The sequence below is a fragment of the Pseudophryne corroboree genome, chromosome 9 (genome assembly GCF_028390025.1).
Source record: "Pseudophryne corroboree isolate aPseCor3 chromosome 9, aPseCor3.hap2, whole genome shotgun sequence".
NCBI lineage: Eukaryota > Metazoa > Chordata > Amphibia > Anura > Myobatrachidae > Pseudophryne > Pseudophryne corroboree.
Window position 1 is genome coordinate 175,261,960 of NC_086452.1, and position 72,089 is coordinate 175,334,048.

General features: G+C 44.4%; 3 pseudogenes; 1 reads left to right on the plus strand and 2 right to left on the minus strand.

The window, feature by feature from the left end:
- Window positions 1-27,328: 27,328 nt before the first annotated feature.
- On the minus strand, window positions 27,329-27,447 carry LOC134964173 (5S ribosomal RNA; annotated as a pseudogene).
- Window positions 27,448-32,413: 4,966 nt separating this feature from the next.
- LOC134964174 (5S ribosomal RNA) lies at window positions 32,414-32,532 on the minus strand (annotated as a pseudogene).
- Window positions 32,533-38,338: 5,806 nt separating this feature from the next.
- Window positions 38,339-38,457, plus strand: LOC134964175 (5S ribosomal RNA; annotated as a pseudogene).
- Window positions 38,458-72,089: the final 33,632 nt, after the last annotated feature.

A 72,089-nucleotide genomic window follows, 5' to 3' on the forward strand; every position in this document is an offset into this window, starting at 1 on the left:
CCTTTGGGGAGACAGAGGGAGAGTCTGCCAGCACACACCAAAAAGCGCTATATATGACAGGGATAGCCTTATGATTAAGTGCTCCCTTATAGCTGCTTTTATATTAATATATTGCCATTTATTTTGCCCCCCCTCTCTGTTATACCCTGTTTCTGTAGTGCAGTGCAGGGGAGAGACCTGGGAGCCTTCCTGACCAGCGGAGCTGTGACAGAAAATGGCGCCGTGTGCTGAGGAGATAGGCCCCGCCCCTTTTTCGGCGGGCTCGTCTCCCGCTATTTAGTACATTTAGGCAGGGGTAAATATCTCCATATAGCCTCTGGGGCTATATGTGAGGTATTTTTAGCCTTTTTAAAGGTTTTCATTTGCCTCCCAGGGCGCCCCCCCCCAGCGCCCTGCACCCTCAGTGACTGCCGTGTGAAGTGTGCTGAGAGGAAAATGGCGCACAGCTGCAGTGCTGTGCGCTACCTTAAGAAGACTGCAGGAGTCTTCAGCCGCCGATTCTGGACCTCTTCTTGCTTCAGCATCTGTGAGGGGGCCGGCGGCGTGGCTCCGGTGACCATCCAGGCTGTACCTGTGATCGTCCCTCTGGAGCTTCATGTCCAGTAGCCAAGAAGCCAATCCATCCTGCATGCAGGTGAGTTCACTTCTTCTCCCCTCTGTCCCTCGTTGCAGTGATCCTGTTGCCAGCAGGAATCACTGTAAAATAAAAAACCTAAGCTAAACTCTCTAAGCAGCTCTTTATGAGAGCCACCTAGAATTGCACCCTTCTCGGCCGGGCACAAAAATCTAACTGGAGTCTGGAGGAGGGTCATAGGGGGAGGAGCCAGTACACACCACCTGACCTGTAAAAGCTTTACTTTTGTGCCCTGTCTCCTGCGGAGCCGCTATTCCCCATGGTCCTTTCAGGAACCCCAGCATCCACTTAGGACGATAGAGAAATATATATATATAATATCACACTAGTACTGCAGCCGGACAGGTAGATATATTTATTATGTAATGACTGATGACGGACCTGCTGGACACTGTCAGCTCAGCAGCACTGCAGACTGCTACAGTAAGCTACTATAGTAATATGTATAAAGAAGAAAGAAAAAAAAAAACCACGGGTAGGTGGTATACAATTATGGATGGACGAGCGACTGCCGACACAGAGGTAGCTACAGCCGTGGACTACCGTACTGTGTCTGCTGCTAATATAGACTGGATGATAATGAGATGAAATCAATATATATATATATATATATATATATATATATATAATATCACTAGTACTGCAGCCGGACAGGTAGATATATTTATTATGTAATGACTGATGATGGACCTGCTGGACACTGTCAGCTCAGCAGCACCGCAGACTGCTACAGTAAGCTACTATAGTAGTATGTATAAAGAAGAAAGAAAAAAAAAACCACAGGTCGGTGGTATACAATTATGGATGGACGAGCGACTGCCGACACAGAGGTAGCTACAGCCGTGGACTACCGTACTGTGTCTGCTGCTAATATAGACTGGATGATAATGAGATGAAATCAATATATATATATATATAATATCACTAGTACTGCAGCCGGACAGGTATATATATTTATTATGTAATGACTGATGACGGACCTGCTGGACACTGTCAGCTCAGCAGCACCGCAGACTGCTACAGTAAGCTACTATAGTAGTATGTATAAAGAAGAAAGAAAAAAAAAAAACCACGGGTAGGTGGTATACAATTATGGATGGACGAGCGACTGCCGACACAGAGGTAGCTACAGCCGTGGACTACCGTACTGTGTCTGCTGCTAATATAGACTGGATGATAATGAGATGAAATCAATATATATTATATCACACTAGTACTGCAGCCGGACAGGTAGATATATTTATTATGTAATGACTGATGACGGACCTGCTGGACACTGTCAGCTCAGCAGCACCGCAGACTGCTACAGTAAGCTACTATAGTAGTATGTATAAAGAAGAAAGAAAAAAAAAAAACCACGGGTAGGTGGTATACAATTATGGATGGACGAGCGACTGCCGACACAGAGGTAGCTACAGCCGTGGACTACCGTACTGTGTCTGCTGCTAATATAGACTGGATGATAATGAGATGAAATCAATATATATATATATAATATCACTAGTACTGCAGCCGGACAGGTAGATATATTTATTATGTAATGACTGATGACGGACCTGCTGGACACTGTCAGCTCAGCAGCACCGCAGACTGCTACAGTAAGCTACTATAGTAGTATGTATAAAGAAGAAAGAAAAAAAAAAAAACCACGGGTAGGTGGTATACAATTATGGATGGACGAGCGACTGCCGACACAGAGGTAGCTACAGCCGTGGACTACCGTACTGTGTCTGCTGCTAATATAGACTGGATGATAATGAGATGAAATCAATATATATTATATCACACTAGTACTGCAGCCGGACAGGTAGATATATTTATTATGTAATGACTGATGACGGACCTGCTGGACACTGTCAGCTCAGCAGCACCGCAGACTGCTACAGTAAGCTACTATAGTAGTATGTATAAAGAAGAAAGAAAAAAAAAAACCACGGGTAGGTGGTATACAATGTTATATATATATTATATACAATTATATATATATATATATATATATATATATTAAACTCACTGGTGGTGATTATTAAACTGGTGGTCAGGTCACTGGTCACACTATCAGCAACTTGCAAGTAGTACTCCTAAGCAGACAATCACAATATATATTATACTGGTGGTCAGTGTGGTCACAATGGCAGTGTGGCACTCTGGCAGCAAAAGTGTGCACTGTACGTTATATGTACTCCTGAGTCCTGCTCTCAGACTCTAACTGCTCCCCACTGTCAGTGTCTCCCCCACAAGTCAGATAATACAGTCACACTATCTATCACTTCAGCAAGTAACTACTAGTACTCCTCCTAATGCTCCCCAAAATTACTACTGTGTCTCTCTCTACTGTCTCACTCTCTTCTCTATAAACGGAGAGGACGCCAGCCACGTCCTCTCCCTATGAATCTCAATGCACGTGTGAAAATGGCGGCGACGCGCGGCTCCTTATATAGAATCCGAGTCTCGCGATAGAATCCGAGCCTCGCGAGAATCCGACAGCGGGATGATGATGTTCGGGCGCGCTCGGGTTAACCGAGCAAGGCGGGAAGATCCGAGTCGCTCGGCCCCGTGTAAAAAAAACTGAAGTTCGGGCGGGTTCGGATTCCGAGGAACCGAACCCGCTCATCCCTATTATCCACATGCCCAAAATGTCATATCTCTAACGCCTCGTTTTTCCACTGCATTTTTGAATGTAGAAAGATTAAAAAATTCTGGAACAAAGTCTTGAATTACATAAATATTTTGTTTCACGTTTCCCTTCCTTTAGACCCTTTGGCATGTATATGTGCAAATTTTAAAAATTGGATTTCTAGATTTCATATATCAAACTACATCCCTTTAATAACCATAATAGTAACCGTAGCAAAGAAAATTATCTTAATACACTGGATATATCGGTCGTCTCCTTCTTTGCAAGAAGTCAAAACTAAAATACTTCAACTTTTATACTTCGATAGGAAGGATACTCTGTCTGATATAGATAAATACATAGACAAATTTTATCAGAAATGGTCTCCATTTATTGAATCGCTTAATTCGGAAACACAAAGACGCATTATGCAAGTTTTTGAAAATTCTGATTGGCAATTACTTCGTAACATTGCGAATTCTTAATCCTTTACCTCTCTCGTGGGTCATGGCCGGACTTGACTCTTTGTTTATTTACCCCGTTTCGCTGTCTGGAGCTCTAGTTATAAGATATTTGGTGAATTGCTGCTATATTCCCCTCCCCCCCACCCTCTCCCTCCCCATTCTCTTAGGCGTTTAGGGTCGATATTATTTTATTACTTTGTTTACACATATTTTGGGTACTTAGATAGTATACATCTATTTTCAGAGTCATATCCTTACGGTAGTTATATATACAGCTTCGGCTAGATACGGGTGTATATAGAAATTGGCTTCTCTGAGGAATATCAGAGATTTCTCAAGTTGTTTCTATAATTTCAGCTCGTTGGATATTGTTAAATACATGTTTAGCTAAGCTTCCATGTATCTTTTTCACTGTTCAATTTTGAATCTGAATCTTTATTGTATCATATGATATTTTATGATCGGAACTTGTCTTTCAATAATACAAAATAAAAAAATGTGTTTGAAAAAAAAAAAAAAAAATACAATTTACACATTGTATCTCCAACAGGTGGTGCTCAAGGTTCCCCTCCTGCAACAAGGAAGGCGATATGACTCAACCTTGGCTGTAGTCCCGAAACCGTACGGTTCGGTCAGACCTATTTTTAAAATTAAAATCTCTGAACCTATACGGGAAAAGGTTCAAATTTAAAGTGGAATCGCCCAGAGCGATCATCGCCAGCCTGGTAGGGGGGGATTTGATGGTGTATCTAAACATAAAGGCTGCATACCTTCATGTTCCCATTTATCCACCCCATCAGGCGTACCTGACAATTGCGGTACAGGATTGTCATTACCAATTTCAGGGTAATTGGCGGAAATAATGGTGCTCCTACGCAAGCAAGGAGTCACAGTTGTCCCATACTTGGATGATCTCCTAATAAGGGCGAGATCAAAAGAGCAGTTGTTGAACAGCGTGTCACTTTCGCTGAAGGTGTCACAGCAACACGGCTGGATTCTCAATTTCCCAAGGTCACAGTTGATTCCTATAACTCGTCTGCCCTTCTTGGGTATGATTCTGGATACAGACCAGAAATGGGTTTACCTTCAGATAGAGAAGGCCCAGGAACTCATGACTCTAGTCAGGGACCTATTGAAACCAAGACAGGTGTCAGTGCATCACTGCACTCGAGTCCTGGGAAAAACATTCCCTTCAGCGGGTTCCATGCGAGGACTTTCCAATTGGACCTACTGGACAAGTGGTCCGGGTCACATCTACAGATTCATCAGTTGATCACCCTATCCCCAAGGGCCAGGGTATCTCTCCTGTGGTGGCTGCAGAGTGCTCACCTTCTAGAGGGCCGCAGATTCGGCATTCAGGACTAGATCCTGGTGACTACGGACGCGAGCCTCCGAGGCTGGGGAGCAGTCACACAGGGAAGAAATTTTCAAGGTCTTTGGTCAAGTCAAGAGACTTGTCTTCACATTAACATATTGGAACTAAGGGCCATATACAACGCCCTACGTCAAGCGGAGACCTTTCTTCGCGACCAACCGGTTCTGATCCAGTCAGACAACGTCACCGCAGTAGCTCATGTAAACCGCCAAGGCGGCACAAGGAGCAGAGTGGCGATGGCGAAAGCCACCAGAATTCTTCGCTGGGCGGAGAATCATGTAAGAGCACTGTCAACAGTGTTCATTCCGGAAGTGAACAACTGGGAAGCAGACATCCTCACCAGACATACGTCCGGGAGAGTGGAGACTTCATCAGGAAGTCTTCGCACAGATTGCAGTTCGGTGGGGACTGCCACAGATAGACAGGATGGCGTCCCGCCTCAACAAAAAGCTGCAGAGTTATTGCGCCTGGTCAAGAGACCATCAGGCAGTAGCGGTAGACGCCCTAGTGGCACCGTGGGTGTTCCAGTCAGTCTATGTATTTCCTCCTCTTCCTCTCATACCCAAGGGTTGAGAATAATAAAAAAAAGGAGGAGTGAGAACAATCCTCATTGTTCCAGATTGACCACGAAGGATCTGCTATCCGGATCTACAGGAAATGCTTACAGAAAATCCGTGGCCTCTTCCTCTAAGGCAGGACCTGTTGCAACAGGGCCCATGTCTGTTCCAAGACTTACCGCGGCTGCGTTTGACGGCATGGCGGTTGAACGCCGGATCCTAACGGAAAAAGGCATTCCGGATGAGGTCATTCCTATGCTGATAAAGGCTAGGAAGGACGTGACATCTTAACATTATCACCGTATCTGGGCCGTTTCCTTCACTTCCTACAAACTGGAGTGAATTTGGGCCTAAAACTTAGGCTCCATTAAGGTTCAGATTTCGGCCCTATCCATTTTCTTTCAAAAAAAGTTGGCTTCTCTACCAGAAGTTCAGACGTTTGTAAAAGGATTGCTGCGTATTCAACCTCCTTTTGTGCCTCCGGTGGCACCTTGGGATCTTAACGTGGTGTTAAGTTTCCTAAAGTCACACTGGTTTGAACCACTTAAAACGGCAGAGTTAAAATATCTCACGTGGAAGGTGGTCATGTTATTAGCCTTGGCTTCGGCTAGACGTGTGTCAGAATTAGCGGCTTTGTCACATAAAAGCCCCTATCTGGTTTTCCATATGGATAGAGCAGAATTGCGGACCCGTTCGCAATCTCTGCCGAAAGTGGTATCATCTTTTCATATGAACCAACCTATTGTGGTGCCTGTGGCTACACGTGACCTGGAGGATTCCGAGTTACTTGATGTGGTCAGGGCTTTGAAAATTTACGTGGCCAGAACGGCTAGAGTCAGGAAAACTGAAGCGCTGTTTGTCCTGTATGCATTTAACAAGATTGGTGCCCCTGCTTCAAAGCAAACTATTGCTCGCTGGATTTGTAACACGATTCAGCAAGCGCATTCTACGGCTGGATTGCCGTTACCAAAATCGGTCAAGGCCCATTCCACTAGGAAGGTGGGCTCTTCTTGGGCGGCTGCCCGGGGGGTTTCGGCACTACAGCTGTGTCGAGCTGCTACTTGGTCGGGTTCAAATACTTTTGCAAAATTCTATAGGTTTGATACCCTGGCTGAGGAGGACCTCATGTTTGCTCAATCGGTGCTGCTGAGTCATCCGCACTCTCCCGCCCGTTTGGGAGCTTTGGTATAATCCCCATGGTCTTTACGGAGTCCCCAGCATCCTCTAGGATGTTAGAGAAAATAGGATTTTACTTACCGGTAAATCTATTTCTCGTAGTCCGTAGAGGATGCTGGGCGCCCGTCCCAAGTGCGGACTTCTTCTGCAATGCTTGTATATAGTTATTGCTTCAATAAGGGTTACGTTATAGTTGCATCGGTCTTGCACTGATGATATGTTGTTTTCATACTGTTAACTGGATAGTTATCACAAGTTATACGGTGTGATTGGTGTGGCTGGTATGAATCTTGCCCTTGGATTAACAAAATCCTTTCCTTGTACTGTCCATCTCCTCTGGGCACAGTTTCTCTAACTGAGGTCTGGAGGAGGGGCATAGAGGGAGGAGCCAGTGCACACCAGGAACTAAATTCTTTCTTAAAGTGCCCATGTCTCCTGCGGAGCCCGTCTATCCCCATGGTCCTTTACGGAGTCCCCAGCATCCTCTACGGACTACGAGAAATAGATTTACCGGTAAGTAAAATCCTATTTTTTCAATACTTACCTCTCTGGAGTCCTGCAGCAGTGGCAGTGACTGAGCACTAGGTGGTGTGCTGGTCTCTGGGAAAATTAAGCTGCAGCCATTTTCCAGGCATTTTGCACATGCAGCCATTGACAGAAAGTTGCGCACCAACTAGTGTTCAGAGTCACTGTTGCTGCCACTGCTGCTGCCTGCTAGAAAGGAGGGGTCTGGACAGATGCAGACTGCACCCACCTTGTGACGCCTCTTGCACATCAAATCAGGGCCGTCTTTTCATATGGGCTCAATGGGCTCTTGCCCAAGGGCCCCAGGAGTATAAGGGCCCTAGGCTGATAGCTGAGAGTCCCCTCTTTCCAGGGGTACCAGATTTTTGAAAATCGGCCCTGGGGAACCAGAGATATCGGACTTCAAAGCAGTGATCCCCATCCGAGCCTGTTAATTGCTCTTCCCAGCCAAATATCTCGGGCTCTGTATGACTTAGAGTTTTTCTGAGGGTACATTTCAAAATCTGTGACTCTCCACTTTCGGTGGACACTGGCAGCTTGTCTCTACTATGCCCAGAACCAGAGATACCAGCCTTCCAGCAGCCGGTCCCTGCTCCAGCTCCACATGCCTAATATGCAGTTCTATATATTTGTTGGTGGATTGCTCTGGTTCCTGAACTGTGATACCCAAGTCCCAGTACCTCCTAACAGGTGGGACTCTCTAGTTTTTTTTATCCCATTCAACGCTAAGGAACTTGAGATATCTGCAGTCAAGTAAGCTGCTCTCTCACCAGAAAATGATGAAAATTATGCCCACTCCACTATCTACCCCTCCCTTATGTATTAAACACCCCATATCACCCTTTAAGTCATGTACCGGGGCCCCTTCATTCAGCCCAATGCCTCCTTCTACAGTTTAGTGTTCTCCCTCCCGCCCCATCTGTACAGTAAAGGAGTAATTAGCAGAAATGACTGCTCCAGGTCCTACATGCTGAGCGCAAGATAGAACACACCCTACCACCCGCGGGACATCAAAGCTGCCGCTGATAGCACCCTCCACCCCTACCGCTGGAGGATGAGTAAGGGCCCCAGTGTGTTGCTGTGCCCAGGGGCCCACACTGCTGTTAAGACGGCCCTGCATCAAATACACACCTAGGGCTATATTAGGCCCAGCGTGCTTTACACTAAATAAGAGTGAAGGGTGTAGAATAGTGTGATACCATAAAAACAGTTTTAATACATATAGCTTTTAAAAAACAAAATGACACAATCCAACTGAGAAATGGCTAGTATGGTATTACAACATGTGTCATAATAGACAAGACATTCACTATTGACATATATGAAGAACCACACTCCACTATGGGAATGATTAGATAATGACACAGCGCGTGTCACAAAAAACAAGATATTCACTGAACAATTCCACCCAGCTGGGAGGAACCGTCTGGGTTTTCTTGCGCATTAAAACTGACGCAAGCCAGTTCACCAGGAACCGGTAATCAGCCATTGCACCTATTTCCTCATGAGGGTGGAATTGTTCAGTGAATGTCTTGTTTTTTGATCAATTGATCTGCAGATATATCTATTAGTGTGTACCCACCATAAGGCTACTTCCACATCTGTTAGGCCAAAAGGGAGTAAAGGTGGGTACACACTGATAGATATATCTGCAGCATACTTGCCTACTTTTGAAAAGTAGTTTCAGGGAGATTATAGCTTGAACTCTAATGCCCGCGGCACACAATTGAGGGGATGGGTCCCATTCCACCCAAGGGGCGTGTCTATCTCCACCTTTGGGCATATCTACTGTCACTCAGGGGTGTGTCCTGCAGTGGCAGGTGAAAACTAAAATGCATAGCACAGTACATGGTACACACCAGCATCACAGCTACATTACACGGCAGGGCTACACACCAGCATCACAGCTACATTACACGGCAGGGCTACACACCGACATCACAGCTACATTACACGGCAGGGCTACACACCGACATCACAGCTACATTACACGGCAGGGCTACACACCGACATCACAGCTACATTACACGGCAGGGCTACACACCGACATCACAGCTACATTACACGGCAGGGCTACACACCGACATCACACCTTCATTACACGGCAGGGCTACACACCGACATCACACCTACATTACACGGCAGGGCTACACACCGACATCACACCTACATTACACGGCAGGGCTACACACCGACATCACAGCTACATTACACGGCAGGGCTACACACCGACATCCCAGCTACATTACACGGCAGGGCTACACACCGACATCCCAGCTACATTACACGGCAGGGCTACACACCGACATCACACCTACATTACACGGGTTAGATGTATTTGACCCCTCCTGACTCCATTTCCTTTATACCACCATCATAGACCCAAGGTCCAAATGCTGACAGGAGGGAATACAGGAGCCGTAGGGTAATTTGTGGGACAGCGGAGGGCTCAGATGATAAACAGTCGGCATCTATGATTTTGGGTTGCAGTCTAGACCCCTGGGTTGGACTTAGTCACAATTGCACTATGCTTCTATTAAATTAATCTCTATATTGTGCATTTGCCAGATCTATAGAGGAGCTTACATTCAAGTGCCTGAAACATCACAGATCAATATTATTTTCCCTATAGTAAATATGAACCTGTTAGAAGGTCTGTTTGTCCATGGCCATGTGCAGCAGGGGTTAAGTGTCTGTCTCCGCTGGTTGTATTTTACATATATTATTTCTCCAGCAGGACAAGCTAGAACTGCAGCTGCACTAAATCTGACACCCGACTAGGGTGTGTAACAATTAACATGATACAGAGACCATTCACAGGGCAAAAGCCAGTGACATAGGGTGGGGGGTGAGGAAGGTTGAGCAGATAGGGTCAAGTCTGTGGACCTCGAGTGAAAGTGAAAGGGAGAGAGAGGAGCAGGAGATTGGGGGAGGGAATGGGTAATGCCAGCAATAAAGGGAGATCGTGATTACATACTGCATGCAGGTGTTGGGGGCTGTGAATAAGAGTTGTTGCTGTCACCTTGCTGCGTGTGAGCTGGAGTCTCACTGCTGTGCATTGTGCAGGCTGTATCAGTTGTGTCTCGGGCAGTGTGAACCGAGGCTGTACTTTAGCTCCTAATGTAGTCAGCCTCCGTCTTCTGTGCTTCTCTCCCTCTGTAGCTGTGACCGGCCGGGGGGGCGGAAAGGGGACTAGGCGTGCGGCCGGGAAAACAGGCAATCCGTCCTGTGTGTTGGTCGCTTACTCCCCTGCAATGGCAGTGCCGCATCCCACAACTCTGCAGTGGCCGGAAAGTATCAGGACTCGCGTCACGCATGCGCAGTCTGATTTCTTGACCGGGAAATTGGGAATCCGGGAGGATTATTTAATTTTCCGGGGCAGCGGGGGACTCCACAGTGAACCGGGAGTCTCCCGCAGGATGCGGGAGGGTAGGCAACTATGATCTGCTGATCAATTGATCTGCAAATATATCTATGGACGGATCGGGCAGTGTGCTGAGCATACACACTGCCCAATCCGTCGGGGACTGACGTCATGAACTGGGCTGGCGTGTACACTCGCCTCCCCAGTTCAGCTGTCAATCACCGCAGGCTGCCGCAGCATGTGTATGGGTGGTCGGCTGATCGCCCGTACACACACAGCGATGCACCCGTGATATATTGGCTGTTCAATAGAATGGGCGATATATCGGCCAGTGTGTACGGGCTATAAATCAGAACTGGTAGGAGCTGCGAAATTTGTGTAAATGTAGCCTTAGAGAAAAGTAATGTCTGTGGTTACTACATTCATAATACACTATGTAGACAAAAGTGATTGGACACCCTCCCCCGCGCAAGCAAAATGGTGTGCTCCTGCAACAGACACATGCATCCGGGAAGGAGTTAACTGAGTTTGAAAAGGGGATCATCGTAGTCTGCGCAATGTCATGTTTCCAGGGCGACGCTGGACTGGTATACAGGAAATTCGGTAACCCGGATGTACTGGCCATCTATTTGATCTATTTGCTGTCAGTGTCCAATCACTTTTCTCATACGTTCTAGAGGATGCTGGGGACGACATCAAGACCATGGGGTATAGACGGGATCCGCAGGAGACATGGGTACTCTAAAGACTTTTCATAGGGTGTGAACTGGCTCCTCCCTCTATGCCCCTCCTCCAGACCTCAGTTTTAGAAATGTGCCCAGGCAGACTGGATGCACCCTGAGGAGCTCTACTGAGTTTCTCTGAAAAGACTTATTTTAGGTTTTTTATTTTCAGGGAGATCTGCTGGCATCAGACTCCCTGCTTCGTGGGACTGAGGGGGCAGAAGCAGAACCAACTTCCTAAAGAGTTTCATGGCTCTGCTTCTGGCTGACAGGACACCATTAGCTCCTGAAGGGTACTGAACGCTAGCTGTGTCTAGATGCTCACTCCCTCAGCACTCCGTCACCCCTCTCGCAGAGCCAGAAGTCAGAAGACAGGTGAGTATGAGAAGAATGATCTTCAATCAAGAAAGTGACGGCTGAGGTGCTGCGCGGCTGGCGGGAGCGCAGCGCGTCATTGCTGCCCACACACACAGGCACTGCAGGGTGCAGGGCGCAGAAGGGGGGGTGGCACCCTGGGCAGCAAGGAAAATACCTCAAACTGGCTAAAAGGGGGCATAAGATGCCGCTGGCACAGCCCTACCCTCGCCAGTATAAATATTATGTAGTATACTGAGTGTAATAAGCTTCTTCCTCAAGCAGCCAGCACACTACTCAGCGCAATTTTCTCTCTCTCCTCAGGCTGCAGAGAACACGCTGGTCCTCTCCTCCACTTCTGACAAGTACAGGGTGCTATTAAGGGGGGGCACAAAGAGATTGTGGTGCATTTGATAGTGTATATTACTATTTAAAAGCACTGATGGGCTGTGGACATACTGTGTTCACAGGCAATACTGGCGCTGGGTTTGTGAACTGGCTGCTCCTATACTGTGTCCCTCTGACAGATTTTACTGTGGGTCTGTCCCCAAAATAAGTCCCAGTGTGTCTGTGAGTGTGCTGTACACGCGTGAGGCATGTCTGAGGCAGGGAGTTCCTCCCCGGAGGAAGCCATTTTAGGGACACAGAGTTGTAATGTGGTGGCGCTACCGGCACACCAAGAGCCTGCATGGGTGAAAGAGCTACGTGACAGTATGCATCTGATTATCCGTAGATTAGATAAGTCTGAATCTAAGGCTGCATGCTGGAGAAAATCTGTGGAAGATGTGATTTTTCAGGATGCTGTTATTCCTTATGCAGGCGGCCCCTCTGGGTCACATAAGAGACCATTTGCAAATGTTGTAAACACTGATACCGACACGGATTCTGATTCTTGTGTCGACGATAGTGAATCCAGAGAGATAGATCATAAATTGGCAAAAAGTATACAATATATGATTGTGGCTATAAGGGACGTGTTGGAGGTTACAGAAACCAATACTGTACCTCAGGAGAAGGCTTATTTATGTAAGGAAAAGAAATCCAAAGTCACGTTCCCTCCTTCACACGAACTAAATGCTCTGTTTGAAGGGATGTGGTTGAATCCTGATTAAAAAATTTGTATTCCCAAAAGGATTCACATAGCTTATCCTTTCCCAGCTGAAGACAGGAAAAAATGGGAGTCACCCCCTGTGTTAGACAGTGCACTTTCCAGGTTGACAAAGAAGGTAATTCTCCCTGCTCCTGAGCCGGCAGACCGCAAAATGAAAATGACATTGAAATCCATTTATGTTACCAATGGTACACTGCTCAGGCCCACTATTGCCTGCGCATGGGTGAGTCGCGCTATTGAAAAATGGTTAGAAAGCGTGTCATCAGAAATTGACACGATTGATAAAGATGAGATACTCCTTAAGTTAGGTAATATCAAGGATGCTGCCGCCTACATGCTGGAAGCAATGAAGGATATTGGACTCTTGAGTCCACAAGCCGCTACCATGGCAGTATCGGCTAGGCGGACGTTGTGGATTCACCAGTGGAATGCGGATGCAGATTCCAAAAGAAACATGGAGGCTCTCCCATATAAAGGTGAGGCCTTATTTGGCGATGGCCTGGATGCGTTAGTCTCGTGGCTACTGCAGGTAAGTCGACATTTTTGCCCTCTGCGCCTGCACCGGCAAAAAAGACCTATCACCCGCAAATGCAGTCCTTTCGGCCCAATAAATACAAAAAGACGAAAGGTTCCCCCTTCTTTGCCGGTAGGGGAAGGGGAAAGAAGCCCACAGCGGCTCCAGGTTACCAAGAGCAGAAGTCTACCCCTACTTCTGCCAAATCCCCAGCATGACGCTGGAACTCCCTTGCGGGAGGCAGCTCGGGTGGGGGCACATCTCAAACTCTTCAGCCAGGATTGGATTCTGTCTGGCCTGGATCCCTGGGTATTGCAAATAGTATCCCAGGGATACAAACTGGAGTTTCAAGACGTTCCTCCATGCCGATTTTTCAAATCGAGCTTGCCAGTTTCTCCGCCAGAAAGAGAAGCAGTAACAGCGGCAATCCAAAAATTATGTCAAGACCAGGTCATAGTCCTGGTACCGTTGTCACAACAAGGGAGGAGTTTTTATTCAAGCCTCTTTGTTGTTCCGAAGCCGGACGGCTCGGTCAGACCGATCCTAAATCTAAAGGATCTGAATTGTTACCTAAAAAGGTTCAAGTTCAAGATGGAATCACTTCGGGCAGTGATTGCCAGTCTGGAGGAGGGGGACTACTTGGTGTCGGTGGACATAAAGGATGCTTACCTGCATGTTCCCATTTATTCTCCTCACCAGGCTTATATGAGATTCGCGGTTCAGGATTGCCATTACCAATTCCAGACGTTACCTTTCGGTCTCTCCACGGCGCCGAGGGTATTCACCAAGTTGATGGCGGAGATGATGGTCCTCCTTCGTCAGAAAGTAGTCAATATAATTCCTTATCTGGACGACCTCCTGATAAAGGCGAGATCCAAGGAGCAGTTGTTACAAAACATATCACTCTCTCTGTCAATACTCCAACAACACGGTTGGATCATAAATTATCCAAAGTCACAGTTGGAACCGACGACAAGATTGTCTTTTCTCGGGATGATTTTGGACACAGAAGTTCAGAGTGTATTTCTTCCGCTGGAAAAGGCTCTGGAAATCCAGAAAATAGTAAAACAGATATTGAAACCATCAAGTGTGTCGATCCATCAGTGCATTCGGTTGTTGGGGAAGATGGTGGCGGCCTACAAGGCCATACAGTTTGGCAGGTTCCATGCCAGAGTATTCCAGTGGGACCTGTTGGACAAGTGGTTGGGGTCACACCTACACATGCACAGAAAAATAATCCTGTCGTCAAAAAACAGGATTTCGTTCCTGTGGTGGTTGCACAGCTCTCACCTGCTAGAGGGACGCAGGGTTCGGGATTCAGGACTGGGTCCTGGTAACCACGGATGCAAGTCTCAGATGCTGGGAAGCAGTCTCTCAGGGAGAAAACTTTCAAGGACGTTGGTCACATCAGGAAGCCTGCCTTCACATAAACGTTCTGGAGCTAAGAGCCATTTACAACGGCCTTCAACAAGTGGTACATCTTCTTCAAGACCGTCCCGTGCAGAACCAGGCGGACAATGTAACAGCAGTCGCATACATAAACAGGCACGGTGGAACGAAAAGCAGAGCGGCAATGGCAGAGGCGACAAAAATCCTCCGCTGGGCAGAAAAACATCTTCAATCTCTGTCTGCAATATTCATTCCATGAGTAGACAACTGGGAAGCAGACTTCCTCAGCAGACACGATCTCCATCCAGAAGAGTGGGGCCTCCACCAAGAAGTCTTCGCAGAGGTGACAAGTCTTTGGGGAGTTCCTCAAATAGACATGATGGTGTCTCGTCTCAACAAGAAGCTTCAGAGATACTGTTCCAGGACAAGAGACCCTCAAGCAGTAGCAGTGGATGCACTGGTGACCCAGTGGGTTTTTCCGTCAGTGTATGTCTTCCCTCCACTTCCGCTGATCCCAAAAGTACTCAGGATCATAAGGAAAACTAGGGTTCGAGCAATCTTCATTGCCCCAGACTGGCCAAGGAGGGCTTGGTACCCAGATCTTCAGCAGTTGCTCATAGAAGATCCTCGCCCTCTTCCTCCTCAAGAGGACCTGCTGCAGCAGGGGCTGTGCGTGTACAAAGACTTACCGCGGCTACGTTTGACGGCATGGCTGTTGAGCACCGTATCCTAGCCAGTAAGGATATTCCTGAGGAAGTCATCCCCGCCCTTATTCAGGCCATGAAAGGAGTAACGTCAAAACATTACCACCGTATTTGGAGAAAATATGTGTCTTGGTGTGAATCCAAGAAAGCTCCTACGGAAGAGTTTCACTTAGGACGTATTCCCCATTTTTTGCAGGATGGTGTGGAGGCGGGCCTCCGATTGGGATCAATCAAGGTCCAGATTTTGGCCTTGTCAGTGTTCTTCCAGAAACAATTGGCCTCTCTTCCAGAGGTTCAGACCTTCGTGAAAGGGGTTCTGCACATCCAGCCTCCATTCGTGCCTCCAGTGGCACCATGGGACCTTAACGTGGTATTGCAGTTCCTTCAATCGGATTGGTTTGAGCCTCTACAAAAGATAGGGTTGAAGTTTCTCACTTGGAAAGTGGTGATGCTTTTGGCCCTGGCATCCGCAAGGTGGGTGTCTAAGTTGGGGGCCTTGTCTCACAAGAGCCCTTACCTGATCTTCCATGAGGATAGGGCAGAGTTGAGGACTCGTCCACATTTTCTTCCGAAGGTGGTTTCATCTTTCCACATAAACCAACCTATTGTAGTGCCAGTAGTTACTGACACATTCACTGATTCAAAATCTCTAGATGTGGTTAGAGCTTTGAAAATCTATGTTGCTAGAACGGCTCGTATACAGAAAACAGAGGCTCTGTTTGTCCTATATGATCACAACAAGATTGGCTGTCCTGCTTCCAAGCAGACTATTGCACGTTGGATTAGAAATACAATTCAGCAAGCTCATACTACGGCTGGATTGCCATTGCCGACGTCGGTAAAGGCCCACTCCACTAGGAAGGTGGGCTCATCCTGGGTGGCTGCCCGGGGGGTCTCGGCATTACAACTTTGCCGAGCAGCTACTTGGTCAGGGTCAAACACATTTGCTAAGTTCTACAAGTTTGACACCTTGGCCGATGAGGACCTAAAGTTTGGTCAATCGGTGCTGCAGGGTCATCCGCACTCTCTCGCCCGTACTGGAGCTTTGGTATAGACCCCATGGTCTTGATGTCATCCCCAGCATCCTCTAGGACGTATGAGGAAATAGGATTTTGATAACCTACCGGTAAATCCTTTTCTCCTAGTCCGTAGAGGATGCTGGGCGCCCGTCCCAGTGCGTACTTTACCTGCAGTTTAGTTATTAGAGTTACACAAGTTGTGTTATCTTGGTTTCAGCATGTTGCTGCAATTGGTTCATCGCAAGGAATTTTTTACCAAATGGTAAAGAAGGATCGGGCGCTAATAGGTGTTGTGTTTCTAATGCTGCTGCTAAAAATTTGGGGTAGTCACACCCAAAAATACATACAAATACACAAACACAATAGCAGCGCTAACGGAATAATTAACTAGTGAATAAGAAGGATTGATTGAAAAAAAATGATCACAACTTAATTAGACATAATATTAAAACACATTAAAAAACACATAAAATGGCCACTGATTCGGTATACTTTTTGGTCAGATAGCTGCCTATCTAGTGTAGTCCGTTCCTATTTGAAATTAACTGGTAGAGAATTAGGTGAAAAGACTGGAGGTGGACCAAAGATACAGTCCCACATAAGTTATTACCATATTGAGCCACTGGAGGTGTAGTCCCTTGAGAGTGTCTCTTTGATATACTCAAACCCAAGCAAGGTTTTTAGAGGTCCTCACTGCAACGCGGTATCCTCCTGTCGTGGAGAAGATTGGTGGTACTCCAGATGGATTTGTTCACCTCGGTTTCTCTGCAAGATTTGAGATCCAGTCCTGGTCCGGGCACACAAAGGCAGCAATAATTCCAATGGGATAGTGACCAAGCAAGCCTCTGACGCGTTTCGCTGCAGGCACTACAGCTTTTTCAAAGGTGGTTTGGGCAAGTAGACTGTCTGGGTATTTATACCCTTAGTAATTGGTATCTAATCATCAGCTGTTCATTCAATCCTTCTAATCAGTTAAAATAATACACAAAACACTTATCCTTAACTAATTAGCAAACTACTATATAATCCTAAAAGACTCAGTTGTTAAAATAGCCTTTTATAATGAATTCTAACTTAAAAAACCTTTTTCTCTTCGTTTAGAATATATAAACTCTTAAACTACTTCCGGGTTAGGGGGACATGTGACTACATTAAAGTGTCTCCATTTATGGCAACCAGTTAGAAAATGAGTACATAGAGGCATATACATATGTGTACAATTATTCTTTTATTTCTAGAGGAGTCAAAAGCATGAAAAATATATGATCGCAAACTGTTTTTACTATCCCAGACGGTCACTAGTTAATTATTCCGTTAGCGCTGCTATTGTGTTTGTGTATTTGTATGCAATTGGTTCATGCCTGTTGGCATGTGTTATGTTGAATGCCATGTGTGCGGCATGGTTGAGGGTGTGAGTTGGTAGATATCTCACCACTATTTAAGTAATTCCTTTCCTCGAAATGTCAGTGTCCCTGGGCACAGTTCCTACAACTGAGGTCTGGAGGAGGGACATAGAGGGAGGAGCCAGTTCACACCCAATGAAAAGTCTTTAGAGTGCCCAAGTCTCCTGCGGATCCCGTCTATACCCCATGGTCTTGATGTCGTCCCCAGCATCCTCTACGGACTAGGAGAAAAGGATTTACCGGTAGGTTATCAAAATCCTATTTTGTCAATGTAGTGTATTTATTTGTATGATCGATTATCTGTACAATATTTAGCTGGCAAAACAAAGACTCACAAAATAAAAATGTTTAAGACAACACTTAAAATCAAAATAATGTAAATGAGTAAGATAAATGTATTTCTTATTTATAATGGCCCTCATTCCGAGTTGATCGCTAGCTGCCGTTGTTCGCAGCATAGCGATCAGGTTAAAAATCGGCACTTCTGCGCATGCGTACGGGCCACAGTACGCACACGCGAAGTACTTTCACACAAAACTATGTAGTTTTACACAAGGTCGAGCAACGCTTTTCTGTTGCTCTGTTGATCGGTGAGTGATTGACAGGAAGTGGGTTTTTCAGGGTGGTAACTGACCGTTTTCCGGGAGTGTGCTAAAAAAATGCAGGCATGTCAGGTACAAATGCTGGCGTGCCTGGGGAAATGGGGGAGTGGCTGGCCGAACGCAGGGCGTGTTTGTGACACCAAAGCAGGAACTAAACTGACTGAAGTGATCGCAAGGTAGGAGTAGGTTTGGAGCTGCTCAGAAACGGCATGAAAATTTTTACGAGCAGTTCTGCTAACCTTTTGTTCGCACTTCTGCTAAGCTAAGATACACTCCCAGAGGGCCGCGGCCTATCGTGTGCACTGCTGCTAAAAGCGAGTGATCAACTCGGAATGAGGGCCAATATCACTAAGAACATTAAAAATATTTAAGAGAGCAATGTCTGGTCCAGAGGCCAAATACACGGCAAATACTCTCTTTCCTCTCCCCTAATTTCAAGCATGATTCTGATTAGTGCATATAGCAAAACACTATACAGGAGAAAATAACTGTACTTGTTAAACACAGGGAGAAACATACAGTGAAACATACTGGATTTGGTGCCTTGTACCTCTAGGTGCAGAGATGTATTTTTTGGCTAATGCATTTATATTTCTGTGCATATATTATTATTTCTATGAGATAAAACTCAGATTTGTTCATTCCACAAATTCCTCCAATCCTTTAGGTTCCTATTGGTTGTGCAGACCACAGGGAAATTCCTAGAATTGCAAGCCCTGGCATTCATATGTGTGAGACTACATATATCTGAAAGAAGAGATCACTTGTATCTCTTCCGTGGAGGAGATAGGCCACATGACAAATATCTTTCTCATTAAATGAGACCATAAACGTTCCTTGCCGGAGTAGCTGCATGTGTCAGCATACAGTAGCTTTCTGGGAAATACAAACAAACAAGCTTCGGGTTTTGACATGTTTATGCTGCCTTGGAACTGGCAAAGCAGCTAGAAAAGGAAGTGAAGATGTGCAATGCTGCAACTCCCCCACCCCCCCTCATAATGTACGTGTGCAGATTATGTATAATGATTGCTCCTTTCAGTGGTAGGTTGTGACCTTGCTTTTATACTGTAATGAGCAACTCCAAGAAAATCTGTGTAAAACTAGGAACACACTATAAAATATATTGTACAATAAATTGTCCTGATGCGGATCGGAGCGATATATCGTACATATTGTATACTGTGTCTGCCCTGGTGTGCACGCACAGCAGTTGTTCATGTCATCGTCATTGTTCTGCGTACACGCCATGGCGGGCCGTCCAAGAAGGTCCAACAGATCAAGTAGAATGGGCTTTAATAGTAGCAGGAGCTTGGAGTCCAGCCTGCACATAGGCTTGTGCAATCACCATTCTAAAACATCTGGCCAAGGTTTGCTATTCGCAGGCCAGCCACGTTTGTGGAAACCAAACAGTACAAAAAGGGTATCTGACCTCCTGATAGAGGCAGTCCTCTCCACATATATACGGAGAGCCCTTACCACATCCAAAGACCGTTCTTTGGGGGACAAGTCAGAAGAGAAAAGGGGCGGAACCACAATCTCTTGGGCAGGTGAAAAGATGACACCACTTTAGGTAAGTAACCTGGGCGAGTTCTCAGAACTGCTCGGTCACGATGGAATATTAGAAAGGGTGGACAACAGGACAAGGCGTGTAGGTCCGACACCCTCCTAGCAGAGGCAATAGCCAGCAGAAACAGGACCTTGGCTATGAGCCATTTAAGGTCCACTGACTCAAGAGGTTCAAATGGAGACTCTTGCAGGGCATTCAGGATAACAGACAAATCCCATGGAGCCACAGGATGGGACATAGGGAGGCTGAATCCGTAAGACACCCTAAGTGAATGTATGAACATCTGGTATAGACGCAATTTTTCTTTGAAACCAAACTGACAAGGCAGATATATGAACCTTGAGGGAGGCCAGATAAAGGTCTAAGTCCTGGCCTTGTTGCAGGAAAGCCAGGATTCTGGATGGTTTGAATCTGTACGCATCATTTTTCTTATCAGCACACCAGGTGAAGTAAGAATTCCAGACCCTGTAATAGATCCGAGAAGGCGTCAGCTTACAGGCTTTCAACATAGAGTGGATGACCACCTCAGAGAATCCTTTGGCCCTCAGGAGTGATGCTTCAAGAGCCACGCCATCAAAGCCAGTCTGGCCAAGGCGGTCTGGTCATTGAGGAAGTAGAAGAGAATGCTCTGTCGATAGACCCTGCAGGTCTGAGAACCAATGCTGTCTGGGCCACGCCAGAGCGACTACAAGTAGTACTCCTTTTTCTTGCTTGAACTTCTGCAGGACCCTGGGCAGGAGTGACACTGGTGGGCACATGTAAGGCAGCCGAAAGTTCCATGGAATGGCTAGTGCATCCATGAACACTACTTGAGGATCCCTGGTCCTTGATCAGAAGACCAGAACTTTGTGATTGTGTGAGATGCCATCAGGTCTACATCTTATAGGCCCCACATGTCCACTATGAGTTGAAAGACTTTCGGATGAAGACTTCACTCTCCGGTGTGTACGTCCTAATGACTGAGGAAGTCCACTTCCCAGTTTAGGGCACCCAGAATGAACACTGCTGATATTGCTAGCAGATGGCGTTCCGCCCATTGAAGGATTTTTCACACTTCCAACATTGCCATGCGGCTTCGAGTTTCGCCTTCCGTGGTGGCATTGTCTGACGTACTTAAACAGGCCTGTTCTGTACCAGAGGCAGGGCGAGAGTTAACGCATTGAACACCGCCTGCAGATCCAGAATGTTTATCGGCAGGAGAGACTCCTCCTTGGTCCAACAACCCTGGAAAGAGTGTTGCTCCAACACCACACCCCATCCCCGCAGACTGTCATCCAGAAGGAACGGCCCCTGCTCAATTGCTGGACCTGTAGCCACCAGGTCAGTGAATGACGAACCTCAGGAGTCAAAGTAATCATGTGAGATCTGATCCGATGAGGTAGACCATCCCACTTGGAAAGAATTCACCTCTGCAGAGGGCAGGAATGAAATTGAGCGTACTCTACCATGTCGAATGCCGACACCATCAGGCCAAGTACTTGCATGGCAGAGTGTATCGACACTCTGGGGTGACAGAGGAAGCATCTTATCCTGTCCTGAAGCTTCAGCACTTTCTCCAGAGACAGGAACAGATGTTGACTGTGTGACCTGGAGTGCCCCCAGGTGCACCATGCTCTGAGCTGGGACCAGAGAGGATTTCTTTCAATTGATGATCCACCCACGGGCTTGTAGGAAGCTTACCGTCAGTTGTAGATGACTGAGGAGGACATTGTGGGAGTATGCCAGGATCAGCAAGTCGTCCAGATACGGCAGGATCCTAACTCCCTGGCGACGGCCATGACCTTGGTGAAGATCTAAGGAGCCATAGCCAGTCCAAATGGCAGAGCCTAGAACTGATAGTGTAGGTTGCCAATAGCAAACTGCAGATACTGCTGATGTGACTTGGCAATAGGTATATGGAGGTACGCATCCTGAATATCCAGGGATACCATATAGTCTCCAGGTTCCATCGCCAGCACTATTGAGCGCAGCGTCTCCATATGAAACTTGGACACTCGTACAAACTTGTTTAGTGATTTGAGGTTGAATATAGGCCGGAATATATTCCGGGGGTCGAGTAGTACCCACTGCCCCTTTAGGACAGAGGTACCAGCACTAACACTCCTGTATCCAGGAGAGAACTCACAACCTGCTGCAGAGTTTGCGCCTTTAGTGGATCCAAAGGGATGACCGTGGTGCAAAGCTGGTGAGGGGGAAGTCTCTTGAAAGAGACTGCGTACCCGTGAGAGACAACTTCTCGCACCCATGCATTTGAAGTGGTCTTTAACCAGACCTGGGTGAACTGCAGAAGTTGACCTCCCACCCTTGGGTCCCCCAGGGGGAGGCCCGACTGTCATTTGGCAGTCTTGTCTTGTTTAGAAGCAGGCTGACTGGCTGCCCAGGATTGCTTTGTCTTGGGCTTAGTGGTTTTGGAAGCATGATATTGTCTCTGGTATGCCTGACCTTTTGCTTTCCCTTGAGGTCGAAAGGAACGAAAAGTGGTACTTTTTGCCTTCTTTGCAGAAGGATTAGTATTTGGGAGAAAGGCAGTCTTAGCAGCCGCCAGTTCAGACACGACTTTATTTAGGTCTTCCCCAAACAAGATGTCTCACTTGAAAGGGAGTACCTCCAAGGTCTTTTTGGAGTCCAGGTCCACCTTCCATGACCTCAACCACAGAATACGGCGAACCAGGACAGACGTAGTCGTCGCCTTGGCCGCCAACACACCCGCCTCAGAGGGCGCCTCTTGAATATAATAAGAGGCGGTGGTGATGCGAGACAGGTATTGCCTGGCATTGTCAGATATAGCCTCGGGTAGCTCTTCCATTAATGCCTGAACCCATGCTTCAATACCTTTAGCAGCCCAAGAGGCAGCAATAGTGGGTCTATGCACAGTTCCTGTAAGGGAATAAAGAGATTTCAGGCATCCCTCCACACGCTTATCTGTCAGTTCTTTTAGTGAAGTGACAGTGGAGACAGGCACAGCAGATGACACCACTAGGCAGGTGACATGAGAATCAACCGGCGGTGAATTTTCCCACTTGTAACATAACCCTGCCAGGGGAGGATAACGAGCTAAGGCCCGTTTGGATAGAGGGAATTTCTTCCCTGGATTAGCCTGATGTCTACCAAATGGTCAGAATGGGGTAACAGATTTTTAGCCACCTTCTGCCCTTTAAACATGTCAGTTTTCTTGGTGACAGTGAATCCTCATCATCAGTGATTTGTAGGATTTACTTAATAGCAACCACTAGAGCAGGGACGTCAATCTGCATTGTAGAATCCTCATCAGAAACGCCTGATTCAGGGTCTATCAGGACCGTATGTTCCCCCTCCTCTTCAGATTAAACATCTGACAGATTTGTGGATTGTGAGCAGGAAGCAGCCCGCTTAGATGACTCACAGACACGAGAGTGACGTGGGGTAGATTTTTGTCTGACCAATGAATGAGTCAACTGCTGCAGCTGGTTAGACAGATTTTCCTCCCAAGGCCGGTTGACCATAGGGACTATTTAAGGCTGTAATGGTACAGGTGGTCCCATAGGGGGCACTAGGCGCTCCACTAGAGTGCCCAGTAGGTTTGAGAACGCGGCCCAGGGTGGCTCCTGATTGGTTACAGAAGCTGCGGACTGAATAGGGGGTGTATGGCATATACTGTAGTACACAGACCATCATACACAGCTTCCCCCTCTGGTAAATCTTTGTCGCATGCTCTGCGTGATGCAGGAGCATCCACAGACTTACTGCCCTTTCTGTTAGACATTGTACACAAATGCAACACAGAGTGGTTTAGTACGATGAAGCCAGACAGAGTATAATACCTGCGAATAAATCAGATAGCATGTGACTGAGTCCCCAGTACACAACACCTGCTACGTATAAATCCAGTATTATGTGACTGAGTACACAGTAGAATACACGTAGTAGGTAAACACTGTGACGCACTATATAAATGACCCTGACGCACCTAGTCCCTTAGGGTACAGAATATAGTGATAGATCTCTGGGAAACACTGAAAGTGAAACATCACAGCAGATACAGGCACACAATGCAGATAATTATTAATATGATAATAGAACTTCACTGAACTAATATATGTATATATATATATATATATATAGAAACAAGGATTAATACTGCGCCACATGTGATATAAATCAGATATGTTTGTGTAAATAAATGGCAATACAATGTGACACTCCCCTGTGTTACTGATGGGGTCCCTCAATATAAACAGGGGTGGTAATTGACTGAAAAAATGCAATGGAATGGGGGGGGGATGAGGGATAAGTAGCGACCAACGGTGTCACTCAATGAAGTAAAATTGCCAATAATAAATATAATAAAACTATTTATTACCATGAAAATAGAAAGACATATATATAAAATGGGACAACAATACAATCACAGCTGAACTAAAACACTTAAAAATGAACATATAAAACTACAATAAGATCAAGTAAGCAGATTTTCCTTATCTGTGGTATGAGGTAAGTACAGGTTTCCAACGCGTTTCGTCACTTGGACTTCATCACAGGGCTCAGAGCTTACTTGATCTTATTGTAGTTTTATATGTTAATTTTTAAGTGTTTTAGTTCAGCTGTGATTGTATTGTTGTCCCATTTTATATATATGTCTTTTTATTTTCATGGTAATAAATAGTTTTATTATATTTATTATTGGCAATTTTACTTCATTAAGTGGCACCATTGGTCGCTACTTATCCCTCATCGACCCCATTCCAATAAATATATATATATATATATATATATATAAAGTCCAAAAGTTGTGAACGTACTCGCACCAAATGTAATACAACGTGGCCGGGTGCCTCACTAACACCGTGCGGTGTAATATATAGAGAAACAGAAAGTTGGCACTCCAGGCAGGAAATAAATGCAGACTAACACGGCAGTATAGTCTGCATTTATTTCCTGCCTGGAGTGCCAACTTTCTGTTTCTCTCTCTCACTCTCTCTCTCTCTCTGTATATATCTATGTATGTATATATCTATGTATATATATATATATATATATATGTGTAACAGAAAATGATATTGCGCCACTTGTGGGATAAAATCTCAGTAAAAGATGTGATTTAAAAAAAACCTAATGTTGATTAAAAACACACACGTACCTACTTAAAGGTGTCTGCCAACCCTTAAAGGTGCAGTACAGGTACAATACTGCTAAATGGATATAGAATGGGGGAATATGGGTATCGGCGACTGGTGTTGTTTAAAACAGAAGCATTAACAGAATAAGATTTATGAGCCAAAAAATATAAAATTAACAAACAAGCTTTTTAATATATAAAAGTGGAATAAAAGACGGAATATTTCACAGGTACTGGTAAAAGCATAAAAAATCTCAATAAAAGGTATGGAATTCGTACTTCGCTTTTATAAAAGGCTAGGGGGGTCACTGCAGAGCCACCCAACGCGTTTCGTCTCAATCAGACTTCTTCAAATTGAGACGAAAAGCGTTGGATGCCCTGCAGTGACCCCCCTAGCCTTTTATAAAAGCTAAGTCCGAATTCCATACCTTTTATTGAGATTTTTTATGCTTTTACCAGTACCTGTGAAATATTCTGTCTTTTATTCCACTTTTATATATTAAAAAGCTTGTTTGTTAATTTTATATTTTTTGGCTCATAAATCTTATTCTGTTAATGCTTCTGTTTTAAACAACACCAGTCGCCGATACCCATATTCCCCCATTCTATATATATATATATATATATATATATAGGAATACCAGATAGGGGTTCTAAGCGACCTAAGGTGTTTGTATATGACCGAATAAAATATGTCAATATATTTAAATATGTATAAAAATTTGTTTGTAAAAATGTTTTTTTTTTATTTATTTTTTATTTCACAACACTAAAAAATATATTAAAAAATACAGTACCAATAAGTATAACACAATAAAAATACAGTTTCTCTAAAAGATGACTGTTTTTTTAAAAAGGGAAATGGATATGAGTAAAAATCTCAAGTAAAGTGCAGATAGTCTGTGCAAAATACGCTATTCAAAATGTGGAAAAAGTTTTAAGAGTCTTAACTGATGTAGCAGGAGGTCTCTGGGTAAAGGCCCAACGCGTTTCGTCTCTAGGACTTCTTCATGGGGTAAGTGACAGGGTATCACAGGGCTCCTATATATACCCCCTTAATTGGGAGTTAAGTGATGACATCACTTCCTGTCTATGCTAATTGAAAAACCTAACCTTGCTGGAGCAGGAGTAAAGTTGTTCTTATTAGCCACCATTGTAATATGTGGCACACGGTAAACAGTATAATTTGATTGTCAGCAGAGTTTAAACATCATAACGGGAGTGCATGGAGAAGTGCGGTACTTCCGCCACACTTCCGGTGTCTAAACAGTTCAAGTGCGCATGTGCGCCGTCTTTTCAAGGTTCCCCGCTTCCGGTTTCGTTTCTGTACCGCCGTGGTGACGTCCTCGCGAGCCGTGGCCGTCTTCATCTGATTGGTTAATCGCGGCACATGGTCTCTCCCCACCGGAACTGGTGTACTGTGGAACGCACCGGTGAAACGCATCACATGTCCCGGAGTCTTGGCTTCACCCTGTTGCCATGGTGACGTTCTCTCATGATGATGTTTTTTTGCCCGGACGTAATCGCCAGAATTGCATGAATAAACAAAAACATGTTTAGGAATATGTTTAAAGAATGTGTATATTATAACGTTTTTAGGACGGATGTTAGTTATTAAAATCATGTATCTGGATTTGCGATCATTACTACACACATATATCTATATCATATATATTATTACAATCAGAAAATTGAATGGAGGGGTAAATAGTATAAGTTATATGTACACGCCTGTGTATATATAAAAGTATATATAATCATATGTAGGTGGTGGATGGAGGGGGGGGGGATATACATATACGCGAGCAGGTGATTCATGATTTTTACCTGTGAAACTCAGTGCTATGTTGACCATTATTTAAAAGTGCGAGTGAGTTAGGAAATAGTGATTTATTTCTTAAAGTGCTGTTGCCTTAATATTAATATTAAAAATATTGAAAAAGTTACCTTAATTTTAATACAGTGAACCAATTGGTAAGGTGCGATTGCCTTAATATTGCATGCATTATTTAAATGTGACCATGTATATATCTAGGGAATAAAGTTATGTATTTAGGAGGCTTATAACCTTTAATAAGTGATCATGTGATCTGTGGATATCTGTCGCAATTGGACATTGAGACGTTGCCTTTACTTTCAGTACAGTACCTAATATTCCCAATGGGTCACCCCTTCTGGTACTAGTCAGGCCCAACACTGCTTCGCTTACAAGTTCGGTTGAGATTGGGCCTTTCCAGTGTGGTTTGACTGTATTACTTTCGTATGCAACAAAAATGCCCACAATATATTAATTTTATTAGTGATTTTATTAGTGCAGAAGTGCATAGTTAACAAACATGTGAAATGATGGGGAGTGCAGGATAAAATCTGGATATTTGCTAATAATTTTCAACGACACCTCACAAGAATGGAGCGATTTCATAATTCTGATTCAGGCCGAGTGGATGCATGGTTTTTAGTTGGAAAATCCAGAACATTTCTCGTTGTGACAACTTGATTGCCAAGTCACCTCCTCTCTCTCCAAGTTTAACCAGTTCTATCGCCTTGAAGGTAAGTTCTTCCGGATTCGAGTTGTGTCTCTCACTAAAATGTCTTGAAATGGTGTGGCTTGCAACTTTATTCTTAATGTTGCGTACGTGTTCTTGTATCCTAAGTTTGAGTTGTCTCTTCGTTTTTACCACATACTTTTTTCCACAAGTGCATTCCAATAAATAGATCACAGATGAGTTATTACAGTTAATAAAGTCTTTGATTTTGTATTCCTTCTGGTTCTCGACGTCGCTGAAGCTTTTCCTATTGGGGTGTAGGAACTTGCAGACATTGCACCGACCGCACTTATAAGATCCAACGCATTTGGGCATCATCGTTGCGTCCCCTGTTGGAGTCTTCAACATACTTGGGGCTAGCAGATCCTTCAAGTTCTTTGATTTTTTATATATAATCTCTGGGCGTGGCGGGAGTATCTCTCTTAATACCGGGTCCATTAGAAGGATCCCCCAGTGTGATTTGAGTGATTTCCTTATGAGGTCCTCATGGCGGTTGTATGTAGTTATAAAAGCTGTGGATTCTTTCTTTGTATCCTTCGTTTTGTAGACAAGTAGATCTTCCCTCTTAAGGCCCTTTGTTCTGATGAGGGCTTTTTCCAGGATCTCGGATGGATACTCTTTCTGCTTGAATCTTTCCTTATACGTTTCCAACTGTTCTTCACACTCTTTCAGGTCACTGCAATTTCTTCTTAGTCTATGGAACTGTGAATACGGGATGTTGCTTTTCCATTTTCTGAGATGATTGCTTTTAAAGTGAAGATAACTATTTCGATCTACCTCCTTAATGAAGTTCTTGGTTTTGACTGTGCCTTCTAGTCCAGTTAGGATTAGATCCAAAAACTCAATGGATTCTTTGCTGGTATTGGAGGTAAAGGAAAGGTTCATGTTGTTGTTGCTTATGTATGAGTAAAATTGATTAAAAGTGTCCAGTGTTCCATCCCATATGATTAAAATGTCATCAGTATACCTTCTGTAAAAAATGATGTTCTCTTTAAAACAATGTGGACCATAGATAAAAGAGTTCTCCCACTGTCCCATGAAGAGGTTTGCGAAGCTTGGGGCAAAAATGGTTCCCATAGCTGTTCCGCAGCGTTGTAAATAAAAGCGATCTAAAAATTAAAAAATAGTTGTGGCTTAGTATAAATTTCATGATGTCGCATATAAAATCTTTGTGTTGGGTTGTTAATGATGGATTGTTGTTCAAGAAATGTCTGCATGCTGTGATACCTTTCACATGTTCGATGCACGTATACAAAGATTGTACATCGATGGTGATCCAAAGGTAACTGTCTGTCCATTTTTGATCCTTCATGAGGTTGAGTACCGTGGTCGTGTCCTTGAGGTAGGATGGTAGGTCCTTTACATATTTTTTCAAGAAGATGTCTACGTACTCTGATAGACATGACGTCAATGAATCGATACCTGCCACTATTGGGCGTCCTGGTGGATTGGAAAGAGACTTGTGGATTTTTGGGAGAAAGTAAAATATGGGGGTAACGGGGTCGTTTTTCATTAAATACTGATATTCATCTTTGGTGATCAATTCCAGATGGAGGCCTTTGATGAGTAATGTTCTTAGCTCCTCCACATACCCGTCCTTTGGATCGTTAGGTAATGGGATGTACGATTTTGTATCTCCCAACAGTCTTTCTGCTTCCATAATATACCGATCCCGGTCCATGATCACCAACCCCCCCCCTTTGTCAGCCGGTTTTAAAACTATGTCTGTGTTTTTCTGTAATCTCTTCAAAGCTTCGCTTTCTTGGTTACTGAGATTCTTTTCTCGCACTGGCTCAATATTGCTGTCGCAAAGGTCTTTTTTTACTAATTCATAAAAGACACTAATATTGCTCCCTTTTGACTCCAACGGGTAGTATTTTGAGGTTGGCTTGAGCCCAGATTTCGAGCGGCTTTCATAGTTGGATATAATGGCGGTTTCTATCCTAGCAAAGTGTCTTTTGAGGGTGAGTTTCCTCACAAATTTATTGAGATCTATGAATGTTCCAATTTTATTGAGCCCTTCTGTGGGGGCAAATGACAAGCCTTTTCCTAAGAGGGAAATTTCTGGTTTCGTGAGGGTATGTTTTGACAAATTGAAAATTCCTTTTGAGATTGGATCTAGTGTTGTAGTGTTCTTCTTTTCTGTTCTCTGCCTCCCGCCGCCCCGTTTTCCTCTTCTTCTTGGTGCAGTCTTTTGAGTGGTGTTGCATGTCTTATATCTTCCTTGAGGTGGTACTTTGTCAGTTCTTTTGGACGGGCACCTATTCCTGATGATAAAAAATGTTGGTCGGTATCTGAGCCCAACCTTTGTAAGGCCGTAAATCTGTTGCTCGGTCTTGTTTGTGATTTTGGTGTGTAGTTCGTAGGTCTTTGTATTCTTCCTTTATTAGGTATTTGTGTCCACTGGGGATTCTCGTTCCTCCGTGTGGTGAATGCCTGTGTTCTGAACCTGCTCCAGTTCTTTATCTTGCCCTGGTCATAGTCCTTCTTGTCACGTTCAAACTTTCCTTCTTTCCCTTTAATGACCTCGTTCTCTATGTGTTCTATCTTTTTATTCAGTACTTTCTCATTGATAGCAAAGTCTTCCTTATCCTTGAACTGGTCCATATCGGACTCCTTACTTTTAATGTCTTTTTCCAACTCTGCTAGGACTCTTTTCTTCTCCACAATAAGTAACTTCATCAAATCAATAGAGCATGTATGTAATATCATGTCCCATTTTGTTAGAAATTCTGAATCCATATTCCCTATTGTTGGCTGTTTTAGTAGCCTCAAACCCCTGGGGACTCTATTAACAGAAATATAATGTTCTAGTCCCTTAACGTCCCACCAGGTTTTAAGCTCCTTAGTAAGCAGTCTCTCCATCCCCCAGAAAAGTTAATCTAGATCACATTTATTGTGTTCAACTGGGGTGGTCTTATTTTCATTAAACACTTTTTTGCAAATATCATTTCTTCTAGTGTTGCGATCATTGCTCCTAAGCATAATTGCTAAGGGAAATGTGTTCTCACCAGTCCGCTATGCAAAGTAAACCAAAAGTCTATGTGATTGCAAAAGAATGCCGCGCCACTTGTGATACTACAATTCCCAAATTATTTAATAAACACTCCCAGTTATTTGGGCGTCAGCTGTTCCCTAAAGAAACGGCAATGGTAGGTTGCCGCAAATGAGAGATAGGAATACCAGATAGGGGTTCTAAGCGACCTAAGGTGTTTGTATATGACCGAATAAAATATGTCAATATATTTAAATATGTATAAAAATTCGTTTGTAAAAATGTTTTTTTTATTTTTTTTTATTTCACAACACTAAAAAATATATTAAAAAATACAGTACCAATAAGTATAACACAATAAAAATACAGTTTCTCTAAAAGATGACTGTTTTTTTAAAAAGGGAAATGGATATGAGTAAAAATCTCAAGTAAAGTGCAGATAGTCTGTGCAAAATACGCTATTCAAAATGTGGAAAAAGTTTTAAGAGTCTTAACTGATGTAGCAGGAGGTCTCTGGGTAAAGGCCCAACGCGTTTCGTCTCTAGGACTTCTTCATGGGGTAAGTGACAGGGTATCACAGGGCTCCTATATATACCCCCTTAATTGGGAGTTAAGTGATGACATCACTTCCTGTCTATGCTAATTGAAAAACCTAACCTTGCTGGAGCAGGAGTAAAGTTGTTCTTACTAGCCACCATTGTAATATGTGGCACACGGTAAACAATATAATTTGATTGTCAGCAGAGTTTAAACATCATAACGGGAGTACACGGAGAAGTGCGGTACTTCCGCCACACTTCCGGTGTCTAAACAGTTCAAGTGCGCATGTGCGCCGTCTTTTCAAGGTTCCCCGCTTCCGGTTTCGTTTCTGTACCGCCATGGTGACGTCCTCGCGAGCCGTGGCCGTCTTCATCTGATTGGTTAATCGCGGTACATGGTCTCTCCCCACCGGAACTGGTGTACTGTGGAACGCACCGGTGAAACGCATCACATGTCCCGGAGTCTTGGCTTCACCCTGTTGCCATGGTGACGTTCTCTCATGATGATGTTTTTTTGCCCGGACGTAATCGCCAGAATTGCATGAATAAACAAAAACATGTTTAGGAATATGTTTAAAGAATGTGTATATTATAACGTTTTTAGGACGGATGTTAGTTATTAAAATCATGTATCTGGATTTGCGATCATTACTACACACATATATCTATATCATATATATTATTACAATCAGAAAATTGAATGGAGGGGTAAATAGTATAAGTTATATGTACACGCCTGTGTATATATAAAAGTATATATAATCATATGTAGGTGGTGGATGGAGGGGGGGGGGATATACATATACGCGAGCAGGTGATTCATGATTTTTACCTGTGAAACTCAGTGCTATGTTGACCATTATTTAAAAGTGCGAGTGAGTTAGGAAATAGTGATTTATTTCTTAAAGTGCTGTTGCCTTAATATTAATATTAAAAATATTGAAAAAGTTACCTTAATTTTAATACAGTGAACCAATTGGTAAGGTGCGATTGCCTTAATATTGCATGCATTATTTAAATGTGACCATGTATATATCTAGGGAATAAAGTTATGTATTTAGGAGGCTTATAACCTTTAATAAGTGATCATGTGATCTGTGGATATCTGTCGCAATTGGACATTGAGAAGTTGCCTTTACTTTCAGTACAGTACCTAATATTCCCAATGGGTCACCCCTTCTGGTACTAGTCAGGCCCAACACTGCTTCGCTTACAAGTTCGGTTGAGATTGGGCCTTTCCAGTGTGGTTTGACTGTATTACTTTTGTATGCAACAAAAATGCCCACAATATATTAATTTTATTAGTGATTTTATTAGTGCAGAAGTGCATAGTTAACAAACATGTGAAATGATGGGGAGTGCAGGATAAAATCTGGATATTTGCTAATAATTTTCAACGACACCTCACAAGAATGGAGCGATTTCATAATTCTGATTCAGGCCGAGTGGATGCATGGTTTTTAGTTGGAAAATCCAGAACATTTCTCGTTGTGACAACTTGATTGCCAAGTCACCTCCTCTCTCTCCAAGTTTAACCAGTTCTATCGCCTTGAAGGTAAGTTCTTCCGGATTCGAGTTGTGTCTCTCACTAAAATGTCTTGAAATGGTGTGGCTTGCAACTTTATTCTTAATGTTGCGTACGTGTTCTTGTATCCTAAGTTTGAGTTGTCTCTTCGTTTTTCCCACATACTTTTTTCCACAAGTGCATTCCAATAAATAGATCACCGATGATTTATTACAGTTAATAAAGTCTTTGATTTTGTATTCCTTCTGGTTCTCGACGTCGCTGAAGCTTTTCCTATTGGGGTGTAGGAACTTGCAGACATTGCACCGACCGCACTTATAAGATCCAACGCATTTGGGCATCATCGTTGCGTCCCCTGTTGGAGTCTTCAACATACTTGGGGCTAGCAGATTCTTCAAGTTCTTTGATTTTTTATATATAATCTCTGGGCGTGGCGGGAGTATCTCTCTTAATACCGGGTCCATTAGAAGGATCCCCCAGTGTGATTTGAGTGATTTCCTTATGAGGTCCTCATGGCGGTTGTATGTAGTTATAAAAGCTGTGGATTCTTTCTTTGTATCCTTCGTTTTGTAGATGAGTAGATCTTCCCTCTTAAGGCCCTTTGTTCTGATGAGGGCTTTTTCCAGGATCTCGGATGGATACTCTTTCTGCTTGAATCTTTCCTTATACGTTTCCAACTGTTCTTCACACTCTTTCAGGTCACTGCAATTTCTTCTTAGTCTATGGAACTGTGAATACGGGATGTTGCTTTTCCATTTTCTGAGATGATTGCTTTTAAAGTGAAGATAACTATTTCGATCTACCTCCTTAATGAAGTTCTTGGTTTTGACTGTGCCTTCTAGTCCAGTTAGGATTAGATCCAAAAACTCAATGGATTCTTTGCAGGTATTGGAGGTAAAGGAAAGGTTCATGTTGTTGTTGCTTATGTATGAGTAAAATTGATTAAAAGTGTCCAGTGTTCCATCCCATATGATTAAAATGTCATCAATATACCTTCTGTAAAAAATGATGTACTCTTTAAAACAATGTGGACCATAGATAAAAGAGTTCTCCCACTGTCCCATGAAGAGGTTCGCGAAGCTTGGGGCAAAAATGGTCCCCATAGCTGTTCCGCAGCGTTATAAATAAAAGCGATCTAAAAATTTAAAATGGTTGTGGCTTAGTATAAATTTCATGATGTCGCATATAAAATCTTTGTGTTGGGTTGTTAATGATGGATGCACTCGCACTTTTAAATAATGGTCAACATAGCACTGAGTTTCACAGGTAAAAATCATGAATCACCTGCTCGCGTATATGTATATCCCCCCCATGTGCCGCGATTAACCAATCAGATGAAGACGGCCACGGCTCGCGAGGACGTCACCACGGCTGTACAGAAACGAAACCGGAAGCGGGGAACCTTGAAAAGACGGCGCACATGCGCACTTGAACTGTTTAGACACCGGAAGTGTGGCGGAAGTACCGCACTTCTCCGTGCACTCCCGTTATGATGTTTAAACTCTGCTGACAATCAAATTATACTGTTTACCGTGTGCCACATATTACAATGGTGGCTAGTAAGAACAACTTTACTCCTGCTCCAGCAAGGTTAGGTTTTTCAATTAGCATAGACAGGAAGTGATGTCATCACTTAACTCCCAATTAAGGGGGTATATATAGGAGCCCTGTGATACCCCGTCACTTACCCCATAAAGAAGTCCTAGAGACGAAACGCGTTGGGCCTTTACCCAGAGACCTCCTGCTACATCAGTTAAGACTCTTAAGACTTTTTCCACATTTTGAATAGCGTATTTTGCACAGACTAGCTGCACTTTACTTGAGATTTTTACTCATATCCATTTCCCTTTTTAAAAAAACAGTCATCTTTTAGAGAAACTGTATTTTTGTTGTGTTATACTTATTGGTACTGTATTTTTTAATATATTTTTTAGTGTTGTGAAATATTTTTATTTTTTTTTTAAACATTTTTACAAACGAATTTTTATACATATTTAAATATATTTACATATTTTATTCGGTCATATATAAACACCTTAGGTCGCTTAGAACCCCTATCTGGTATTCCTATCTCTCATTTGCGGCAACCTACCATTGCCGTTTCTTTAGGGGACAGCTGACGCCCAAATAACTGGGAGTGTTTATTAAATAATTTGGGAATTGTAGTATCACAAGTGGCGCGGCATTCTTTTGCAATCACATAGACTTTTGGTTTACTTTGCATAGCGGCCTGGTGAGAACACATTTCCCTTAGCAATTATGCTTAGGAGCAATGATCGCAACACTAGAAGAAATGATATTTGCAAAAAAGTGTTTAATGAAAATAAGACCACCCCAGTTGAACACAATAAATGTGATCTAGATGAACTTTTCTGGGGGATGGAGAGACTGCTTACTAAGGAGCTTAAAACCTGGTGGGACGTTAAGGGACTAGAACATTATATTTCTGTTAATAGAGTCCCCAGGGGTTTGAGGCTACTAAAACAGCCAACAATAGGGAATATGGATTCAGAATTTCTAACAAAATGGGACATGATATTACATACATGCTCTATTGATTTGATGAAGTTACTTATTGTGGAGAAGAAAATAGTCCTAGCAGAGTTGGAAAAAGACATTAAAAGTAAGGAGTCCGATATGGACCAGTTCAAGGATAAGGAAGACTTTGCTATCAATGAGAAAGTACTGAATAAAAAGATAGAACACATAGAGAACGAGGTCATTAAAGGGAAAGAAGGAAAGTTTGAACGTGACAAGAAGGACTATGACCAGGGCAAGGTAAAGAACTGGAGCAGGTTCAGAACACAGGCATTCACCACACGGAGGAACGAGAATCCCCAGTGGACACAAATACCTAATAAAGGAAGAACACAAAGACCTACGAACTACACACCAAAATCACAAACAAGACCGAGCAACAGATTTACGGCCTACAAAGGTTGGGCTCAGATACCGACCAACATTTTTTATCATCAGGAATAGGTGCCCGTCCAAAAGAACTGACAAAGTACCACCTCAAGGAAGATATAAGACATGCAACATCACTCAAAAGACTGCACCAAGAAGAAGAGGAAAACGGGGCGGCGGGAGGCAGAGAACAGAAAAGAAGAACACTACAACACTAGATCCAATCTCAAAAGGAATTTTCAATTTGTCAAAACATACCCTCACGAAACCAGAAATTTCCCTCTTAGGAAAAGGCTTGTCATTTGCCCCCACAGAAGGGCTCAATAAATTTGGAACATTCATAGATCTCAATAAATTTGTGAGGAAACTCACCCTCAAAAGACACTTTGCTAGGAAAGAAACCGCCATTATATCCAACTATGAAAGCCGCTCGAAATCTGGGCACAAGCCAACCTCAAAATACTACCCATTGGAGTCAAAAGGGAGCAATATTAGTGTCTTTTATGAATTAGTAAAAAAAGACCTTTGCGACAGCAATATTGAGCCAGTACGAGAAAAGAATCTCAGTAACCAAGAAAGCGAAGCTTTGAAGAGATTACAGAAAAACACAGACATAGTTTTAAAACTGGCTGACAAAGGGAGGGGGGGGGGGGGTTGGTGATCATGGACCGGGATCGGTATATTATGGAAGCAGAAAGACTGTTGGGAGATACAAAATCGTACATCCCATTACCTAACGATCCAAAGGACGGGTATGTGGAGGAGCTAAGAACATTACTCATCAAAGGCCTCCGTCTGGAATTGATCACCAAAGATGAATATCAGTATTTAATGAAAAATGACCCCGTTACCCCCATATTTTACTTTCTCCCAAAAATCCACAAGTCTCTTTCCAATCCACCAGGACGCCCAATAGTGGCAGGTATCGATTCATTGACATCATGTCTATCAGAGTACGTAGACATCTTCTTGAAAAAATATGTAAAGGACCTACCATCCTACCTCAAGGACACGACCACGGTACTCAACCTCATGAAGGATCAAGAATGGACAGACAGTTACCTTTGGATCACCATCGATGTACAATCTTTGTATACGTGCATCGAACATGTGAAAGGTATCACAGCATGCAGACATTTCTTGAACAAAGATCCATCATTAACAACCCAACACAAAGATTTTATATGCGACATCATGAAATTTATACTAAGCCACAACTATTTTAAATTTTTAGATCGCTTTTATTTACAATGCTGCGGAACAGCTATGGGGACCATTTTTGCCCCAAGCTTCGCGAACCACTTCATGGGACAGTGGGAGAACTCTTTTATCTATGGTCCACATTGTTTTAAAGAGAAGATCATTTTTTACAGAAGGTATATTGATGACATTTTAATCATATGGGATGGAACACTGGACACTTTTAATCAATTTTACTCATACATAAGCAACAACAACATGAACCTTTCCTTTACCTCCAATACCAGCAAAGAATCCATTGAGTTTTTGGATCTAATCCTAACTGGACTAGAAGGCACAGTCAAAACCAAGAACTTCATTAAGGAGGTAGATCGAAATAGTTATCTTCACTTTAAAAGCAATCATCTCAGAAAATGGAAAAGCAACATCCCGTATTCACAGTTCCATAGACTAAGAAGAAATTGCAGTGACCTGAAAGAGTGTGAAGAACAGTTGGAAACGTATAAGGAAAGATTCAAGCAGAAAGAGTATCCATCCGAGATCCTGGAAAAAGCCCTCATCAGAACAAAGGGCCTTAAGAGGGAAGATCTACTCATCTACAAAACGAAGGATACAAAGAAAGAATCCACAGCTTTTATAACTACATACAACCGCCATGAGGACCTCATAAGGAAATCACTCAAATCACACTGGGGGATCCTTCTAATGGACCCGGTATTAAGAGAGATACTCCCGCCACGCCCAGAGATTATATATAAAAAATCAAAGAACTTGAAGGATCTGCTAGCCCCAAGTATGTTGAAGACTCCAACAGGGGACGCAACGATGATGCCCAAATGCGTTGGATCTTATAAGTGCGGTCGGTGCAATGTCTGCAAGTTCCTACACCCCAATAGGAAAAGCTTCAGCGACGTCGAGAACCAGAAGGAATACAAAATCAAAGACTTTATTAACTGTAATAACTCATCGGTGATCTATTTATTGGAATGCACTTGTGGAAAAAAGTATGTGGGAAAAACGAAGAGACAACTCAAACTTAGGATACAAGAACACGTACGCAACATTAAGAATAAAGTTGAAAGCCACACCATTTCAAGACATTTTAGTGAGAGACACAACTCAAATCCGGAAGAACTTACCTTCAAGGCGATAGAACTGGTTAAACTTGGAGAGAGAGGAGGTGACTTGGCAATCAAGTTGTCACAACGAGAAATGTTCTGGATTTTCCAACTAAAAACCATGCATCCACTCGGCCTGAATGAGAATTATGAAATCGCTCCATTGTTGTGAGGTGTCGTTGAAAATTATTAGCAAATATCCAGATTTTATCCTGCACTCCCCATCATTTCACATGTTTGTTAACTATGCACTTCTGCACTAATAAAATCACTAATAAAATTAATATATTGTGGGCATTTTTGTTGCATACGAAAGTAATACAGTCAAACCACACTGGAAAGGCCCAATCTCAACCGAACTTGTAAGCGAAGCAGTGTTGGGCCTGACTAGTACCAGAAGGGGTGACCCATTGGGAATATTAGGTACTGTACTGAAAGTAAAGGCAACTTCTCAATGTCCAATTGCGACAGATATCCACAGATCACATGATCACTTATTAAAGGTTATAAGCCTCCTAAATACATAACTTTATTCCCTAGATATATACATGGTCACATTTAAATAATGCATGCAATATTAAGGCAATCGCACCTTACCAATTGGTTCACTGTATTAAAATTAAGGTAACTTTTTCAATATTTTTAATATTAATATTAAGGCAACAGCACTTTAAGAAATAAATCACTATTTCCTAATTCACTCGCACTTTTAAATAATGGTCAACATAGCACTGAGTTTCACAGGTAAAAATCATGAATCACCTGCTCGCGTATATGTATACCCCCCCCCCCTCCATCCACCACCTACATATGATTATATATACTTTTATATATACACAGGCGTGTACATATAACTTATACTATTTACCCCTCCATTCAATTTTCTGATTGTAATAATATATATGATATACAGGTTGAGTCTCCCTTATCCAAAATGCTTGGGACCAGAGGTATTTTGGATATGGGATTTTTCCGTATTTTGGAATAATTGCATACCATAATGAGATATCATGGTGATGGGACCTAAATCTAAGCACAGGATGCATTTATATTACATATACATCTTATACACACAGCCTGAAGGTAATTTTAGCCAATATTTTTTATAACTTTGTGCATTACACAAAGTGTGTCTACATTCACACAATTCATTTATGTTTCATATACACCTTATACACACAGCCTGAAGGTCATTTAATACAATATTTTTAATAACTTTGTGTATTAAACAAAGTTTGTGTACATTGAGCCATCAAAAAACAAAGGTTTCACTATCTCACTCTCCCTCAAAAAAGTCCGTATTTCGGAATATTCCGTATTTCGGAATATTTGGATATGGGATACTCACCCTGTAGATATATGTGTGTAGTAATGATCGCAAATCCAGATACATGATTTTAATAACTAACATCCGTCCTAAAAACGTTATAATATACACATTCTTTAAACATATTCCTAAACATGTTTTTGTTTATTCATGCAATTCTGGCGATTACGTCCGGGCAAAAAAACATCATCATGAGAGAACGTCACCATGGCAACAGGGTGAAGCCAAGACTCCGGGACATGTGATGCGTTTCACCGGTGCGTTCCACAGTACACCAGTTCCGGTGGGGAGAGACCATGTGCCGCGATTAACCAATCAGATGAAGACGGCCACGGCTCACGAGGACGTCACCACGGCGGTACAGAAACGAAACCGGAAGCAGGGAACCTTGAGAAGACTGAGCACATGCGCACTTGAACTGTTTAGACACCGGAAGTGTGGCGGAAGTACCGCACTTCTCCGTGCACTCCCGTTATGATGTTTAAACTCTGCTGACAATCAAATTATACTGTTTACCGTGTGCCACATATTACAATGGTGGCTAGTAAGAACAACTTTACTCCTGCTCCAGCAAGGTAAGGTTTTTCAATTAGCATAGACAGGAAGTGATGTCATCACTTAACTCCCAATTAAGGGGGTATATATAGGAGCCCTGTGATACCCTGTCACTTACCCCATGAAGAAGTCCTAGAGACGAAACACATTGGGCCTTTATCCAGAGACCTCCTGCTACATCAGTTAAGACTCTTAAAACTTTTTCCACATTTTGAATAGCGTATTTTGCACAGACTATCTGCACTTTACTTGAGATTTTTACTCATATCCATTTCCCTTTTTAAAAAAACAGTCATCTTTTAGAGAAACTGTATTTTTATTGTGTTATACTTATTGGTACTGTATTTTTTAATATATTTTTTAGTGTTGTGAAATAATTTTTTTTTTTTTTAAACATTTTTACAAACGAATTTTTATACATATTTAAATATATTGACATATTTTATTCGGTCATATACAAACACCTTAGGTCGCTTAGAACCCCTATCTGGTATTCCTATCTCTCATTTGCGGCAACCTACCATTGCCGTTTCTTTAGGGGACAGCTGACGCCCAAATAACTGGGAGTGTTTATTAAATAATTTGGGAATTGTAGTATCACAAGTGGCGCGGCATTCTTTTGCAATCACATATATATATATATATATATATATATATATAAAATACTGCGTGGTCTTAGACTGGCAGTATAGATCAGAATACTCGTACAATATATTCTGTAATTGGTACACTTTTTCTTAACTAACGATGTCTGTATAAAGATATGTAGAATGCTCAAGTGTTTGTAAAGTCACATTACTGTATACAGGCGGCTTTACAAGGGAGAACTTGCCCTGCAGTCCCGGAGACCAGCTGCAGCTATACCTAAGTTGGCACCCAGCATCTCAGTCAAGTAGTGAGGAAGCTCAAGGGCGGAAAAATCTGCAGCAGATGTCACCCTGGGCCTTGGAGGGGCTACAGGTCAAGCGCCGACTTCCCTATGCTGGGCCTCACCGCCGGTACTACGGAGCCTTATCAATAGTACACTCGACTTGTATTCATATGCCGTGGCAGATATAGTGGGGTCCCTGCTCGGTGACAGTGTCCACACCATTGTTGCAGTCCGTCTCCCTAGACTGCGATCAGAACACGATTTAATAGCGGGGCCCGCCTTAGGGACCCTCTTACCTCCTCCCCGTAGCAGCCACACAAACCAGGAGAGTGTCTGCGACTGTGTACCTAGAGCCGTAACGTCTCCATTGCAAGTACTCGGGAACAGGCCGCGGGAGTATCCAATGCCGCTTGGGAGGGGTTGGAGATGAAGCACTGAATGTAGCTCTGACATATATCAATTCTGCGTCCCTTGAAGTTTTCTTAGAAAGATTTTTCAGGGCTGCCCAGCGCAGCCCCCTGTTAGGTGACCTGCTGCTACAGGCACCAACTCGAAACTGAGCTCACAGAGTCTGGAGGCGGGGTTAAAAGGAAGGCCCCAATGCATCCTGGGACAGCCTAAAGCTTTAGCATGTTGGTGCCTCTGGATCAAGATCCACTCTACACCCCAATGTATTCCTTGTGGAACACAGTGTACCCTGCTGCAGAAATACAACTACTATAGATTAGTTCCACTTATTCATTAACATTTATTTATATAGCGGCAGTGTTGTGCTTTACAATGATCCATACACAGATTATTCACCTATTACTCTTCATAAGTTCCATGGTGATAAATATGTCTGTCGTAAACCCATAAAGCACGACTACACCACGAAATGTACAGTATTTTCTATGTAAACCATTGAGGTAAAATACATAGTTCAGTAATACCCACCACAACTGTACTAAATAGAGAACCATTATCTTCCCTCTGTATTAGACAGCTGAAGCTCCTCCCACATTTAAGTACAGCACTCTGGGGTCTATTTACTAAGTCTTGGATGGAGATAAAGTACCAGCCAATCACCTCCTAAGTGCCATGTCACAAACTGTGTTTGAAAAATAAGAGTTAGGAGCTGATTGGCTGGTACTTTATCTCTGTTGATCTCCACCTAAGGCTTAGTAAATAGGCCCCTAAGTCTGGATACATACATATCAACTGTCCTGCACTCTGAACCACTGTGAAAGTTATGTTTGCATTGCTAAATATGCAGTTTTCTGTCATTCAGTGGTTTGTGCTACTTCCTAGACACTAAAACTCATTACAAAACTGTAAAAAAAAAGTTTGAACTAACTTGTTGGATGAAACTTGTTCCCAAGAGAACCAATGAAACACTGGCGTATTCACAATGGGTGCACTGTGTGCGGTGTACATGGGCCCCGGGTGTCCACCCTGCACCCATTTTTTTTTAAATACTCACCTCTTCAGAATCCCCCGCCGGTGGCAGCATCTCTAAGCAAATCTCTGGTAAATGGTGGCCATTTTTCTGGAAATTAGCCACAGCGCCGTAAGGATATCTCTGGGAAAATGGACACCGTGCTATTTTCCCAGAAATGTGTGGATGCACACTAGACTCTGGGACAGCGCTAGGGTCCCATGGTGACCCTTGTGCCCAGAGTCCTCATCGCTGCCGGCTAGAGAGGATGGAGCCCAGATAGAGTCTGCACACGGGCCTCCTCTTCTCTAAAAGTGCCCCTGCAATGAAGGCATATCGCCAGGAATGCTGGTAGAGTTGGTAAGAGTCAGTATGGGGAAGAAGTGGTATCAGCGCTTGTTATGTATGCTGATACCACTTATCCCCCATGTTTTAATGTGCTGATGTGTGGTAAATGACAGGGGTGCTGTGCTCCCATCTTCTTTAGCACTCTGATATGCAGGGCAATGTATAAGTGGCCAGTGGTACTGACTGTTCTGACACTTGCAGCTATCGATTTCAACAACTGTGGTGTCACTGCCCACACACCACAGCAGGTTGAGGCGGCTGCCGGCTCTGGGTTGGGTCTGGGACTCAAGGTCGACACCAATTAGGTCAACACCACTTAGGTCGACACCAATTGGTCGATAAACCTTAGGGCAACACCAAAAATATGTTGACATGGACAAAAGGTCAACATGGAAAAAGGTCGACGTGAGTTTGTTTTTTGGGTGTCATTTTCTACGTAATGTGACCGGAAACTCCAATCAGTGCACCATGTCCCCTCGCATGGATCGATTCACTTGCCATGCTTTGGGCAAGGTGCCTTGCTCCACTACCGCTGTGCTCAGCACAGGTTACCGTTCCCAATTGTAGTCCACGTAGATCATAAAGTATGATAAAGTTAAACATTTTTAATTTTTTTGACAAACGCATGTCGACCTAGTGCTGGCGTCGACTTAAGGTGTGTCGACCCATTGGTGTCGACCTGGAGTCCGGATACCCTGTGGGTTGTATGTGAGATCTGGCGAGAGTAGCGAGATCCCGCACATGCCCAGTGGAACCGGCTGGGAGGAGAGGCACAACACATCAACACTACAACACTAGGCTGATGCACTGTGGGGAGAGGGGGGGGGGGGGGGGTTGCAGGGTTCGCCGGAGGGGGGAATTTTCACTGCCCCACCTCTGTAGAAAAGATGTTCATACATCTTGTGGGTGTAGCTTCCTGCCTCTCCTCAGTAAAGAGGCGAGGGAGGAAGCGTTATATAGGCACGATATGTGCCACTACTGTAATTATACATCGCCCCCTAAGTGCTGTACTTGTATATTTTAAGAACTGTTGTATTTTTATGTTTGAAGTTGCTGTTTCTCAGTTTCTTGTCATTAATGCTGTAAGTCTTTGGTTGAATAAATGCAATACGGTCACATTGCCGGCAGTCGGGATCCCGGCGGTCAGAATACTGACGAAAGAATCCCAACCGCTGACAATGCCGACAGCCAGAATCCCGGCTAATGGGTTATTTCCACTCGTGGGTATCCACGACACCCATAGAGTAGGAATATAACCTGTGCCGAGCTCAGCGTGCCACCGAGACCACAGCGTGGCGAGCGGAGCGAGTCCGCAAGGGGACTTGTTGCTCTTGCCACCCTGCTGACATACTGATGGCCGACATCCCGACTGCCGGTATATCATGTGCAACCTGTATAAATCTATACCAGCATACACAATATTACCCAGCATTATGGATTGGTCCTTGATGAGCAAATGAAATGGAAAACACTTATGGGACCACAGAGAGGGGGTTGAACATCTGATCGCAGTATGAATTAATTGTGGAGAGTACAATGAATCACAGATTTTTAATTCATAATGAGCTGAGGCAGTATCCATTACCCTTTATTTCCTTGTATAAACAAGATGCTTATTAGCTACAGTAGTTACATTGTTGTCAGGAGGCTTCAGTTCACTTTTAGCCACATCACAGACTTACATAGTGTAGTTTCATGTAAACCACCTATTCATGTACTCAACGTTGTCAATCAATCAAATCTGTTTTACATAATAATGGTGAATACTTCCTACCAACTGAAAGAATGGAGGGGCCTGCTTCTGATGCTCCTATAATTCCCTTAATGCAAATCAGCAAAATTTGAATTCTTTGGCCAGAATCTAATGAAGTCCGAGTTCAGCCGGCATTCCGCATGGCCGCCAAACTCAGATTTCATTATATCCCGCCCTTTGTGTAATACAGTCATGCTCTGTTGTATGGGGTTTTTTGCAGAAAGTATACTGTATCATGCACAGTGGGTGTAATCACTCCATCTTGTGCATAGGTGCTTTGAACCTGCCTCACCCCACTCTAGGTGTTCCGGATGTAATAAAACATAACAAATACAGCTGAATAACCTCCTGTTAGTACACACCTGCACTATGCAATCAGGGTCGGACTGGCCCACAGGGGTACCAGGGAAACCACCGGTAGGCCCCACTCCTTCCTCTAGGGATCAGGATCCAGACTGTACACTTGTTATTATACATGGTAGATATGTTGCATTACACTGCACTAGACTATTGTGTATTTCAAGCCTCTGTGGATGCTAGCCACACCCCCTTTGTAGGCTGGCCACACCCTTAAGTATGGGCCCCTATCACTGCATCCCCCCCGGTGGGCCCTTCATGCCCCAGTCCCACACTGTATGCAATTCAAATATCCTAGAAATGTCATAATTTGAGAATGTACAGACTTATTAATCTAAATTGGTAGCAATTCCCATCTGTTCCCATAGTCAAAAATCCTCAATGTAGGATTTGCTGGGAGCCCCAAGGTTAGATTACTAATCTAATGTATTTTGCAAATGTAAGTACAGAAATTACCTTCTGATGTTGTTCACAGAAGAATTGTGCTGACACTACTGACTATACAACTAATCACAAATGAAATCAATGACTAATTACAGAAGTATCCCCAAGGGCTTTGTATATATTTTCTGCACTCCCACACTGCATAAATAGTTTCAAAAAAATGATACAAAATACATAGGCCCTCATTCCGAGTTGTTCGCTCGCAAGGCGAATGTAGCAGAGTTACACACGCTAAGCCGCCGCCTACTGGGAGTGAATCTTAGCTTCTTAAAATTGCGACCGACGTACGCGCAATATTGCGATTACAAACGAGTTAGCAGTTTCAGAGTAGCTCCAGACTTACTCTGCCTGTGCGATCATTTCAGTGCTTGTCGTTCCTGGTTGACGTCACAAACACACCCAGCGTTCGCCCAGGCACTCCCACCGTTTCCCCGGCCACTCCTGCGTTTTTTCCGGAAACGGTAGCGTTTTCAGCCACACGCCCCTGAAACGCCGTGTATCCGCCCAGTAACACCCATTTCCTGTCAATCACATTACGATCGCCGGAGCGAAGAAAAAGCCGTGAGTAAAAATACTTTCTTCATAGTAAAGTTACTTGGCGCAGTCGCAGTGCGAACATTGCGCATGCGTACTAAGCGGATTTTCACTGCGATGCGATGAAAAATACCGAGCGAACAACTCGGAATGAGGGCCATAGTTTCTTAAACAAATATTTACAAAAATAACACTGAGATGAAATTTAATAAAACACAAACACAACTAATTTATATTGAAATATTTATCACTGGGAGAATTAAGTTGGTTAGAGCACAGGTTGTTTTTCTTCTTTAGGAAATGCTGAGTTTGTACCTAAATTTTGATGTTGTGGTATGCGGTAAGAATGTGGACATGTTCTGAATATCCACAGTAAGAATGTCAACATGTACAGTATGTTAAGTATACATGCAAAATATCAACATTCACAAATATTAACATTTTCAAAATGTCTTCATATTCATAAGTAAAGTAGTAGTTAGTGTTATTTTTAGGTTTAGGGTTAGGTGTAGGGTTATGCTTATGGTTACGGTTAGGTTTAGGGTTAAGGTTATGGTGAAGATTAAGTTTAGTGTAATGCTGGGTACACACTGGCAGATATATTGGCCAATCAGTTGGTTGTCCACTATATCTTTTGCTGATCTGCAGGTGTGTACAAGCAATATGTCTGTGAAAGACCTCTTTCACAGATATATTGCATCTGCTGTGCAACACAGCAGATGACCAATATATCTGCAGATATATTAAGGCCCGTACACACTGGCCGATATATCGCGGGTCCGTCGGCCAGTGTGTACGGCTGATACGTCTGTGAACTCCGTCGTTCACAGACGTATCGTCTCGGTCCCTCAGCACATTCAGACTTTCAACATGCTGGACATGGTATGGTGCCTGTAAAGCAGGGTGGTAGTGTGTGCTTAGCATTTAAGGATAATTTGGGGTATACAATAAGGTAAAGCAAGGTGGATGATCTTGTGGCTAGGAAGAGTGGCACAGAGTTATATACCGTGACAAAAGTAACCCTATACCTGGCTAGTAGTGAGACCGTACCATGGGGCCCTTGCGCTACAGTATCCTGTATTCACAGGTGGTCTCCCAATGATATACCAGTAAAGGAATTGTGTAAATGAAATCCTACTTGCCTATAGTCTAAAAAATAATGCAATAAATATGCAATGGTGATCAAGCATTCAAATCGCGAAACGTGTGTCCAGCCTGAACACGGCCCACATATGAACCATCCCATAGTTCAACTACTGGTAAAACCGGGTATTTTTTCCAATTTGTGTATTTCTATGCGATTACACTGGAATTTCTTTTTTCCTGCTCTCTTCCCCACAACACCGCGTCACCACCCCTGGATGCACATCGCCTGTCATTAACGATGAGATTGCATCCCTCCGGTACGAGATCGCATCGTGAATGGTCATGCACGTGCACTCTAGCTGATGCGTGTGCGCAGACCCTCTGAATGTGGCCCATCATGCTGCGGCACACAATAGGCCTTTCAAAAATTTCAGCTCCAGGCCCTTCTGAACCTTAATCTGGCACTTGTCCTAGGGCCGGGTGTGTCCGGAGGCAACAGCAGGGAGAACTACATCTCCTATCAGGCACCTCCACTCGCAGCAGCCCCCTCTCCTTGCAGCAGCCGTCCTCCACTCCCAGCATCTTCTTCCACAGTGTAAAAATGGAGGGGATGACCGGGAGTTGTGCAACCCATTTTTTTTTTAATTGGATACCACAGGTATTTGGAAAGTGAATAATTGGGCAAGAGCAGAGCCGGCCCTAGGCATAGGCAAACTAGGCAACTGCCTAGGGCATTTGGCATGCCTAGGGGCATGAGCAGCTTCTGCTGATTAAAATGATATGCAACATGCCTATATTCTGTGTGTAGCATTTTGTATGCAGATACAGCCACAGTCTCACACAGTATATAGGCATGCTGCATATCATTTTAATCTGCAGAAGCTGCTTGTCCATCCTAGCCACATAGCGATGCAAATAAGATGCATTTTCATAAAAAATAGGCACCTGCCGTTAGCAGAGTTGCCAGCTGACTCACGCCAGGCATCTCCTGCTGCATGGTGTATTGATGCATGATTTATGAGGACACATCTGTATCCAATCAGAGGCAGAGGTCATAGTGTTAGCGGCCATGTGAGTGCTGTGTTTGTGTGAGTGGGTTGGTTGTGTAATAGTGTTTGGCATATGTGTAAGCGGAATTAAGTGTGTCATATGTATAAATGCATTGATAATGAGCGGCAAATGTATAAGGGGCACAATGTGTGTCTTTATGTGTATAAGGGCATTAATAATGTGCGGCATATGTGTAAGGGACATTATGTGTATAAGGGCATTAATAATGTGCGGTATATGTGCAAGTGACATTATGTGTATAAGGGCATTAATAAAGGTTGGCATAATGTGTAAGGTGCATTGTGTTTCTAAGGACATTAATAATGTGTCATATACGTAAGGGGCATTACTGTGTGGTATTAGGTGTATAAATGCATTACTAATGTGTTGCATTATGTGTATAAGGTGCTCTACTGTGTGGCGTAACATATAGAAATGGCACTACTGTGTGGCCTAATGTGAATAAAGAGCAATATGGTGTGGTATAATGTGCATAAGGAGCAATTCAGTGTGATGTTATGTGAATAAGGGGCTCTACTGTGAGGAGTAATGGATATAAGGTAAAGTGGTACTACTGTGTGATGTAACATGAATTAGGGACACTATCACATGATAAATTGTGAATAAAGTTGCAGTACTGTGTGGTATAATTTGAATTGGAGGCATTATTGTGTGGCCATGCCCCTTGCCAGCAAAAACACACACCTTTTTGGGCTGTGTCACCAAATGTGCGCACTGTTCCTGTTTAAAATATAGGGGATGGGAACACCAAAATAAGGACTGCTATGGGTGAGGGGTGATGGTGCTGGGAAAGAGGCGCAAGGTCAGAGGTGGAACTAGCGGTGGTGCTAGGGTAGGGGGCACCAGCCAAAATCTTGCCTAGGGCATCATTTTAGTTAGGGACGGCTCTGGGCAAGAGGTCCACAAATTGGATACCTCCCTTAGATGCAGGGCTGGCGCAAACCACTCAGCAAAGGGATACAGTGCAGGGAGGTGACAGGAATGGAGAGGCGCTCTCCCTGCTCTGCATTCCTGTACTGAGCTGATGTCCCCCTGCTGCTGCTGCGCCTGTCACACTCTATGACAGGCAGCAGGGCCTCCGAGTCCTCTTCCCCTCCCCTGTGTCAGTGCAGTGTGCTGACCTAAAAGGGGGCGGAGCTACAGAGGACCAGGCTGAACAGGCGGATGATCTACTCCAGCTTCGGCCTGCAGACTTCCTTAGGTACGAGGATTGAAAGAGAGTGAGTGAGTGAGTGAAAGTGTGTGTGTGTGTGTGTATATATATATATATATATATGTATGTATGTATGTATGTGTAATATATATGTGACTGTGTATGTGTGTAATTTATGTACAGTGTGTGTGTGTGTGTGTGTGTGTGACTATGCAGAATATTGTATGTAAGCGGCACTGGTACAGGGGGCGTTACGTGTGTAAGCATAACTGCTACAGGGGGCCTTGTGTGTGTAAGCGTCACTGGTACAGGGGGCGTTGCGTGTTTGTAAACGTCACTGCTACAGGGGGTGTTGCGTGTGTAAGCGCCACTGGTACAGGGGGCGTTTCGTGTTTGTAAGCGTCACTGCTACAGGGGGTGTTGCGTGTGTAAATGTCACTGCTACAGGGGCGTTACTTGTGTAAGCGTCACTGCTACAGGGGGCGTAATGTGTGTAAGCGTCACTGGTACAGGGGGCGTTACATGTGTATGCTGTGTTATGTGTGAAAGCGTAACTAATACTGGGGGTGTTACATGTGTAAGCGTTACTGGTACTGGGATGTTATGTGTGTAAGCAACACTATTATAAGGGGTATTATGTGTGTAAGTGTCACTGGTACAGGGGGTGTTACGTGATAAGTGTCACTGGTACAAAGGCGTTACGAGTGTATGCGTCACTGGTACAGGGTGGCATTACGTGTGTAGGCATTATGTCACTGGTAAAGTGGGTATTACGTGTGTAAGCATCACTGGTACAGGGGGCGTTGCGTGTTTGTAAGCGTCACTGCTACAGGGGGTGTTGCGTGTGAAAGCATCACTGCTACAGGGGGCATTACGTGTGTAAGCGTCACTGCTGCAGGGGGCATTACGTGTGTAAGCGTCACTGGTACAGGGGGCATTATGCGTGTAAGCATCACTGGTACAGGGGGCGTTACGTGTGTAAGCGTCACTGGTACAAGGGCGTTATGTGTGTATGCATCACTGGTACAGGGTGGTGTTACGTGTGTAGGCGTTACGTCATTGGTAAAGTGGGCGTTACGTGTCTAAGCATCACTGGTACAGGGAGGCGTTATGTGTGTAAGCGTCACTGGTACAGGGGCATTACGTGTGTAAGCGGCACTACTACAGGGAGCATTATGTGTATACGTGTCACTGCTTTGTAAAGTATGGGAGGGCGCAAATTTATAGTTTGCAGGATGGCGCCGAACACCCTAGCACCGGCCCTGCTTAGATGTAATGACCAATAGCCAGTAAGCCTTTAGTAAATAGAACCAATAGGTTTTTCAATAAAAACGTACACATTAGTGATTTATTGTTTTATTTACTTCTTAATTTAATGTTAATATATAGGTCATTTCTTTCATTTAGAACTCAGCATGATGTGACACATCCTGGATTTTCCAAGGAATTTTAAATCTTTCTTTCAGCTCTTTTTTACCCTGGGATTTCCCCTGATTGTAACCATGTCCTGAACTTTACACGACTGGAGAAATTGAAGATTAGCCAAATATACAAACAGTTCCTGTTACATAATATTCCAAGGAAGGATTTACAAAAGTATTATTATTATTCTGTAATGTGTGACAGAATAAGAGAACAGAGAAAAAGAGTTGAGGGAGGAAAAGAAAGAAAGAAAGAAAGAAAGAAAGAAAGAAAGAAAGAAAGAAAGAAAGAAAGAAAGAAAGAAAGAAAGAAAGAAAGAAAGGAAGGAACAATAGTGCAGATAGAAGTAATCAGCTTTTTGCTAACTGGTTTAATAAACAGCTTTGGGTGAACATATATACATGTTTATTTTGAGCAATGTGCCTGATTCAGAGATGTGCAGGGTTTCTACAGTTATGTAGCTGCATCTTTTAACGCAGTATGAAAATATGCTCCCACCTATCCTATTTGGCGGGACAATCTAATGGACTGTCGGCGGTCAGGACATTATTATTATTATTATTATTATTATTATTATTACTACCATTTATTTATTTAGCAAATACATATTCTGTTATCAGTGGTGTAACTTCCTCCCAGTCGACGGATGGCAAGAAAGATGTTTGTGCCCCCAAATGCTAACTCTTCAACTTTGTAAAACAAATGTAATCTGCTCCTCAGTAATTGTTGTTATGTGCTCTCCACACATCAGCAATTATTATAATGTGTCCCTTACACCCACATTACTTGTTATTATAATAGGCTCCTTACCACCCATTAGTAATTATTATAATGTGTCCCTTACACCCACATTACTTGTTATTATAATAGGATCCTTACCACCCATTAGTAATTATTATAATGTGTCCCTTACACCCACATTACTTGTTATTATAATAGGATCCTTACCACCCATTAGTAATTATTATAATTAGAGATGAGCGGGTTCGGTTTCTTTGAATCCGAACCCGCACGAACTTCACTTTTTTTTTCACGGGTCCGAGCGACTCGGATCTTCACGCCTTGCTCGGTTAACCCGAGCGCGCCCGAACGTCATCATGACGCTGTCGGATTCTTGCGAGGCTCGGATTCTATCGCGAGACTCGGATTCTATATAAGGAGCCGCGCGTCGCCGCCATTTTCACACGTGCATTGAGATTGATAGGGAGAGGACGTGGCTGGCGTCCTCTCCATTTAGATTAGATTTAGAAGAGAGAGAGAGAGAGAGAGAGATTGCTGTGATACTGTAGATTAGAAGAGAGTGCAGAGTGCAGACAGAGTTTAGTGACTGACGACCACAGTGACCAGTGACCACCAGAGACAGTGCAGTTGTTTGTTTTATTTAATATATCCGTTCTCTGCCTGAAAAAAACGATACACAGTCACACAGTGACTCAGTCTGTGTGCACTGCTCAGCCCAGTGTGCTGCACATCAATGTATTGTATATAAAGCTTATAATTGTGGGGGAGACTGGGGAGCACTGCAGGTTGTTATAGCAGGAGCCAGGAGTACATGATAAATAATATTATATTAAAATTAAACAGTGCACACTTTTGCTGCAGGAGTGCCACTGCCAGTGTGACTAGTGGTGACCAGTGCCTGACCACCAGTATATTAGTAGTATTGTATACTATCTCTTTATCAACCAGTCTATATTAGCAGCAGACACAGTACAGTGCGGTAGTTCACGGCTGTGGCTACCTCTGTGTCGGCACTCGGCAGGCAGTCCGTCCATCCATAATTGTATTATAATATATACCACCTAACCGTGGTTTTTTTTTCGTTCTTTATACCGTCGTCATACTAGTTGTTACGAGTATACTACTATCTCTTTATCAACCAGTGTACAGTGCGGTAGTTCACGGCTGTGGCTACCTCTGTGTCGGAACTCGGCAGGCAGTCCGTCCATCCATAATTGTATTATAATATATACCACCTAACCGTGGTTTTTTTTTCGTTCTTTATACCGTCGTCATACTAGTTGTTAGTAGTATACTACTATCTCTTTATCAACCAGTGTACAGTGCGGTAGTTCACGGCTGTGGCTACCTCTGTGTCGGCACTCGGCAGGCAGTCCGTCCAACCATAATTGTATTATATACCACCTAACCGTGGTTTTTTTTTCATTCTTTATACCGTCGTCATACTAGTTGTTACGAGTATACTACTATCTCTTTATCAACCAGTGTACAGTGCGGTAGTTCACGGCTGTGGCTACCTCTGTGTCGGCACTTGGCAGGCAGTCCGTCCAACCATAATTGTATTATATACCACCTAACCGTGGTTTTTTTTTCATTCTTTATACCGTCGTCATACTAGTTGTTACGAGTATACTACTATCTCTTTATCAACCAGTGTACAGTGCGGTAGTTCACGGCTGTGGCTACCTCTGTGTCGGCACTCGGCAGCCCGTCCATAATTGTATATACCAGTGACCTAACCGTGGTTTTTTTTTCTTTCTTTATACATACATACTAGTTACGAGTATACTATCTCTTTATCAACCAGTCTATATATTAGCAGCAGACACAGTACAGTGCGGTAGTTCACGGCTGTGGCTACCTCTGTGTCGGCACTCGGCAGCCCGTCCATAATTGTATATACCAGTGACCTAACCGTGGTTTTTTTTTCTTTCTTTATACATACATACTAGTTACGAGTATACTATCTCTTTATCAACCAGTCTATATATTAGCAGCAGACACAGTACAGTGCGGTAGTTCACGGCTGTGGCTACCTCTGTGTCGGCACTCGGCAGCCCGTCCATAATTGTATATACCACCTAACCGTGGTTTTTTTTTCTTTCTTTATACATACATACTAGTTACGAGTATACTATCTCTTTATCAACCAGTCTATATATTAGCAGCAGACACAGTACAGTGCGGTAGTTCACGGCTGTGGCTACCTCTGTGTCGGCACTCGGCAGCCCGTCCATAATTGTATATACCAGTGACCTAACCGTGGTTTTTTTTTCTTTCTTTATACATACATACTAGTTACGAGTATACTATCTCTTTATCAACCAGTCTATATATTAGCAGCAGACACAGTACAGTGCGGTAGTTCACGGCTGTGGCTACCTCTGTGTCGGCACTCGGCAGCCCGTCCATAATTGTATATACCACCTAACCGTGGTTTTTTTTTCTTTCTTTATACATACATACTAGTTACGAGTATACTATCTCTTTATCAACCAGTCTATATATTAGCAGCAGACACAGTACAGTGCGATAGTTCACGGCTGTGGCTACCTCTGTGTCGGCACTCGGCAGCCCGTCCATAATTGTATATACCAGTGACCTAACCGTGGTTTTTTTTTCTTTCTTTATACATACATACTAGTTACGAGTATACTATCTCTTTATCAACCAGTCTATATATTAGCAGCAGACACAGTACAGTGCGGTAGTTCACGGCTGTGGCTACCTCTGTGTCGGCACTCGGCAGCCCGTCCATAATTGTATACTAGTATCCAATCCATCCATCTGCATTGTTTACCTGAGGTGCCTTTTAGTTGTGCCTATTAAAATATGGAGAACAAAAATGTTGAGGTTCCAAAATTAGGGAAAGATCAAGATCCACTTCCACCTCGTGCTGAAGCTGCTGCCACTAGTCATGGCCGAGACGATGAAATGCCAGCAACGTCGTCTGCCAAGGCCGATGCCCAATGGCATAGTACAGAGCATGTCAAAACCAAAACACCAAATATCAGTAAAAAAAGGACTCCAAAACCTAAAATAAAATTGTCGGAGGAGAAGCGTAAACTTGCCAATATGCCATTTACCACACGGAGTGGCAAGGAACGGCTGAGGCCCTGGCCTATGTTCATGGCTAGTGGTTCAGCTTCACATGAGGATGGAAGCACTCAGCCTCTCGCTAGAAAACTGAAAAGACTCAAGCTGGCAAAAGCACCGCAAAGAACTGTGCGTTCTTTGAAATCCCAAATCCACAAGGAGAGTCCAATTGTGTCGGTTGCGATGCCTGACCTTCCCAACACTGGACGTGAAGAGCATGCGCCTTCCACCATTTGCACGCCCCCTGCAAGTGCTGGAAGGAGCACCCGCAGTCCAGTTCCTGATAGTCAGATTGAAGATGTCAGTGTTGAAGTACACCAGGATGAGGAGGATATGGGTGTTGCTGGCGCTGGGGAGGAAATTGACCAGGAGGATTCTGATGGTGAGGTGGTTTGTTTAAGTCAGGCACCCGGGGAGACACCTGTTGTCCGTGGGAGGAATATGGCCGTTGACATGCCTGGTGAAAATACCAAAAAAATCAGCTCTTCGGTGTGGAGGTATTTCACCAGAAATGCGGACAACAGGTGTCAAGCCGTGTGTTGCCTTTGTCAAGCTGTAATAAGTAGGGGTAAGGACGTTAACCACCTCGGAACATCCTCCCTTATACGTCACCTGCAGCGCATTCATAATAAGTCAGTGACAAGTTCAAAAACTTTGGGTGACAGCGGAAGCAGTCCACTGACCAGTAAATCCCTTCCTCTTGTAACCAAGCTCACGCAAACCACCCCACCAACTCCCTCAGTGTCAATTTCCTCCTTCCCCAGGAATGCCAATAGTCCTGCAGGCCATGTCACTGGCAAGTCTGACGAGTCCTCTCCTGCCTGGGATTCCTCCGATGCATCCTTGCGTGTAACGCCTACTGCTGCTGGCGCTGCTGTTGTTGCCGCTGGGAGTCGATGGTCATCCCAGAGGGGAAGTCGTAAGCCCACTTGTACTACTTCCAGTAAGCAATTGACTGTTCAACAGTCCTTTGCGAGGAAGATGAAATATCACAGCAGTCATCCTACTGCAAAGCGGATAACTGAGTCCTTGACAACTATGTTGGTGTTAGACGTGCGTCCGGTATCCGCCGTTAGTTCACAGGGAACTAGACAATTTATTGAGGCAGTGTGCCCCCGTTACCAAATACCATCTAGGTTCCACTTCTCTAGGCAGGCGATACCGAGAATGTACACGGACGTCAGAAAAAGACTCACCAGTCTCCTAAAAAATGCAGTTGTACCCAATGTCCACTTAACCACGGACATGTGGACAAGTGGAGCAGGGCAGGGTCAGGACTATATGACTGTGACAGCCCACTGGGTAGATGTATGGACTCCCGCCGCAAGAACAGCAGCGGCGGCACCAGTAGCAGCATCTCGCAAACGCCAACTCTTTCCTAGGCAGGCTACGCTTTGTATCACCGCTTTCCAGAATACGCACACAGCTGAAAACCTCTTACGGCAACTGAGGAAGATCATCGCGGAATGGCTTACCCCAATTGGACTCTCCTGTGGATTTGTGGCATCGGACAACGCCAGCAATATTGTGTGTGCATTAAATATGGGCAAATTCCAGCACGTCCCATGTTTTGCACATACCTTGAATTTGGTGGTGCAGAATTTTTTTAAAAACGACAGGGGCGTGCAAAAGATGCTGTCGGTGGCCAGAAAAATTGCGGGACACTTTCGGCGTACAGGCACCACGTACAGAAGACTGGAGCACCACCAAAAACTACTGAACCTGCCCTGCCATCATCTGAAGCAAGAAGTGGTAACGAGGTGGAATTCAACCCTCTATATGCTTCAGAGGTTGGAGGAGCAGCAAAAGGCCATTCAAGCCTATACAATTGAGCACGATATAGGAGATGGAATGCACCTGTCTCAAGTGCAGTGGAGAATGATTTCAACGTTGTGCAAGGTTCTGATGCCCTTTGAACTTGCCACACGTGAAGTCAGTTCAGACACTGCCAGCCTGAGTCAGGTCATTCCCCTCATCAGGCTTTTGCAGAAGAAGCTGGAGGCATTGAAGAAGGAGCTAAAAGGGAGCGATTCCGCTAGGCATGTGGGACTTGTGGATGCAGCCCTTAATTCGCTTAACAAGGATTCACGGGTGGTCAATCTGTTGAAATCAGAGCACTACATTTTGGCCACCGTGCTCGATCCTAGATTTAAAGCCTACCTTGGATCTCTCTTTCCGGCAGACACAGGTCTGCTGGGGTTGAAAGACCTGCTGGTGACAAAATTGTCAAGTCAAGCGGAACGCGACCTGTCAACATCTCCTCCTTCACATTCTCCCGCAACTGGGGGTGCGAGGAAAAGGCTCAGAATTCCGAGCCCACCCGCTGGCGGTGATGCAGGGCAGTCTGGAGCGACTGCTGATGCTGACATCTGGTCCGGACTGAAGGACCTGACAACGATTACGGACATGTCGTCTACTGTCACTGCATATGATTCTCTCAACATTGATAGAATGGTGGAGGATTATATGAGTGACCGCATCCAAGTAGGCACGTCACACAGTCCGTACTTATACTGGCAGGAAAAAGAGGCAATTTGGAGGCCCTTGCACAAACTGGCTTTATTCTACCTAAGTTGCCCTCCCACAAGTGTGTACTCCGAAAGAGTGTTTAGTGCCGCCGCTCACCTTGTCAGCAATCGGCGTACGAGGTTACATCCAGAAAATGTGGAGAAGATGATGTTCATTAAAATGAATTATAATCAATTCCTCCGCGGAGACATTGACCAGCAGCAATTGCCTCCACAAAGTACACAGGGAGCTGAGATGGTGGATTCCAGTGGGGACGAATTGATAATCTGTGAGGAGGGGGATGTACACGGTGATATATCGGAGGGTGAAGATGAGGTGGACATCTTGCCTCTGTAGAGCCAGTTTGTGCAAGGAGAGATTAATTGCTTCTTTTTTGGGGGGGGTCCAAACCAACCCGTCATATCAGTCACAGTCGTGTGGCAGACCCTGTCACTGAAATGATGGGTTGGTTAAAGTGTGCATGTCCTGTTTTGTTTATACAACATAAGGGTGGGTGGGAGGGCCCAAGGATAATTCCATCTTGCACCTCTTTTTTCTTTTCTTTTTCTTTGCATCATGTGCTGATTGGGGAGGGTTTTTTGGAAGGGACATCCTGCGTGACACTGCAGTGCCACTCCTAAATGGGCCCGGTGTTTGTGTCGGCCACTAGGGTCGCTAATCTTACTCACACAGTCAGCTACCTCATTGCGCCTCTTTTTTTCTTTGCGTCATGTGCTGTTTGGGGAGGGTTTTTTGGAAGGGACATCCTGCGTGACACTGCAGTGCCACTCCTAGATGGGCCCGGTGTTTGTGTCGGCCACTAGGGTCGCTAATCTTACTCACACAGCTACCTCATTGCGCCTCTTTTTTTCTTTGCGTCATGTGCTGTTTGGGGAGGGTTTTTTGGAAGGGCCATCCTGCGTGACACTGCAGTGCCACTCCTAGATGGGCCCGGTGTTTGTGTCGGCCACTAGGGTCGCTAATCTTACTCACACAGTCAGCTACCTCATTGCGCCTCTTTTTTTCTTTGCGTCATGTGCTGTTTGGGGAGGGTTTTTTGGAAGGGCCATCCTGCGTGACACTGCAGTGCCACTCCTAGATGGGCCCGGTGTTTGTGTCGGCCACTAGGGTCGCTAATCTTACTCACACAGTCAGCTACCTCATTGCGCCTCTTTTTTTCTTTGCGTCATGTGCTGTTTGGGGAGGGTTTTTTGGAAGGGCCATCCTGCGTGACACTGCAGTGCCACTCCTAGATGGGCCCGGTGTTTGTGTCGGCCACTAGGGTCGCTAATCTTACTCACACAGCTACCTCATTGCGCCTCTTTTTTTCTTTGCGTCATGTGCTGTTTGGGGAGGGTTTTTTGGAAGGGACATCCTGCGTGACACTGCAGTGCCACTCCTAGATGGGCCCGGTGTTTGTGTCGGCCACTAGGGTCGCTTATCTTACTCACACAGCGACCTCGGTGCAAATTTTAGGACTAAAAATAATATTGTGAGGTGTGAGGTATTCAGAATAGACTGAAAATGAGTGTAAATTATGGTTTTTGAGGTTAATAATACTTTGGGATCAAAATGACCCCCAAATTCTATGATTTAAGCTGTTTTTTAGTGTTTTTGGAAAAAAACACCCGAATCCAAAACACACCCGAATCCGACAAAAATAATTCGGTGAGGTTTTGCCAAAACGCGTTCGAACCCAAAACACGGCCGCGGAACCGAACCCAAAACCAAAACACAAAACCCGAAAAATTTCAGGCGCTCATCTCTAATTATAATGTGTCCCTTACACCCACATTACTTGTTATTATAATAGGCTCCTTACCACCCATTAGTAATTATTATAATGTGTCCCTTACACCCACATTACTTGTTATTATAATAGGATCCTTACCACCCATTAGTAATTATTATAATGTGTCCCTTACACCCACATTACTTGTTATTATAATAGGCTCCTTACCACCCATTAGTAATTATTATAATGTGTCCCTTACACCCACATTACTTGTTATTATAATAGGATCCTTACCACCCATTAGTAATTATTATAATGTGTCCCTTACACCCACATTACTTGTTATTATAATAGGCTCCTTACCACCCATTAGTAATTATTATAATGTGTCCCTTACACCCACATTACTTGTTATTATAATAGGCTCCTTACCACCCATTAGTAATTATTATAATGTGTCCCTTACACCCACATTACTTGTTATTATAATAGGCTCCTTACCACCCATTAGTAATTATTATAATGTGTCCCTTACACCCACATTACTTGTTATTATAATAGGCTCCTTACCACCCATTAGTAATTATTATAATGTGTCCCTTACACCCACATTACTTGTTATTATAATAGGCTCCTTACCACCCATTAGTAATTATTATAATGTGTCCCTTACACCCACATTACTTGTTATTATAATAGGCTCCTTACCACCCATTAGTAATTATGTTTCCCCTCCATTGTTGCTTTCCCATCCCACTGCTTTCCTTTTCTTGTGCTAGTCAACCCCCCTTCTGCTTGTTCTGTAATGTGCCCACTCACCCCCCCACCACTGTGCCCATCAGTGACTACCTACTTTAAAGTGCTTCAGATACCAACTCCAGACGTAGTTACCATGTCTACCCCCATTATATGTAAATGCTGCTCTTCTCTCTCCTCCTGGCACCCATGACAGGCAGCATCGCCTCATCTTATATTATATCTGCAACACTGTTGGGAGCCGGGTGACGCTTTGGGGAGGGGAAATAAAGGTGAATGGCAGCAATTTCACCCCGGTCCCTGTTCAGATCTGGCACTGCTCCTGCATCCTGAGATGTCTACGCCTCAGGACAACAGTTCGATTCGCCACCCACAGCAGGATTAAGATGCAATGGATCCCTAGCAGGACTGGCTCTGGGCCTCCACCCATGTGTGTAATTATAAAAAGATAGATATAGGTAGATAGATAGATAGATAGATAGATAGATAGATAGATAGATAGATACTGTGGGACTGATTCAAACCTGATCGTTGCTGTGCGTTTTCACACAGCGGGCGATCAGCAATAAACTGCGCATACGTATGCACCGCAATGCGTGTGCGCATCGGACAACAACAGGCATAGCCAGTTGGCGACAGGATGGTGGGAAAATTTCATTTGCACAGGCGTTCGCAAGGTGATTGACATGAGAGGCCGTTTGTGGGTGGTAACTGACCGTTAACTGGGAGTGTCCAGAAAAACGCAGGCATTCCCATGTGTTTTCAGGGAGGGTGTCTGATGACAGCTCCGGCACCGATCAGCCTGTTCTCATCACACTGGAGGAGTAAGTCCTGGGTTGCGCAAAGACTGCATACACTGGATTTTTGCAGCTCGGCGTACACATGCGATTGCACACTTGCATGGCGAATTTGCACTCCCCTTTGGGCGGCGACTATCTGAACGCAGTACAGCAAAGTTAGCAGCCCCAGAAGCTGGCGGGGCAGCGCTACCTTGCAGCAGCAGCGGCAGGTGGGAGACGGGAGACAGCGGCGGCAGGAGTGAGTGTACCAGAGATAGCGACCGTCCATGTGTGCTGCCAGATGGTGCGCCCTGAGTGCATTTGTGCTGTTGGCAAGGGACCATTGGCACACACCTAGTTACGGCCCTCCATCTGCCTGGTGTTGCAGAGCTGCAGAGAAGGTGGAATGCATGGAGGGGGCGCTGTCTCAGAGAGGGGGACTAAGAGCCTAATTCAGAGTTGAGCTCAGCAGCAAATTTGTTAGCAGTTGGGCAAAACCATGGGGGTCATTCCGCCCCGTTCGCTCGCTGCGTTTTCACGCAGCAGAGCGAACGGGTCCCTGCAGCGCATGCGCCGGCGCCTTTGTGTGCATATGGCATGGCCGACGGCCGTGGCAGGACAGCGATCGCCTCTGCCTGATTGACAGGCAGAGGCGATCGATGGGCGGGAGGGGGCGAAACGGAGACGTTTAGTTGCCGTTTCGTTGGCGCGGTCCGGCCAATGCAGGCGTGGCCGGACCGAACGGGGGAGCGGACCGCAGCGGCTGCGTAACGTCATACGCAGCCGCTGCGGGCCAGGGAGCGAGGAGTAGCTCCAGGCCAGCTCGCAAAAGCTGCGATGGCCGGGAGTTACTCCTGAAGTGCAAAGGCATCGCCGCTGTGCGATCCCTTTGTATTTCTGCAAGGGGGGCCGGACTGACATGCGGGACGGACTAGCCCCGTGCTGGGCGTCCCCCCGCATGTCAGGAAAGTTGATTCAGAGTTGATCTCAGCAGCAAATTTGTTAGCAGTTGGGCAAAACCATGGGGGTCATTCTGACCCGTTCGCTCGCTGCGTTTTCACGCAGCAGAGCGAACGGTTCCCTGCAGCGCATGCGCCGGCGCCGACGGCCGTGGCAGGACAGCGATCGCCTCTGCCTGATTGACAGGCAGAGACGATCGATGGGTGGGAGGGGGTGAAACGGCGGCTTTTAGCCGCCATTTCGTAGGCGCGTTTCGTAGGCTGCCGTGCGATGCTATTGTACTTGTGTGGAAGGGGGCCGGCCAGACATGCGGGGCGGATTAGCCCTGTGCTGGGCGTCCCCCCGCATGTCAGTGTAAGCGATCGTAGCTGTGCTAAGTTTAGCACAACTACGATCAGATCGGAATGACCCCCTATGATCAGCGCTCCTGATCGCATCTGGCCATTCCCTCATTAAGGACTCAGGAAACCTAATGTAGTGATCGGAGGAGCAATCAGTGCTGCAGTGTACTAGCATGTCCCTCTCGCATCATGTCCTTTGGCCCCAGGACACACACAAGCTACATGGCTGTAGTTGTTAAAACAAAGCTGTTCAGCTCTCGACTCCTCTGTCAGATCAGTACACGACATGGAGCAGGGCTCCCTCATAATATTTCTCAGTACACAGCTACTAATATTTCTCTTACGTCCTAGAGGATGCTGGGGTTCCATTTAGTACCATGGGGTATAGACGGGTCCACTAGGAGCCATGGGCACTTTAAGAGTTTAATAGTGTGGGCTGGCTCCTCCCTCTATGCCCCTCCTACCAGACTCAGTTTAGAAAATGTGCCCGGGGGAGCCGGTCACAGCTAGGGGAGCTACTAGGAGTTTTCTTAGTTTTATTGTTTTCTAGAGTTAGTTAATTTACAGGAAGGCTGCTGGCAACAGCCTCCCTGCTTCGTGGGACTTAGGGGGGGAGTAGAAACCTACTTAATGAAGAGTTAATGGTTCTCTACTCCACTGACAGGACACTGTGCTCCTGAGGGTCCAGAAGCCCAGGAGGCGGCCGCTCATCCCCGCAGCACGGCCGCCACCCCCTAACAGAGCCAGAAGATAGAAGAGTGGTAAGTAAAGCGCCGGCGTCCCAGTTAGCGGGTCACCGGCGGGTATGGCGGCACAAGGGTTGGAGCGCAGCTCCGACAGGCTGAGCTCCTGGAAGGCTCAGCAACATGCTGAGGGGCTTGAGGGGCGTCCTGAGCCAGTGCAGTAACCCTACACTGGTCACATAGTTAACAGGGGCTAATCCCACTGTTAACCCACAAAATCCTCTGGCCAGTATAAAGAATAAGTGCGGGAAACTGCATGCAATTACAGGGGGCGGGGCTTCCTCTCAGAGCGGATCCAGCACTCACCAGCGCCATTTTCTCCCTGCAGATCATAGAACAAGGACGCTGACAGGGAGCTGATAAAGCTAAATATTTATCTTACTTAAAACCCTTTAAGAGGTCTAAGAACACTGTACGCTATTGACGTATGGAATACCGTAAGGGTACGCACGTTGCGTAACAATCGCTTAGCCGTAGTCGAGACGCTCAAGCGTCACGTTCGCTCACGGCCAAGAGATCACAGGCAGGCACGCTATTGGCTGCCGACTAACGTAATGGTTTGCTATTAGCGTAGCGGACGCTCGGGACCACGAGGAGATCACCAGCGGCGCAGACGCTCACAATGTTAAACCTTTATAACTATACCATAAAACAGTGTATTATGCAGTAAACCTTGGTGTAGTGATAAAGTGTAACTGTAACACAGTGTAACCTTATTAACTTAAAGCTGTTCGAGCGTCTCCGACGCTCTGAGAATACTTAGAAATATAAGAAATACACTGATACCGACCTTAGGTTCTAACACCCTATATGAACGTTATATTTGCAAAAGAATAATACAATACAAGTCATACACTACCAATATAACATAGACTAACTAACCAGATAACTACACATGAAATACAATACAATACAATTACGTTTAAGGGAAAAGAGAGGGAAAGGGGAGAAAAGAGAGAGAGAGAGAGAGAGAGAGAGAGAGAGATATGGCTCACAATAACAATAAAGACAATATGATTGCGGAGAAAACTTACGCACAAAGGGAACGATCGCATGCGCCTTTCTGAATATCCAGCTCCCGATTATCAGTGATGAGAACCGTTGAAGAGAGTGTCCTGGATCAGATTGGCTTGTCTATTTATGCCCCACACACAATACGATACAATGGTCCCTACAATCTCATTGTTCATTGGACACAGGAATTCGTCTTCGCATTATAACAAAAGGTCATAGGTTGATTCATACAGGTGGGCTGTGACTATTTCCAACTGCTCAGGTGGGTGGGAAACTAGGTTTCCCGCCGCATGGATAAGTGAGTGCAAAGAATAGTAAAAGTACATAAACTTCTTATGTCCATAACTATTCGCACGAGCGATTAATCTGCTTCAAACCAACACCGGAATATTACTAATTAAATACTCTTCTGATGGATACTAAACACCACTGTATAACCCTTGTCTGACCCTTCGTATAAAACAAAGAGGGATCTCTTTGTTTATGAACATGCTACATTAACTAAACTTTCAGATTCTATCAAAGGGACCATAATCTACAAAATACATTATATGATTAAAATATGTAACGATTGAGTCGCACGCTAGGCACACATACACTCTACCGTAAATGCGCATACCGTGCGCCTGCGGGTGCACGTAACAGCGGGTATGCGTACGCACGGGAGAGCGCACGTATGCGCAGCGCGGACCTGTATGAGGTGCAAATATGGCAGTGTGCATCATGATATTTTTCTGACTTTGACAGTCCACCCTTTGGCAGTCAACAATAACTGCCACTTTCTAAAACATTTCAAAAAGAGAAAAATATATGTCATGTGTAAATACATTTCCATGGTTGGGTAAGGGAGGAGAGAAGAAGGTGTGAAAAGGGTATGACCTAGTGAGATAGCAGAAGCATGTGTGTATGAATCCATGTTTGGGGGGTCATGTATCATCGTGCCGTACGTGTTGTAAATCAAGCTTCGAGGTATTGCGAAGTATACATTTGAATTCCTTCTTATCCCGTATTAAGGGTCTGTGGATGGGCTGTCAAACTTTACCGAGCTCTTTTCGGATTTTAGTTGTAACAAAATGGGGGAGCACATTTTAGTTGATGATACATGAATGGGGGGATATGTGATTGCTGATATCTGTGCCTGTATTCCCTATCGACTATGTGTGTCATTACCTGAAGGTTGTAGAAATGAAGATAAAGAACAATTATGGTAAATGCAGTGGTATTCTATGTCAGGTTAATGAACATTTGTCGGTTGAAGTCTTGTCTGGTGCCTGTTGAATGCAATCTTCTTTGGGCTTTTGCCAAAAAGTGTGGGCAAAAAGCTTTGTCAATGTCCATAGACTTACAAAAGTGTTGGGCTAGCGTAAATTTAAAATTTCTAGGGAAACTGGGGGTCTATGGCATAGTTCATCAATTATCTGTGTATAAGGTTGTCAAAACTTCTTCTTTAATCCATCTGTTGTCTGTGTACAGGATCATCAAATTCCTCGTCCAAGTGGGTCTTTTTACCTTGGAGAAAACGGAGAAACAGGTGAAAGAAACGGACCGTATAATCGCATTTTCATCACATCATTGTCTCTACCGTTGGGTCATAAATCAAATCCATTGGAATTACAATTTCCTCACTCCTTAGACTCATTACCCTGGTACTACGTTTGCACTTCATTAAAACCTGACCGCATCTAAATATCAAGCCAATCGATATGACAACACCCAAGATACATAGGAGAAACTTCCCTACATCCATTATGACTCCTTGAGCCCATTCTCCTAAACCAGAGAACCAATTTCGCGGGTTCAACCATGACACCCAACCAGTCAGCTCATTACCCACAGCAGCAAGGGTGAGATTGTGTCTCCTGCGAAATTCCCACTTTAATTGGAGAATATCGTCCATCTTTTGGTCTATGACCTCGACCGGGTCCTCGGTGCTATTCGTAATATATGTGCAGCATTTCACGCCGTACTGCGTTGCCAGTGTGACACAATATCCACCTGTCACTGCTGTGAGATAATTAAGAACCATTCTATGCTGAACCAGTTCTGTTTTATAAGCTTGAAGCTCTCTTCCAGTATACCTAAAAGTGTCATCATACATTTCTGTGATATTGTCTAATAAATTTGCAAGCGCAGAGATATACCTATAGTTCAGCACTCCTCTAGCGGTGCGAGTGAAATCTAGCGCAAGTAGAACCTGAATCCCGGTGGATTCATGGATCATGTCAGAGGCCGAATGCTCTGTCCTTTCTGTCAGTTGCCTTTTAACTACGTGCTCGTAATGGGTGTGAGTATAAGGAGCTTGGGCACCACGGTGTATATCTTTCATTTTGGCATGTGATACAGTCATTACTTCAGGCAGTACTTTTCCAATATAACACAATCCTTCAGAGTTTGGGGCAAGCCACTTATACGCCTTCCTCCCGCATATGAAATATGCATCATCGGGGAGAACATATGGGACGGAGTAGGACATAACCATATTACACATCTTCCATGTGAAATCTCCTAACCCTAATTCTCCCATCTGTCTAGTACACGTATCAGTTTGTATGATATGTGCACAGTATCCTGGTGATACCTCTCCAACTCTCGTAATCCTACTTCCTAGGGTATACCTATATCGGAAAGATTTTTCTCTACTGGCTATGTGGCGTATAAGCTCTGTATCTGTAGGCATTCTATCTGCTCTATATGAAAAGGTCATGGTTTGGTTACTCCATGACACTTCCCAATTTCCCGGCTTTCGGGGATTGGAAATGTTAAAACATATTAGGGACTTATCCACATGATATTGGTGGAGCTTCAAACTAGGAGGACTGGAGATATTAAACCTCCTGTCCACCGGTCTCCCACCCTTTAGCTCAAGTACCTCTCCTACCGTTAAAGGGAATGGTACTAGCCCTGATTTGCTATTGCCTTGAGGTACTTGAGAGCATACCCAACAATCTGTCTGATTTAACACATTACCCACTAAGGAGTGATAGTCACTCAATGGATGCCGGTCCATGTGGATATTAAAACTGGATTGGCATTTCTTGATGCACCCATCCTCAACTACATTGTCACAGAGCCTACAGATACAGTTTTCTTCAGCTAACAATCCTTCACAATTCCTTCTATTGTCAATGTTATCGGATCGTTTTCTGATACTCGCCTTTACTTGTTGATTAAGTTGTTCTTGGAAAACTACGCCTCCATCTTTGTCATCAGAACCCATTCCAGAACCTCTCTCGACCTCCATGGTACTCTCGCCGGAACAGACTGCTCTGGTCAACATCATGGTCAACAGAAAAATCCGGATCACAGTCTCTTGGGGCAAGTCCATCTTATAGGAGGAAACGGAGAAGAATGAGAAGGGGGAAAGAAATAATTTGAGGGAGATGGGATGGGAAGTTTGGAGAAAAACAATAAAAGGGAACAGGGAATCGACAACTGCTTTTGATCTTATGATTTTCAATGCTCAGGTGCCGCCTCAGTCCTCCTGAAACAGACACTCCAGTGATACAACTTCCTCTACCGTCTGTTCCTTATCACGGGACCTCTCTGGATCAGCAACCTTCTTACAGTGGGACGAATGAACCCAAGTCTCTCTCTCGGCAACCTTCAATGCTGTAGTGCTAGTCAATAAGACTTGGTATGGTCCTTCCCATCTGTCAATAAGGCAACCTGAGCGTTGAAAATTCCGTATCATTACATAATCCCCAGGTTCAATGTCATGACAATTACTATCTGGTAAATCAGGAATCACTAACTTCAAATTATCATTTTGATTCCTTAGCTGTTTACTCATGTTAGCCAGGTACTTTACAGTCACTTCATTGTTACGCTTCAAATCATCCTGAGGGTTAATCATAACATGCGGTTGTCGACCAAATAAGATCTCAAAGGGAGACAGATTAAGAGGGGACCTGGGAGTGGTTCTGATGCTATATAGTACAATGGGTAAAGCTTCTGGCCATGTCAATCCTGTCTCTGCCATAACTTTGCTCAGTTTATTTTTAATAGTGCTGTTCACTCTTTCCACCTTCGCACTCGCCTGGGGGCGGTATGGAGTGTGCAGCTTACTATCAATTCCCATTAACTTACACATTCCTTGAAAGACATCACCTGTAAAATGGGTACCCCTATCACTTTCAATTATTCTAGGGATACCGTATCTACATACAAATTCCTGCACAATTTTCTTAGCAGTAAACATAGCGGTATTTGTGGCCGCAGGAAATGCTTCGACCCAATTTGAGAATACATCTATACAAACAAGTACATATTTCAAATTTCGACAAGGGGGTAATTGTATAAAGTCAATCTGTATTACCTGAAAAGGGCCGCCTGTAGGTGGGATATGAGATGGTTCTGTTGGTATTGCCTTTCCGATATTCTTCCTCAAACAGGTAAGGCATGACATTGCTCTTTTAACTGCATGAGATGAAAATCCTGGGGCGCACCAATATGCTCTTACCAACTTACACATTCCCTCCTTGCCCAGATGAGTCAGCCCGTGTGCTGCCTCAGCTAAACATGGAAGGTATGCTCTGGGGGCCACTGGTTTACCTTGTCCATCCGTCCAGAGTCCTGAGGACTCCTGGCCATATCCTTTTGCCTTCCAGACTGCCTTTTCCTGTGTGGAACACAAATTTTGCATTTCACACAACTTTTGTGTGTTGATGGTATTAAATACCATCAATTGTGTGGCGTCTGTCTGTCTGGGGGTACCAGCTGCTAACTTAGCAGCTTCGTCTGCTCGGCTGTTACCAAGTGATACTGGGTCCTGGCTATATGTGTGTGCTTTACACTTGATAACAGCCACTCTGTCGGGTTCCTGTATCGCTGTTAGAAGCATTTTGATGTGAGCTGCATGCGCTACCGGTGTACCAGCTGCCGTCATGAAATTTCTGAGGCGCCATAGGGCTCCGAAATCATGGACTACCCCGAATGCGTATCTAGAGTCGGTGTAGATATTGGCTGACTTGCCCTTAGCCAATTCACATGCTCTGGTTAGGGCGACCAGTTCAGCAACCTGGGCTGAGTGAGGTGGGCCTAGCGGTTCTGCTTCTATGGTGCCTTGGTCATCTACGACTGCGTATCCAGTACACAAGTCTCCCGAGTCTGACTGTCTGTGACAACTACCGTCAGTGTAGAAAGTAAGATCTACATCTTCCAGTGGGTTGTCACTGATGTCAGGCCTTGCCGTGAAATTTTGGGTCAAATATTCCATACAATCATGCATGTCATCTTTTGTATTAAATCCTCCTTCCCCACCACTCTCATCCTCCACCCTTTGTGCCTGTCCAGGCACACCAGGGAGATATGTTGCAGGATTTAATGCACTGCATCTCCTTATGGTGATGTTTACGGGGGCCATTAGTGCCAATTCCCATCTTGTAAACCGCGCTGATGAGACGTGTCTGGTTTGGGCAGAATTTAGCAAGGCTGACACTGCATGTGGTGTATGAATTGTGAGGTTGTGACCTAGCACTACATCTTCGCTTTTTGTTACTAACAATGCTATTGCAGCAACGCTTCGCAAGCATGTGGGGAGGGATCGCGCTACCGTATCTAGCTGAGCGCTGTAGTATGCTACCGGCCTGCTGGCATCACCGTGCTTTTGGGTTAGGACGCCTGCCGCGCAACCAGCACTTTCTGTTCCGTACAGCTCAAAGGGTTTCCCATAGTCTGGCATACCTAATGCTGGCGCCTGCGTTAGGCACTGTTTAAGTCTCTCAAATGCCATCTCGGACTCGTCTGTATGCGAAATCCGATCAGGTTTGTTTGAGGAGACCATCTCCTGCAAAGGTAACGCTAGAATGGAAAATCCTGGGATCCAGTTACGGCAATACCCACACATTCGTAAAAACGTTCTGATCTGTTGCTGGGTTTGTGGCAGAGTCATGTCTCTAATTGCTTGGATTCTATCAGCGGTCAGGTGTCTCAGTCCTTGTGTTAGACAGTGTCCTAGATATTTTACTTTAGTTTGGCATAATTGCAATTTGTCTTTGGAAACCTTGTGTCCTGTGTCTGAAAGATGAAACAGGAGCTGTTTCGTATCCTTCAGGGACGCTTCCAATGAATCTGAACACAGTAGTAAATCATCCACATACTGTATCAATATTGATCCACTCTCTGGTTGGAAAGACTGTAAACAATCATGCAAAGCCTGGGAAAATATACTTGGACTGTCTATGAAACCTTGTGGTAATCGAGTCCATGTGTATTGGACTCCTCTGTATGTAAATGCAAACAAATATTGGCTGTCAGGATGTAGGGGTACCGAGAAGAAAGCGGAGCAGAGGTCAATAACAGTGAAAAATTTCGCAGTGGGAGGGATTTGCATAAGGATGACAGCTGGATTTGGCACTACGGGGAACTGACTCTCAACTATTTTGTTAATCCCCCTTAGATCCTGCACTAGCCTGTAACCCCTCCCCACACTCTTCTTCACAGGGAAGATGGGACTATTGGCAGTGCTGGATGTTCTTACCAGAATGCTCTGTTGTAGCAAGCGCTCTATTACGGGATACACTCCTAACTCCACCTCTGGCTTCAGAGGGTATTGTGGGATTTTTGGAGCTATCCTACCGTCTTTTACTTGTACAACTACCGGAGCTACATTTGCCATTAATCCAGTGTCTTGTCCATCTTTAGTCCACAGTGACTCTGGTATCTGGGATGTCATTTCTTCTACTTGGGATGGAGTCCTATTTGTCATAACGGTATGTGTCATTAATTTTGATGGGGAGTCTAACATGTCTCGCACTTCCTGAGCGTGATTCTCAGGTATGTCCAAGAATACACCTTCAGGAGTACAATAAATGACGCACCCCATTTTACACAATAAGTCTCTTCCAAGGAGATTAGTCGGTGCCGATGCAGCCAGCAAAAAGGAATGCTTGGTATGTAAAGGCCCTATTGTAATCTCTGCTGGTTTGCTAACAGGGTAATGCTGGACTACTCCCGTTACTCCCATGGCTGGAATTGTCTTACCAGTGGTTCTCATGCCCACTGTCGAATTTATCACTGATTTGGCCGCCCCCGTATCTACAAGAAAGTTTAATGTTTTACCAGCTACATCAATTGCAATTTCGGGTTCACTTCCAAGACTTGCAATCAATTTTACTGGCTGCAGATTACAGGTATGGCCACACCCCTATTGGGTATGGTGACCTCCCTGAATCCCGCTGGCAGCAACTACTTGTGAAGGGGTTAACTGGGAACTGCCAGAAGCTTGCCAGTCTCCTTTTGGGGGATATCTTTTTGTTTCCCCTGTATGTGGCTCATAACTCCGTCTCTGCGGACCCTGATCCCAATGTCGTGTGTCATGTCGTGGTCTAGGGGGTTGGTATGATTTTTGTGAATTTTTCATTCTACAGTCTCGTGCCATGTGTCCCTGTCTATGACAAGAATAACAAGTTACCACATTTGACTTACCCACAGGGTTTGGTGATTTATACAAAGGCTGCCTTGTGGTCAGGGCCTGTATACTTACGGCCATTAACTTATCACCTTGTAATTCCCTGTGTCTGGTGATGTTCCGATCGTGATCAATAGCTGCCTCTCTCAAAGTAGCCACCGACAGACCTCGCCAACATGGTTGCGTGGTCTGTACCCTTGTCTTTAATGCTTCTTTTAAACTATCCATTAGCACAGATACTGCTACTTCTCTATGATTTATGTTGGTTTTAATGTCCTCTATGCCTGTGTATTTAGCCATATCTAGTAATGCCCTGTGAAAATATTCTGCAGCTGTTTCTGACTCCTTTTGTTTAATGGAGAAAATTTTGTTCCATTTAACTACAGCTGGAAAATACTCTTTTAACTGTAAATTTATTCTTTTTACATTGTCTTGGTTGTACACATCTGTAAGGGGTACATCCTGATCCAATCCACAGTCAGCTAAAAATTGAGCTGAGTCGACATTGGAGGGTAAACATGCCCTCAGCAATATCTGCCAGTCTTTGTTATTGGGCTCTACAGTGTTCCCTAGGTCTCTGATGTATTTCTGGCTAGCAACTAGATCTTTTCTAGGATCAGGGAATTCAGACACTATGGTTCTTAATTCCATTCGGGAAAATGGGCTGTACATGGCAATGTTTCTGATAGGAGTGACTCCTGTAGTGTCAGTTTTCCCATTTGGCACAGCTATTACCCTAACGGGATTAAGCCTAACAACATCATTCTGAGTAGATTCTACAGCCTGTGGTGAAATGGTTTCAGCATAGTGTAAGGTGCCGTACTTACCCGTTGATACGACCTCACCTGTCCCTCCGCTAGGGGCCTTTGCTACTAATCTTAAGGGTTGGGCCGTGCCTACTGTTGTTTCTGATAAGGTGGCTGCTAGAGAGAGCGCCGATATTGTTGCCGATTCGTCCTCTTGATCACACTCCTGGTTGAAGTTTAAAACAGGGTACAACTTGCACGGGTTAATATTTGCATTGGTTAACTTATTAACATTATCCTTAACATTTATACAGTTGCTAAGTGTTTGTTTGTTACACCCTAGTGCGTCATTCTCCGCAACCAACTTCTCTCCTGATATATATGGTGGCGGCGGTGCCGTGGCTATCAGTTTCCTGATAGGGTTAGATCCCGCCGCCTGAGCCAATCCTCTCTGTATTTCACCCTCCTGTTGCCATAACTGCAAATAATCATAATGTTTGATCCGTCTCTTTGCTGACTTAATGAGACATATCCTCCTCCTTAGATTCAGTAACACATCTGGGCTAAAGCTGCCTACTCTTGGGAATTTCTCCCCGTCATGTACCGTCATTCTCTCCCATTCATCACATAAGACCTCTGTGTGTGAACCGTATTTTTCACACATTACATACCTTGCCAACCCGATTGGTCGGTTTACTGAATCAACCCGAACCGAGGTTGATCACCCCCTACCTGAACAATTGGCCCCCATACCTGCAGGTGTTGCTTTCACTACCTCTGACCTTAATCAGGGTCTTTCAGCGAACCCTTACAAAAACCAAAATGTTCAAGATAGGCTTACGGTGGCGGTTTACCGAGTACCCCACTCACTCGCCCACGCCGACCAATACGACCTACACACT